The sequence below is a fragment of the Sander lucioperca genome, chromosome 18 (genome assembly GCF_008315115.2).
Source record: "Sander lucioperca isolate FBNREF2018 chromosome 18, SLUC_FBN_1.2, whole genome shotgun sequence".
NCBI classification, from domain to species: domain Eukaryota; kingdom Metazoa; phylum Chordata; class Actinopteri; order Perciformes; family Percidae; genus Sander; species Sander lucioperca.
The window spans coordinates 65,851-137,939 of record NC_050190.1 but is presented as its reverse complement, the minus strand read 5'-3'; the positions used below and the strand labels follow the sequence as shown (position 1 = coordinate 137,939).

At 41.6% G+C, this 72,089-nt stretch overlaps 1 long non-coding RNA gene and 3 gene segments (V, D, J or C); 1 reads left to right on the top strand and 3 right to left on the bottom strand.

Annotated features, from left to right (window-relative positions):
* Positions 1 to 4,920: 4,920 nt before the first annotated feature.
* LOC118493774 lies at positions 4,921 to 5,519 on the bottom strand. The segment is given in 2 exon segments: positions 4,921 to 5,312; positions 5,396 to 5,519. Coding segments are annotated over 2 exon segments (429 nt in total).
* A 27,056-nt stretch (positions 5,520 to 32,575) lies between these two features.
* LOC116036761 lies at positions 32,576 to 33,773 on the bottom strand. The segment is given in 2 exon segments: positions 32,576 to 33,379; positions 33,460 to 33,773. Coding segments are annotated over 2 exon segments (396 nt in total).
* Positions 33,235 to 54,713, top strand: LOC118493753. The gene is made up of 3 exons (XR_004895745.1): positions 33,235 to 33,272; positions 39,172 to 39,175; positions 54,632 to 54,713. It is a non-coding gene; the product is annotated as an uncharacterized LOC118493753 (long non-coding RNA).
* On the bottom strand, positions 52,512 to 53,185 carry LOC116036750. The segment is given in 2 exon segments: positions 52,512 to 52,853; positions 52,931 to 53,185. Coding segments are annotated over 2 exon segments (396 nt in total).
* Positions 54,714 to 72,089: the final 17,376 nt, after the last annotated feature.

The window sequence follows — 72,089 nt, the reverse complement described above, 5'->3', positions numbered from 1 at the left end:
CCTATTATCGAAACTCCTTTTGAGAGGATTGGGTTAGATATAGTTGGGCCCTTACCGAAGAGTTCCAGGGGGCATCAGTACATTCTGGTCATCCTGGACTATGCATCCCGGTACCCTGAGGCCATTCCACTGAGGAAGGCTACATCCAGACAAATCGCCAAGGAGCTGTTCCTTCTCTCAACTAGTCTGGGAATCCCAAAGGAGATATTGACGGACCAAGGGACCCCGTTCATGTCCAGGGTGATGAAAGAACTCTGTGTTTTACTGAAAATCAAACAGCTGAGAACCTCAGTCTATCACCCCCAGACGGACGGCTTAGTTGAACGATTTAACAAAACGCTCAAATCCATGCTGCGGAAGGCGGTTGGGGAAGATGGGCGCAACTGGGATCAGCTGTTACCTTACATATTATTCGCGGTAAGAGAGGTACCGCAATCTTCTACTGGTTTTTCACCCTTTGAGCTCCTGCTTTCCTACAGACCCAGAGGACTGCTCGACATCGCCAAAGAGGCCTGGGAGGAGCAGCCATGCCAACGGCGGACACTGATTGAGCATGTCGGGGCCATGAGGGAGAGAATGAAGGCCATCTATCCCATGATGCGTGAACACCTGGAGGCCAGTCAGCGACAACAGCAAGCCTCCTACAACAGAACTGCTCAACCCAGAGAGTTTAAGTCGGGGGACAGAGTGCTGGTCCTGGTGCCAACCGTTGAGTGTAAATTCCTGGCAACCTGGCAAGGACCATATGAGGTCATTGAACGGGTGGGAGAGGTAAACTACAAGGTGAGGCAACCTGATAGAAGAAAACCTGAGCAAATTTATCATGTTAACCTCTTAAAGAAGTGGCACGCCAGAGAGGCAATGTTCAGCTGTCTCCCCCCCACAGAGTCCAAGGAACCGGTGCGGGAAGAGGTTCAGCTGGGTTCAAATCTGTCCCCACATCAACGACAGATGGCCCTGGAGCTCGTGGACCGAAACCGGGATGTCTTCTCCTCCCTCCCCGGACACACAGAAGTGGTCCAACATGAGATCCGCACCATGCCTGGTCGGACGGTGAACCAGCGCCCGTACCGCGTGCCGGAGGCTCGTAAAGTAGCTATACAGGAGGAGGTAAGGAAGATGATGGAGCTGGGAATAATTGAGGAGTCCCAAAGTGCCTGGGCAAGTCCCATTGTACTAGTTCCCAAACCAGACGGATCAGTACGATTTTGTAATGATTACCGGAAGTTGAATGAAGTGTCTGAATTTGATGCATACCCAATGCCTCGTGTCGATGATTTAATAGACTCCTTGGGGCATGCTCGCTTCCTAACCACTCTTGACCTCACAAAAGGCTATTGGCAGGTACCCCTGACCCCGGCGTCTAAGGAGAAGACAGCATTTGCCACCCCAGAGGGGCTCTACCAGTATACCCGGCTTCCGTTTGGTCTCCACGGGGCACCTGCCACGTTCCAACGCCTGATGGATCGTGTCCTTGCTCCCCACAAGAGGTACGCAGCGGCATATTTGGATGACGTGGTCATACAAAGTCCAGACTGGGCCAGCCACATACCTCGAGTACAAGCGGTGCTAGATTCGCTCAGGGAGGCAGGGCTCACAGCGAACCCAAAGAAGTGCAGGCTGGCCTTCAGTGAGACGAACTACCTGGGGTACACCATTGGGCGGGTGTTGGTCAAACCTCAGAAAGCCAAATTGCAGGCCATACAGGACTGGCCACGGCCCGTCACCAAGAAGCAGGTGAGGTCATTTTTGGGCCTAGCCGGCTACTATAGACGTTTTATTACGGATTTTGCTACCAAAGCTAACCCTTTGACAGAGCTGACGACCAAACACCACTCACGGATGGTGAAGTGGAACCCTGCAGCGGAGGCGGCCTTCGTCGAACTGAAGCAAGCACTCTGCTCCAGTCCGATCCTGGTGGCGCCGGACTTCAAGAGAGAATTCATCGTCCAGGCGGATGCTTCAGAGGTGGGTCTGGGTGCTGTCCTCGCCCAGGCACATGACGGTGAAGAACATCCAGTTCTCTACTTGAGTAGGAAGTTACTTCCGAGGGAGAGGAACTATTCGACGGTGGAAAAGGAGTGTCTCGCTGTAACCTGGGCCCTGGAGTCCCTGCGGTTCTATCTCCTGGGCCGACGTTTCACGGTGGTTTCTGATCATGCCCCTCTGCAGTGGATGGCCAAGAACAAAGAAACTAACAGTAGAGTTACCAGATGGTTTTTGAGCTTGCAAGCTTTTAACTTTTCTGTCGTCCATAGGGCTGGCAAGCGCCATGGCAACGCGGATGCCCTCTCCCGGCGTGATGCCTTCTTCTCGGCCTTTGCCCCGACGAGGACGTCGGTCTCGAGGGGGGGGATGTGTGATGTCACGAGAGGCTGTGTCCTGGAGGGACGTTACATTCCTGTGAAGTGGCTGCAATCACAAGCAGCTATGGCTCCATCTGCTGGTGCAGTCGGGAACTCCTCCACTCAAGACACTACATTCCCACACACAGCTGAGACTGATGAGATCCTGATGAGCAGAAGAGCTTTTTAAAGCCTAGAGACACACTCGTGTGGGTGTGTGAGTTTTGGAGAGACAACTACAAGCTGTGCTCGCTGCAGAGGAATAAAAAAAGGTGAAGAATCATTACCAGACGTCAGAAGGACTTACAGCTCGGATTGAAGTAAGGCTGAAAAGATTGTTTTACCTGAGGGAATGAAGATTATGATTTAACAACCAGAAGAGACATTATTTGAAGTTTTGACCCTTGACGATTAACTGGGTCCCACCTGTGAAGTTGGAGTGCTGTTTTTTTGTTAATTCCCTGGAACTGTAATAAAATCCTTATTTTGTTTGAACATTGTGTCCTCGCACTGCTTGAGCTGTCCCCCGGAGAGCGGTGTAGCCTCTCATGACGTCACAATATAAATATATATATATATATATATATATATATATATATATATATATATATATATATATATATATATATATATATATATATATAAAATTCACTGATGGATCTGCAGCTGGTAACTGTGGAGCTAACCATAAACTCTAATCTATAATAAATCATATTTTTGTTGATTATATTTTGTATTAATAAAGTGAATCTGCAAAGTAGCTAAAGCTACAAAATAAATGTAGTGGAGTTAAAGTGCAATATTCCCTTCTGAAATGTAGTGAAGTAAAAGTATACCAAGCAAAAAACAAGTACCTCAAAATTGTACTTAAATCATAGGTTGAACATACAACTGTTCCTATAAAATAAACATTAAATATATTTTTAAAGTCCTAACACATTACTGTCCTACCTGAGATCATTGATAGGAGACTACTGTGAGCTCATGCCTAAAATGAAATCTTTTATGTTTTATACCTAATTGTGAAATATAACTATTATGATGTTACATCAGAGTTGTTCTGCAGAGGTCACTTGTATGTTAAATGTAGCTTATTCAGCCTAATTCTTTTTTTGTTTTTGGGCTTTTCCGCCTATAATGGACAGGACAGCTAGGTGAGAAAGGGGAGAGAGAGGGGAAAGACATGCAGGAAATCGTCACAGGTCAGACTCGAACGCTGGACCTCTGTTCTTCATTTTCATACCACTTTAATTATTTGACTGGCTTCCCTTTGACATATCCTGACTTCTAAAAAATGCTTGAGGTGATTTTTTTTTTTTTTTTTTTTTTTTTTACATGTGTAGTCCCACATGAACCCTGTAGAGGTCATCTTGTCAGACTGCACACAGAATTATAGTGAAATAACGGAGACTAAAGTTCACAGTGACACAGACGAGACAAACTCTGTAGGACAATAATACTGAATGTTAAAGTAATCTTCAGCACTTAACACCTGCTCTCTTATCTCAACGGATCAGCTTTGTGGTGGTGTTGCAGGAACACAATGACTTGCAGTGAAGCATTCTTATACATTTTTAATGAATTAATAGATTTTTTTTAAACTAGTTTTTTCTTTCAAATTTCTATGTCACATTTATGTTGGTCTGTTGTCAGACTTCAACACATTAGTCTGGATCATAGGTCTGAATCAACGGAAGTACATTTCCATGATAATTGCCTGACATGATGTCCCTCACTCACCGCTCTCTGGGGGTCGCCGTTCTCAAACTCTGTTTGCTTTCAGGAAATGACAACAAACTTCGAGCTAGCAAGCTACATGCTGAAAGTGTCAAGTTTGGAAGAAAAATGTTGCAACAAAGCAAGCCTGCTTGGTTCTTTCGGAGAACGATTGTATAGATTTACAAAGAATATGTTTACATGCCATCCAGCTAATTTAAATAGCTCATGTTACTGTATTGTGTGAACAGTTAACTTCCTTTAATATTATATGTGGCATTTACTTTTTTGGGTGCAAATGTTCCACCAAAACAAGTTCTTTCCTGAGACTATTTTTGCAGAGCCACCGCTGCTGCATCCAGAGCTTAGCGCCGCCCAAGGCGATTGTGATTGGTTTAAAGCAGGGGTTCATAAACATATCACTCAAAGGTCCGCATCTGATTTTTATTCCAGGTCAAAAGTCCGGAACAATTGGCAATAACAAAGTATTCGGTCCGTTTTTTGAGCTTCATGCAGTAAAAGTACAGCAGTATTCTTAGTTTCATGTGGTAAAAGAGAAGATTTTGTCGCTTAGACATTGTTGACTTTTTTTGCTGTTTCAGCCTTTTATCAATTTTGTTGCCTTTGACGTTTTTTGCCCCTTTTTCACTGTTTTGGGGTCCAGATTGACTTGCCATTTGGTCCTGATGCAGACCTTGGTCCACACTTTGAGAAGCCTTGGTTAAAAGAAATGCAAACAACCAAGAGAGTTTTTCTCTTCTATCCCAGAATGAATGTGTGTTGTAGCTAGACCTTAGTCCACAGCGCTGTAGAGAGAGGTCTGCCAATGTGACACTATCAACACATTAACCATCCTCATTCATCCCTCCCCCCTGTCACCTCTTCCTGGTTTCTTCTTGAGGTTGTTGTTAAGCTGCTGAGGCTTTCTGAACCATCGTGCTCTACTGGAGGCACAGTAATACACAGCTGAGTCTCCAGTCTCAACAGGGTGTATCTGCACAGAGGAATGAAGCACTGCAGCCCTTGTCATGCTGTACTTGGATTTGTTGAATGGAGCTTCAATGCTGCACACATCTTTACCAGGAGAATATGCTACTAGCTGTATTTCCCTGCTGCTGCTGCTTTGTCTGTACCAGTACATGTAGAAGTATTGTTCGTCGTCTTGTTCACACTGCAAAGTGACAGCCTGGGGGTCTCCTTCACGGCTAATTATAAACGGAGGCTGGTGAAGTTTTACACCACCGGAGGAATCTAGAAAGTAGGAAAGAAGAGAACTTGAATTTAAAAAAGGAAATCTGTAAGAAAAAAATGTAAAACTGTAAAAATGTTCTTACTGGTGAAGATGAGAACGGCAAATAGTAGCAGCTTCATTTTGACATTGATCAAACAATAAAAAAAAGACCGATATATATTCACAATGACAACTCTGTCTTCAGGCTGAACAGCTGCTGGCAGACCTTACTGCCACAGTCACATCTTCTGAAATAAGTGTGAAGGGGTTTCTCAGTACATCCACAGTCTCCTGGTGGACACTCAGGGATTTTTTTTCCTTTTGCGAGCTTCCTTTGGGCTGGGTCAGGAGCTGTTGATGCTATTGGTGTGTGAAGCTCATTACGTATTCATGTATTCTGCCACCAGCAATTGGTTTTAGTCGGGTGTACAGTTTCTAGTGGCAACCCCTACTGGCACATTTCTAGCAGCTAAAGTGACATTGGTGACCATTTACAGTGATTACCTCAAATTTGATTTCTGTTTGGGAGAAAATCTCCCAAAACAGCATTTACACCATCAGACAATGAAACTCTATATTGTAAGTGAGGCTATGTAAGTATTTTAGGTAGGGTGACTTTCACCAAATATTTAATTTGCAATAAGCAATAGACTACCAAAAGTATATATAAAGTGTGAAAAGTCAACAGAATTCAATTACATGGGATATTAGCTAGTAGATGGCGGTCGGCACGCCTCCAATCCAGACATGAGTACCGACATGGAAGCTAAGCAATGTACTGCTGTGGGTGGGGGCAGCAGCTAAACCTAAAAAAATCGGTTTCAGTTTACGCTAAAGTCACTGCTTTACATTGCCATCAGACAGCCCGTTCTGACGGGGAACTAAAGACGGTATATCCATCTATTCTTTCTTCAAAGCCACCAGACTCCTTTGACAAAAACTGTATTTTTACCCCGCAGAACATGGGAGTTGCTGGTCAACCGCTGCCTTGATCAGTTAGTTAGTGTTATTTTGTAACTTTGCTGTTTTAAAGGGTTAGTTGGCATTCACCAAAGTCACACAATAACCAATCGTGGCAACGGTAGACCAGCAACTCCTGTTTCTGCAAGGTAAGATTACTATTTTTGTCAAAGGAGTCTGGTGGCTTTGAAAATGGCATATATACTGTAAAAGGATATAACGGCTTCAGTTTACGGTAGTTAAGGGCAGCAAGGTAAAGGCACAAACATAGCATATACACTTAAAGTGATATTGACTGTTTTAGGTGGCTAAAATAAAAAAATGCAGAGCACTAACTTCATATTGGTACTTCAGTCTGTTTCTCCAAACTGAAGGCGTGCAGACCCCCATCTACTGTAGCTAATACACTGACTGTTGAGTACCTCATACAACCCCACTTCAAAAAATCCCAACTATCCCTTTAACCAGTGATTACCTGGAGGAGAGTTAGAGTTATATAGTTATAGTTCTAGTACAATATGTAACTCATGATGTCCAAATCCATCCTTGGATTGCTGCCAACATATTTAGGCTTTTTCTTTTTGTGACCCCTCAACCTGGAATAACAGCATGGTCTAAATCTGTCCAGCGTGATCCCACTATGGCATTTTAAACTAATTTTAAGGGCATTGGAAAAAGCATCTTTGGAAACTTGTTTAAGTATTTTTAGTGTTTTAGGTCTTCTTGTACTTGGCACTTTCATGTACATTGTATACAGTATACTACTGGTATATCTGTCTGTCTGTGATGGTGTTTTAAGCCCCCGTCGTCTTCCAGGCAGTGCTGCCTGGAAGGCACTAGGATTAGGCAAGGGTTAGGTTTAGGTGCCTTGTAGTCGAAGGTCGCAGCGCTGCCTTGAAGTCGACGTTGGGGGGCTTAAAACACCATCGAGCGTCTGTGAGTGCTTGTTTGTCCCAAACGGGTCTCTCTTGAGAATGGAACCCTGCGTCTTAATGAGGTTACCTGTAAAAATTAAGGTAAAATAAAAATGTTATAACTGTCAATGTATTTATTATTACACTTTGGTACATGATTGTGGTTATGATATTATTATTTTTTGTATTTTTACAGTGAATACATTTACATTAGCAGTACATTCAGTTGTCAAATAACTAAACCCCTGAGCAGCAGCTGTTATAAGTCATAGGAGGTTTTTAGTGAAGCAGTGGCATCAAACCACATCACTGTGTGCTGGCAGCACAGAAATACACAGCTGAGTCGGATGAATTCACTGTGCGAATGAGCAGATATCCTTTCGATGTACCTTCTCCCTTAATCTGGAATCTGGAGTCTTTGAACTGGTCCTCGTAGCTTGGATCACCCTGGAGGAATATGTACCCGATGAGGCTCATAGAGCGCCTGCTCTGTGTAGTTTGGTGTTGGTACCACAGCATAACTTGGAGGCTGCTGTCATTATGACTGCAGTAAATCCTGAGCTCCTTAGTCCCTTCCTGCACAAGTTGAGGAGAGGACTGTACAAAGGTAACGCCCTCCACTTTTCCTGTGACGAAAGTCAATTCATATCTTAACATACCAAATGTTTACACCATAAACACATGGACATTGGTGTTACAGAGAAAAGTCATACAACATTGAATCCGACTTACTTGTAAGCATGAGCAGTAAAACTCCAAATGTGTATAAAGCTTGAGGCATCCTGGAAACTAAAACCAAGATTTATGCAACAGTGATAATTCAGAAAAATAACTGTGCAATTGTTCTCACATCAAATTAACAATTAGCGTATACTAAAACCTGGTATCAGAGCTGGAGCATTCACACGTTGCTCTGCTCTTATTACAAATGAGAGATGACTATCTTCCATTCTCGATATATCACACCTCCTCTATCCCCACCTTCTTCCTCTGCTCGCAGCTGATCTTCTGCCTGCTACTGCTTCTTTGGTGCATTTTCTGATCAGAAATGAATAATACATATATGATATATTGTGATGGATTGTCTTGGTGTAGTGGGTTTAGGCCTTCAATTAATCAGAAATGTCTGACTGTAAAGCTGTTGTGTGTATATAGAGTGATTCTGAAAAACAAAAAAATGTGAGAAACTAAAACTGAACACTAAAGCTTGATGAATTTAATTAGAATTTGTAATTGTATTTCATTATACTTTTATATATAGGGCTACATTTCTCTGAATAGCCTACTACCTTGAGCATGTAACCTTGTTTTATATTCTTTCTTTTTACATTTAAGACTTAGGAGTAAGCAGGAGTAATCTGCAGGTTTTCTTTCCCACCAAAGACTAGCAGAATTAATCTAGAAAAAAAGCAATGCTATCAAATGCATTTTAAAAACTTCTGTTTTCATGTCACACATTGTTACAGTTTTTAAAAGATATTCATAGCTGGCTATCATTGAATTATTGACTAGTATTACTTATCATCCTTGAATTTAGAAGTCTTAATATGAATTTATCCTTGATGCTGAATGTAATTACTTTTATGGGGTAATATTGTGCTCATGTAAATAAATAACTAACCCTAATCCAGGTACGGACTCCTATTGGGACAAATAAAAAAAAAACTAATTTATTTTCTCCCCCTCCCTCTTCTTCTCCTCCCTCTATTATAGACCTTTCCCTATCCTCTCCTATTCCTCCCTCTTTCTCTCCCACCTCTCCTCCCCTTTCTCCCAGCTCACCTCATTCCCTCTCACCGGTGATTCCGGTCCAGGAGCAGCCACAGCAGCAAAGGCCTCCACGCAGACTTCCAGACCTGCAAACAACAGAGAATGCAGAAGGAACCACATCTTCTACCCCTGTTTCTAACACTGGGACAAGACTGGGCCCCTTACCTAAATCCCAGGTACAGAGCACACTCTCTTTTGCACCTCGCAGAATATCTATCCCACCTGCCCCAACAACCTCTGAGAACAGGCCTTTCAGACATGAGCAGACCAACCAGAAAATGACTGTTTGGTCACTGGAGCCCAAGAAGAAGTGGCTCATTATAGGGGATTCCAATCTTTCCAGGATGCCACCTTTTCCCCAAAACCACATCCAGGTGGACAGCTTTGCAGGGGCTACCTTTGCACATGCTGAGGCTATTTTAGCCAAAACACCTGTTTCCACGATGGTGGAAATGACAATCCTTTCTTTTGGCATCAACAGCAGATCTCATAATCCCCAAACTGTCACCATCCCACAGCTGGACAATGCTGTCAATATGGCTGAAAAAGCCTTCCCTGATTCACTGATCTTTGTGCCCCAGATCAATTTCTCCAGATCACTCCCACCCAATGAACAGGACAATCTGTGGGCTCAACAGGAATAACTTTACCCTTGAAAAGGACCTCATCCACTGGTCCAAGCAGACCGGTGAGTACATGCTCCAGCACTGGATCGAGCATTTAAACAAGGAATCCCTGTAAGTAAAAATCAGAAAGCAGGGAATAAAACTGTAATTAACTTATGTGAATCCTTCCGGCTGACAGCAGCACAGACTTCACTGTTGAATAAAGGGTTAACCTTCATTCCTTCCCTACACAGGACTGGTCACAAGTGCCTAAAAGATCAAACCAGAATGGACTTACAGAATTATCACAGAAAATTGAAACTGTCTGTTTATTATGCTAACAAACCTAATTCTGTTCACTTACCTTTCATCCCGAAATCCACTTGGGTTCCCTCTGCTGCACAACTTCCACCTGAAGTCACAAATTTAACACAATCAGATACTGAATTTTTCCAAAAGCACTATAGAATAGGGTGGAACAAATCTAATCTAAGTAAATTTGAAACTGAAGCACTTAATCAATTAAGTGAAAACAATGACATTGTTATCAAACCTGCAGACAAAGGGAGCTCGGTGGTGCTCATGGACAGGAAAGATTATCTTTGGGAGGGATACAGACAATTAAATGACAAAAAATATTATGCAAAATTGGACAGACCCATATATAAAGACACCATACCATTAGTACACAAGATTCTTTCAACTTTATATAACAAGAAATTTATCAATCAGAAACAAAAAACTTACCTCCAGGGAAATAAAGAACCCAGAATGAGACGATTTTACTTACTGCCCAAAATCCATAAAAAGAGAGAGTCCTGGAGCCTCCCTTACTGCATCCCCCCGGGACGCCCTATCGTCTCTGACTGTGAGAGTGAAACATATTTCACAGCAGAATTCATAGATTTTTACTTAAATCCTCTGTCTACATTACACCCCAGTTATATTAAAGACACTTATGATTTTGTGGAGAAAGTCAAAAACATTGAAGTACCACCAGCATCCTTTTTGTTCTCTCTGGATGTGGACAGTCTCTACACTAACATCCAGGCCTCTGAGGGTCTCTTAGCGGTTAAAACCGCATTCCAAAATTACCCAGACAGCAAAAGGCCCGACAAAGAAATCCTTCAACTTCTCGAAATCAACCTGACCAAAAATGATTTTGAATTTGACGGCCAATATTTTTTACAAATTCATGGGACGGCTATGGGTAAAAAATTCGCCCCCTCGTATGCAAATATCCACATGGCAGCCTGGGAGGAAAGCGCTTTGGGATCCTGCCAGAAAAAAACGCTATATTACTTTCGCTATTTAGACGATATTTGGGGTATTTGGCAGCATTCCAAAGAGGATTTTGATCAATTTATGCTTACCTTGAACAACCACAGGCAGTCCATCAAATTAAAATCCACAATTAGTCCCGACTCCATGGATTTCCTTGATACCACGACCTTCAAAGGCACCGACTTCTCTGCCACACACAGACTGGATGTCCGAGTCTTTTTTAAAGAAACTGATACGCATGCGCTACTGTACAGATCCAGTCATCACCCGAAGCACACCTTTGCGGGGCTAGTTAAATCTCAGTTATTGAGATTTAAAAGAATTTGCACCAGAGAGGAGGATTTTAAGACTGCAGTTAAAGTCTTGTTTTCCTCACTTCTCACCAGGGGTTACTCCTACACCATGCTGCGTCAGGCATTGAGAACATTTACCCAAGTCAAGCCAATTTGTCTCGATTCTATTTTACCAATTATAATCACTTATTCTCCACAAAATGTCAAATTTGTCAGACAATTAAAAAGGAATTTTATTTCTGCTGGAGGCAACACAGTTTTTCTAAAAGATTACAGGCTGATTGCAGCCTTTAGAAAAAACTACAACCAATCATTTATTTCATCCCTAAACCAGGTACGGACTCCTATTGGGACAAATAAAAAAAAAAAACTAATTTATGTTATAAAACATGAGAATGACTGCCCAAAACACATTTCTAAAGCAAGCTTACTGCTAACAATAGTTTAATGTTTCTTCAGAATGGCCATGTGGAGGAATCATCAAGTTTTTACTGTGCATGGAGTCCACTTGTAGGTTGTTCTTCACACCAAAGATTGGCTGCAAAGTGCGTTACGTTACTTCAAGTCTGAACCGGAGTATTCCCCTCCTGCTTTTGGCTGCTTCGGAAGCATTTACTCTTCTCAAAATTGCCAGGAATCAAAGCATCACCTCACCAAGGTGTTAATTAGCTGTTTGTGCTAACATGTTTATCATATTAAGTTATTTTTTGGCTTTGTTGAGTGCCCTTCGTTAAGCTAGGTAGCTACATTGGGCTAAGCTAACTAACGTTATGATGTTCGTATAGGTGTAGGGTGACCAGTGTGGAGATGGCAATGTCTAAAGTAAAAAAAAAAAAACGTTCTTGCCCGCAAATTTGAGGGCGTAGGTTTCAAGAAGTAACATCATTACACCAGTAATGTTCTCCATTGCCAGACCTTTCTCCACAGTGCTGTAGCTATAAGCTGTAGGTGGGTGATTTCAAGATATTGACCCAGGGAAATGTAACCTACACTGAACATTTGACTAGGGGGAAAAAACATTGCTAAGAACACAAAACCCTTTCAAAGGTCTCATTAATGTGTCATTAAATAAATATTGAGCTGGGGAACATAGGCGCCTCGGTACATAGATATAACATTACACTCCCTATCTTGTGTTTGATATCTTGGTGCTGGCTGCTATATGTATAAAAATATATATATTTGAATTAAGTATATTTTAAGGATACAAATTTGCCTATATAGCGCAGCCATTCCACCCCATTCCATTGTGTGCTCTAAATTAAAAAAAAAAGGACTTCAACACTTTCATGTGTAGGCTACGTGATTCTTTGAGACTGTGACCGTGAAGAACCACATTATTTTCAAACTGTTCAAAATTACAGTCACTCACAAATCACAGTCTTTGTTGTTAATGTAAGAACAGTTATTTAGCCTGCCTCTCAGGATCTTGAACATGAAAACAACAGAGAAAAAAAGAGAACAGGGTTTTGGTGATGGGGTGTCATTAAACCACATCACTGTGTACTGGCGGCGCAGAAATACACAGCAGAGTCTGATAGATTGATACTGTGAATGATCAGAGCTCCTGTTTGGATGTTCTTTCGTGTAATGTTAAACCGATCTTTAAACTGCTGCTCGTAGTTGGGCTCACTGCCAGAAATACACAGCCGAGTGTGACAGGGTTGCTTTGCGTATAATCAGGGCTCCTCTCACTGAGCCGTCTCTTGTCAGCTTGAATTGTTCTTCAAACTGACCCTCATAGGTTGGGCTGCTTTCATATCCATACCCAATGAGGGTCATAGACAGACTGTCCTCTCTTTGTTGATACCAGAGCATTAATGGACGATTAGCATCATCATGGCTGCAGTTTATCTGGACCTCAGTGCTCTCATTCACTATCTGGGGAGCAGATTGTTGAAATATGACAGCGCTCGCCTGACCTGTGGAGGAAGCAGATTTAGATGAAACTGTTGTTAATGCACAACAGAAAAAGAACATATTTATTTTTAGCATTATTGTTTAGCATGTTATATAAATAAAATATAAATACGGACTACTTTTTATGTAATTCAGAATGACATTCGAGATCTTACAATAAAAGCCGATGAAGAGAAAAGCAAAGGTTGATATAGACAAAGACATTATCAGGCACTGATGTGAGAAATCTAAGGCTCAGGGTGAAGAGGTGTGTGTGTGTGTGTGTGTGTGTGTGTGTGTGTGTGTGTGTGTGTGTGTGTGTGTGTGTGTGTTCATCACCACATCCTCATGATAAAAGCTGCATACTAAGTGCTGTGCCTCCACCTATTGGTTGAATGGTTTTTCAGGATTCGGCATTTTCAGCATTCTTAATTATATTAGAATTTCAGCAGACTTTGTATGCCCAGGTATTGTGAGAGGTCATTATTTGAATGGATGCATAGGTCAAACACAAACAATGTATAAGTAATATAATTGTACAAGACAACTACATTTTTCGCCCTGTTTTTTTCCCTACCTATTATTTCTGATATATGGTTCATTGGCGCTCTCCAATAACCAGTAACACTCATCAGTTATTCCTTGTGGGATCTTAAACATCAGAAGATGAATAAATGCATTAGGTGTAGTCAAACGCTGTCACTCATCAAAATGTAATGGCAGAAGTTGTCCTGAAATTGTCTTATAATCAAAGTTCAAGTTGCAATGCACTGAACTCCGACATCAGCAGGGCCACATGGAATCTGCAGACGGTGAGTTTTTAGCAGATTTTCTGAAGATTTAAAAAAAAAAAAAAAATACAATTTTTAAATAAAACACATCTCCACCCGAAGCAGAAAAACACTCCACACTTTCATTTTTAATCATTGCTGCAAACTGTAAAAAATAATCTTTAGATTCCGTTTGGGCCTGGACATCACCAATGACTCCATGTATCCTTTTTGACTAACTGCACAATAGAGAGAGCTGAGCATTAATATTGCATTTTTGAAAATGTCTATTATCACAATTTGTATTGTCTTTTACTTCTCTTCAGTTCTAATGAATCCATTTAGTTATAATGAAATATTTTCTCCAGAGTTTTGATACTGTGTCACATGGTTTCAGTGGTTTCCTGTTGGTGTGCTGTTATCTGCTGGATCATTATTGGAGGTTTTTGTACGAGAGCGTCACTGTCTTTATTACTGTGTATACTCGCTGCTCCGCTGTCTTCAGGGTGGCTCAGGTTCAGGATGTGAAGATAAGCTGTTTTCTCTCCATCTCCACTCACTTTAAAGTGGCTTTCAAATGCTGGCTCAACCTTAGGAGTTTTATAATTCGGCAATCAGCTTGAGGGAAGTGTCTCCTGCTGAGCGCTGATACCAGAGGATGGTGTCATAGCTCAGGATTTAATGCATGAGGCTCAGCTTGGCTTCAACGTTGGGTTTCCAAAACAGTTGAGTCGGAGTCTGAGACACTTGTTTTTCTTTACTGAGGTAAACCCCTGTAAAGAGATCAAGACAATTGTAGTTTATAGTGCAGTGGATGAAACCTTATTGTGTGTAAATTACAGTAAGAAATAAGGAATCAATTATCAGTGGATGTAAATGTTCCACCTCAGTTCCTCCACCTATAAAGATTTTTGAGGGTTATATTCTAAATGAGAAAATATGGCTTCATGAATGTGTAATACCTTTTAATCCAGAAGACAGTGATCATGGAAAGGATGAAATGAGATGGCATCTTGTTGAATGTGACGAACCAGCTAGAGTCTCTCGGCTTTGTGGAGCAGAAGGCGGGACAGGAAGAACAAGTTGACAATGAAAAACCTTTCATTCAGTATGCCTGCCTTTTGATAAGTGAAAGTGTACCTTGTGCACTGATGACCTACTTTAGTTTAAAATCAGTAAATGAATGTTGGGAGCGGGCACCGAGTGGTGAGAAAAATGCATCACAGACGGTGCCAAATTCAAGATAATTACCACAAAAATAGCCTACAATAGATGGCCTCTGAAGTTGTATTACTTTCATTGAGGCGATGGTGTTGTTGTGACCAGGGCCGCCTTAACCTAATGTTAGGCCCCGGGGCTGAGGGGTTTTGTAGGCCCCCCATCCCCTCGATTTATAGTCTCATTTTAAAAAAGTGTAATAGGTAATCTACATCACAAAATGCAACAGTGAGTTTTCCCTCTTTGGGCCAGAAAACACCATACTGTTGTTATTAACATATCACTGAGCCCACTTGAGCATAAACACAATACACTATTTAACAACCACACACAGCAACTTATGGTGATAATAAAACGTGTGAAAGTATGATTTCAAACGATATTATGAAAAACTGATAATAACTGATAACAGCATAAGCAAAGAACAGCAACAGATCAAAGTAGGTGCCTCTTCTCTGGCCTCAGCGGGCCCTGTGAACCAATCACATGCACCTGCACAGACACACAAACACACTCCATTCAGCACCATGGATAGCAACATGGCCTAATGCCAGGTACCAAAAAGATGAAACATTTATAGAAGGTTTGCAGTATAAATGTGTATTTCTCTTAAAACAATGCACAACCACAACAATTTAAAACCTGCACAAGCTATAAATACAGCACTTTCTTACTTTTTAGAAGTGCTTTCGTCTGGTCTTCTTTGAAGAAAAGGCCCTTATTATGTCCTTAAAATCCAAATCACGAAGGATGTCATGCTCAATAGACATCAGTGTGAGATGACTGACTCGGTCTTGCTGCATGCTTGATCGCAGTCTATTTTTCACCAAGCCCAGTTTGGAGAAGGACCGTTCTCCGCTCGCGTTGGTCACTGGCATAGTCAGGAATAGCTGTAGAGCTATGTCCGTGTTTGGAAACACTGTATGAAGTTTTCTTCTTCTTAAAAACTCATCTCCCCCTAACTGGTTTGCGGCTTCTCTCTGGGGCTTGTGTGCTCCCCCCTCCTCCTCCCCTCCATTGCTGCGGCCTGCGGGCGGTCCCCTGCTTCTCTCCAGCTATATCCACCAGCACGGCCTGCGCCTCCTCCGCTCCCTCCGGTGTGTGGGACAGCGATCTTCCTCCGGTGCTGGGTCCATCTTCAGTAGCAGCTGGTTTCAAAAATCCGGTGAGCTTTGGGATGCTCTTTAGTAGATCTTTTTCACGCAACTCGTTCTTAATAAGTTTTTTCTTTTCCGGGCACCACTCTCAAACGTCCTCCCCGATATTTTCCATTTAATGTCACTCAATCATAGAGGGACACACCCCAAAACTAACTATAGACATTCTGATAGGTAAGCCCACGGGCCATAGGCTATGGGGCCACGTGGGTCACTCCTAATTTCGATCAATCAGCAGCCATGTAACGTGCGATTAGAGTGATTGACAGAAAACCTGACAAGTTACAAAACAATATGACCTTTTCAGCTCATCATTAACCTGAACATGGGAGGCCCCTGAACTTGGGAGGCCCCTGGGCTTCAGCCCAGGTAAGCCCGTGCATTAAAGCGGCCTTGGTTGTGACATGTTTCCTCCAGCCGAGTAGCAAATCTTTCGTGGTCTGGCATGACATGATAACCACTAGCTGGGATTGGGAATATTTAAAGTGCTCATATTATGCTAATTTTTAGGTTCATAATTGTATTTAGAGGATATATGAGAATAGGTTTACATGGTTTAATTTTCTATAAACACCATATTTTTGTTGTACTGCACATTGCTGCAGCTCCTCTTTTCACCCTGTGTGTTGAGCTCTCTGTTTTAGCTACAGAGTGAGACCTCTCACTTCTGTTCAATCTTTGTCGGGAGTTGCACATGCGCAGTAGCTAGGTAAGGACTACTAGCCAGTCAGAAGCAGAGTATGATGGCGTGCCATGCTAGCAGCTAGACGAGCATTATAACGTGTGTTACAAAGTGACCACGTTTGTCTCTGAAGTAAAGGCTGGACTACAATAGAGCTGTTTGGAGCAGTTTGTGAACAGTGTTTTCTGTTGGAGATGGTAAGTCCCTTTGGGGTGGACTTTGGGCTTTTTCACTTTGTAAACCTATAATGTGCACAAAAAAGATATATAACACAATAAAGGAAAGGGGAAAAGCCAAAAGCATAATATGAGCACTTTAGCTTTGAGGAATAAATACTTGTATGTTTAATCCCAAAAAAATTGCATGATAATTGTAAATCAAGCTCTGTTCGTGCGTGTCAATGCTGTTGAGTATGACGAATGAATGACAAGCTGTCTAAAACAGGAAAGGGAAGTGAATGGTAGCAACTTATAAACATGATGAACAAGAGTGATAAGTTGGCAAATCAAAGTAAAACCACAAATAATCACACGATCATGGGGGAGGTAATCTTTGACCTACATTCAGAGTGGAGGCGTGACAAGGTTTTTGTCAAGAGCAGATGGATGTTTGATGTACTGTGCATCTCTTGCGGCACAAAAGTAGGTTGCCGTGTGTTCAAGTGCTTTTAGATTATTAATGGAAAGGGAACCATTTTTTGCATCAAATCTCCGGCTAATTTGAAATGTTCTCTAAATGGCTTTTCCACGCTGTCATTTGTGAACTGTGAATATCCATATCCGACGAGTTTCAGAGCTGTGTCTCCAGGTGACTGCTGGTACCACAGCATCACTCTGTAGGCACTTTGTCCGTGTGTGCAGAAAAACTTCACATCATCACCGGCCTTTCTGATTGCAGCGGAGGGAGACTGATGGATCTGAACCCCCAGAGAAAAACCTACAAGAAGAGACAAAATCCAAGGTTTATTTTAAAACTGCACGGTATGAGGAAATATGCGATACGCGATAACGATATTACTTCCAATAAATAAACAGATATTAAGGTGTACTCAGTTCTGCCTTTCTGCTGCTTTCAGTATTCTGCTAAAATACAACAAATTGCTTGTTGAATATAAAACAAATGACAGGAAATCATTACCAATGTTCATTTATTGAACAAATTAAACACTGAATATAAAAGGCACAACTAAAAAAAGGTGACAGTTACATTTTAAAGTGCAGTTTTCTACTGATTTTTATTTTCAACTGACAAAAAATCTCTGTTGCGATGTGTTTATTGCGCCAGTTATCGCGATGATGATTAAAAAAAAAACCTGATATTGTGCAGCCCTAGTTTATTTGCTTCCACATAAAAAAAACTACAAACTTGTTGATTTGGAGAAGAGATAACATTACCTATAAGATGACAACAAAGTAGAAAACAAATCATTGTAGTTGTTTGTCCCATGCAGATTTAGTTTTCTGATGGTGAAGATCATCAGACGTCTACTCTGGCTATATGACTGCACTGAATATGTAAGAGCCAAGCAGAGACTCGAGGAAGTGAGGTAGAAATCACATGACAGAGACCTTGACTGCAGCTGGCTGTTGACGACAAAACCACAGTTGATAAAGTGTGGTGTTAAGTTTTTGTCTAGTTGAAAGGAGATCCTCCTCAACATGTATATCGAGCTGCACAGTAGTACGTTGCACTGTGCTCCGACTCTTTTAGGTCCACTATGAACAGAGAGCCGTTCTTTGCTGTGTTTCCACTTAGATCTCCAGTGATATTGAAATGCCCTTTATACGATTCTTCATAGCTTGTGCTACTATATTGTACATATCCGATGAGTTTCAGAGCCGTGTCTCCAGGTGACTGCTGGTACCACAGCATCACTGTGTAGTCAGGTTGTCTGTGAGTGCAGACGAGCTGCACATCATCACCGGCCTTTCTGATCGCAGCAGAGGGAGACTGATGGACCTGAACCCCCAGAGAAAAACCTGCACATAATTGATTTAAGATAGGGCTGCACAAAATATTGCTTTTTTTATCGTCATCGCGATATCAACTTGTGCAATAAACACATCGCGAAAGGCTGCGACATATCACAAGACATTTAGGGATTTTATATGTTGAACGAAAAACTAGACTTTAAAATGTTTTTTTAGGGGTGCATTTAATGTTAAATTAGTTAGTTTTGGCTTTTTAAATTCAACAAGTATTTGCTTTATTTGAGCAGAATACTGAAAGCAGCAGAACGGAGTACATTCTGATACCTGTTCATTTATCGCAAGAAATATCGTTATCGCAATGTTCAACAACGTTATCGCATATTTCCCTCATATTGTGCAGCTCTTATTTAAGATGTGGAAGTAAATACAGTACATCGTACTGTACAGTGAAGCCGTTGTTACCTGTGAGGAGATAGCAGAAGACAAATCTAATCATCATGTAGATAGAATTATTCTGAAGTCATGGATCAAACTTGGTAGTAAGTTATGACAACGCCTCTTCTGTTTGTGTTTTCTCTTTAAACTGAGTCACATTAAATAGGAAGCAAACGTGATGTAGAAAAGAGGAGTGGCTTCATGTTGCACATCAAGCTGATACGCTCTTCCTTTCACCTGATTCCCTTACAAGAGCTTTTTACTTTTGACAGATTTCATTACAGTACATATTAAAGTGTAACTAATGGCTTGACTGGTTAACACGGCACAGTTGCAGTATCTGTTGATGACATGATTGCGTCAAACCAAAGTTCAACCACAAAAGCAGGTGTCTGGGAGCAGTTTATTCCATGTCTTATTATAAACCAGTGATGAGAAAAGATTGAGCAGAGTTTTTGTGAAGTGTAGATGGGATATTTGTCATCATGCTTCTCGAGCTGCACAGTAGTAAACAGCACTGTGCTCTTGTTCTACAAGTTTGATTTTAAGAGAGGCGTTCTTTGCTGTATTTCCCCCCAAATCTCCACCTATATTGAAATGCTCTTTATATGGCTCTTCCATTTTGACATCTTTAAAGTACAAATATCCAATGAGTTTCATAGCCGTGTCTCCAGGTGAGCACTGGTACCAGAGCATCACCCTGTAGTCAGTTTTATCATGGCTGCAGAATATCTCCACTTTGTCTCCAGATTTGGTGATGAGATCAGAGAAAGACTGACGAACATCAAGACCCAGACAAGACTAGAAAAGGGGAAATCAATTATCAATGCAGAAGATATAGATTAAGTTGTATTCCTGAATTATAAAAAAAAAAATTACCAATGAGCCAAGATAATAGGAATAGTGCTGGCATGTTGTTCTCCTGTCTGTCTGAATGAACACAGAACTGGTAGCAGAATAGTGGCTCTGTTAACTTCAGACTCTTTATCAGCACCCTCCTATCAAATCTAAATCAGCTACATCATATTTCCTAGTTCATGTGTTGAGCTGAAGAGTATTTCTGGAACTCCAGCACCACCTGCTGGAACGATATAAAAGCAAACATTTGGTTCCTAATCCACTCACCAGACGTGTTGGCAACCAGTTACTGTTCAGCTGCTCATACTTGTCACATCACTGTGTTTACTGACGGAACAGAAGTACACAGCACTGTCCTCAAGCTGCAAGTCTTTCACAGTAACACAGTAACACAGTAACGAGGGTCATGGTCTCCCCTGGTCGCTGTCTGAACCAGTACATCTGGGTATGAGAAATATCTTTGTTGTGGCTGCAGTTCATCTCTGCAGATTAGGAAACATAACTCCAACTATTTCAGGGTGTTGGGTCACATCCTGGCACTGACCTCTGTGGAGAAAATACAAAACAAAATATAATTTGCATTCCTTCTGAAAAAGGATACTTGTTAATGTTTTTTAAGATTTCTTTTTACTGTTTTCAATATTCCGAGAGCCAAAATGTTTCTTTGTGCAAGCAAAAACATGTTGACATTGAAAAAGATAAAGTTGGAAAATATGATAAATAAAAACAAAAAGCCCAGTGTAGTCCAAATAAAGACATGTGTAGGTCTCCATAAGCATATATACTGCCATGTTAATACATGCATAGAATCAATTACAGATGGAAATCTACTAATCATACTCTCTTAGAAAATACATAAGCATCTTTATCCTGTACCTTGAAGCCACAGAGACCAGACTTTAAACGTGATGAGATCTTGTGTCGTCATAGTGATCCTGGAAACATGAGATGCAGCCTCAGCAGACATGATGGGTATTTGACAGAGGTTAAACCCAGAAGGAATCTCCCATTTAAATCTGTGATCTTACAGTATTTCACAATTGCTAAGACACATTTCTTGAAACCTTCACCCATATTCTCAAAACACAAAAAAGCACATAAAGCATAAAGCACAAAACCAGTCTTTAAACTACATTCACAAAACCCCTGACTCTTCTGGCAAAATCAAAGACTTGCCTCAAAACCATTTGATCTGTGCTCAAAATCAAACAATGCTTTCAAAACATAAACACAGCCAGTCAATATATAAACGCTCAGCATTCATTAGACACTACATCAAAAAATTGAGAACACAGCGTCCAGGGCATGTAGTTACAGAGAAAAAATGTTTATTGCATATAGAAAATAATTTTGCCATAAATAAAAGTAAATAATTCACAACTCAGTACAGCAAATATATTGCATACTGTAAGTACTGCAAGTAATACAGTATTGAATTTCTGTATTTTCAGCATGAAAATAAAGTAAGCCCAAAGAACAACTCTAAATGAAAAGCGTATTATTATTGCAAAATCAAAGTCAATGAGAGACTCATTCTGCCTCAGCATCCTGTCTTTGTGCTGGGTCCGGCCAGAGGACTTCGTCCACATCACATGCAATGTTGTCCCTTCCTAGGCAACGGGGGAAGAACCCTCTTGTGTGCCGGATCCAGCCTTGACAACACTCCACACCTATGTCACCACAGGCCAATTCCATTGCCTGTAAAAGATTTACCCTTGTATATGGGTTATGGTCATAGACCTTCCATCGCCACGCAGAGAAAAACTCTTCTATTGGGTTGAGGAAAGGGCTGTATGGTGGAAGGCAAACATTCACGAATCGCTGGTTGATGTTGAACCACTCACGTATTCGGACATCACGGTGAAAGCTGACATTGTCCCAAACCACAACAGAGACAGGATGCACTGCCTGCTGATGATCCTGCTGCTCACGTTCAAACAAAACATCCCGAAGACCACCCAGAAATGTAAGAAGATGGTCAGTGTTATATGGCCCCAGGGTTGCATGACGGTGGAGAACCCCCCCATTGCTTATGGCTGCACATAGGGTGACATTGCCACCACACTGGCCAGGGACTTCCACAATGGCACGTTGGCCAATATGTTCCAGCCTCTCCTTCTTCTCTTCGCCAGATTGAACCCTGCTTCATCAACAAAAATATATTCATGGGGCCATTCCATGGAATCCATTTCAAACACCCTCTATATATAAAAGAGATAAATAAATAGTTTAGTAAGTGTTACAGAAAGACATACTTCTGCAAAAGTGTATGTATATGCACTCCTGATTTACATACACTACAATATAGTGCAGTTACAGTAACAGTATAGGACAATAACTGTAGGCTAGAAACTTGTACTGTAAGCATCGGTGCTGAAAGTGTACACTTACTTGCACATACTGATATCGTAGATCTTTCACCCTTTCTGAAATGCGCTCAAAGGGTACTCTGTACACTTGCTTCATGCGTACCCTGTTGCAATGGAGGACACGGGCAATGGTAGAAAGGCTGACACTGTTGATTCCTTCAAAGTTTACATTGTCTTCTACAACTCTTTGCTGTATTTCACGCAGTCGGATGCATTGTTTTGACGGACCATATCAACAATGAGAGCCTCTTGCTGTTGGGAGAACAAAGGAGTCCTTCACCCTCATTTGGTAGTCTTGCAATTCTACAAAAGGGAAAATGGTCTTACAAATGTATACATACAGAAACAATAGTAATGGACATCACATTCATATGTAAAATGTATTGTAAATCTTTTTTTCTTTTTTCCCCAGTCCCCTTTCTATTGACAAACTGATGTACTATATCAAATATATACAGTAAACTTTCAGTCGCACAAATTAGAAAAACAATACATGTACCTGTTCTCTTCTCTGAATGTCCTGATTATGGTGGCCACAGAGAATCTGGTCAAATTGGGTTGTACTCTTTGTCCTGCTTCCCTCATTGTCATTCCATGAACAAGAACATGGTCTATCACAGTTGCCCGAATTTGATCTGAAATTACTATTCTTGGTCTTGCTCTTCGTTGTCCTTGTACTCTTCTTCCTCATCCACCACCTCTTACACGAACTCTTCCTCCTCTTCCTCCTCTGCCTCTCACATTGTTTCCATCCATTGTGATATCAACATTCAACGTACCTGGGCCACCTGTGTACTCTGAACTGGCTTATATTCTAGACAACTGATTTGATCACATCATTAGAAACAAGTGTGAACAATTTTGAGTTGTTGTGTGTAAACGATGACAGCTGTGTTGTAGTTGTGTTGAACTTTTGCTACATGTTTTAGTGAGTGAGAATGTGTAAAGAGTTTTACAAAAAGAGTGGATGAGATTTGCAAACTGTGTCTTAACTACCTGAACTTGTTTAAGGTTTTGCCTACAAAGTGACTGATTCGACAAATGGGTTTAGGCCACTGAGCATTGGGTTCAGAGAATGGGGTTTAGTGTTTTAGCAATTGTGAAATACTGTAATAGGTGAAAAAAACTATGTTGGTGAGAAGGGGTTGATACAGGTGCAAGGGGCTGTAATACAGAGACAGAAGTGTGTAACCTAGCAGCACAGAAGTACACTGCACTGCTGCTCAGGCTGAGTTTTTGAATTGTTAATGTGCAGTTTTGGTCTTTATTTGCACTCCCTTCCATCGTCACATTCACTACAGTCTCGGGTGATGCATTGTCTAAATACACATATCCCGGGAACTGTAGTTGTCTTTTTGACTTGTTTGTACCAGAGGATTTGGTTATAGCTTGAAATGGCGTGTAAACATCTGATTTTGGCTGGCTCTCCTGGTCTGCTGTAAATGTCAGCTGGAGTCTGGAAGACTTGCTCACTGAGAGAGGAACCTGTTGAAAAGACACAAACCAAAAACACATGACACAATGTGTAAGAATAAGCACAGGTAAATTCAGCAATGTAATAATGTTATGTTATATTATAACTATCCCTTTAACATTATAATCATCATGTCAACTACCACTCTATGCCACTGACTGGCTCAATATAAAGATCTGATTAAAGATATACTGCCACCCTATGAAAGGAAGGAATACAAGTGCAGGGGCTGAGAGCTGTAATAAAGACATCAAACAATGTGAGGAGGTTTTTGTACTGAGGAGCAGTGATATATAGCACTGTGTAAACTAGCAGCACTGAAGTACACTGCACTGCTGCTCAGGCTGAGTTCTTCTATTGTTAATGTGCAGTTTTGGTCTTTATTTGCACTCCCTTCCATATTCACATTCACTCCAGTCTCGGGTGATGCATTGGGATAGGATGATCATGTTGTCTTTTTGGTTTGGTTATTTTGTTTGGTAATAATTTTATTGTTGATATGAAAGATATCCTCAGCGTATCAGCAGTCATACTGATTATTTCCAACCTCCTCTTTGAGTACACCCTCCTGTCAGCAAACCAACAGGAAGTCATTAGGTGGGTGGTGTCATAGTTCATCCTCCCCCTTCTCCTCCATTATAACCCTCATGTCAACTACCACTATATGCCACTGGCTCAGTATAAAGATCTGACTAAAGATATACTGCCACCTTTATGAAAGGAGGGAATACAGGTGCATCGGTGAGACTGTAAGCTGTTACATGGACATGAGGAGGTTTTTGTACTGAGGAGCAGTGATATGTAGCACTGTGTAAACTAGCAGCACATAAGTACACTGCACTGCTGCTCAGGCTGAGTTCTTCTATTGTTAATATGCAGTTTTGGCCTTTGTTTGCACTCCCTTCCATCTTCACACCCAGTCCAGCCTCTGGATATTTATCATTAAAATATACCTATCCCAGGAACTGTAGTTGTCTTTTTGACTGTTTGTACCAGAGGATTCAATCATAGTTTTGAATACTGTGTGAACAGTGTATTCTGACTTTTTGTCCAAGATTGTTGTAAGTGTTGGCTGGAGTCTGATAGACTTGGTCACTTGGAGAGGAACCTACAAAAAAGCAAGTGCAAGACACAAGTTTAATTTTGAAAGGAACTAGGGAGAAAACTGTCCGTTCTCTCCCAATGCTTTCTTTGGATCTGTTTGTACTGTGTGTAATTGAATGTACATGTCAGAGCTCATAGTATGCAACCTAAATAGGTACAGCAAACTTTTTTGCAAAGAAATAGAGGAAATGTCCCCCAATTCATTATCTGAAACCAGGACACAATTCAAGGTTATGCAGCAGACAATGACAAGCATGTTGTGTTTTCAGACTGAATTTGAAGTCTTGTTTCTGTAACTATTTTCGCCACTGTACAGGCAGATATGCCAATCATTCCCTCTTCTTTTTTTTCTAAAAAGGCCCGCCTATCAGAAAATGAAGGTGGGCATTGTCATAGTGCATCCTCCTGTTCTAACCTAAACATAAAACCCAAGGGCTACTCCATTATGGAAAAAATGAAAATGTTGGTCAATATGGAAATCACAACTATTCAACACGATTACCATGAACACTTCAGAACAGAATAAGAAAAATAAGAGTTTACTTGCAAAACACAATGTGCAAAATAATAATTTTTCTCTCGATTACATTGTTTGTTGTTATCGATATAATTGTCATCAGGGGTAAAAAAAATACACACTGACACCTAATGAAAAGATCTATATATCGCAATATAAATAAATAAAACATATGGCAAAGACCTGAAATGAACAAGAGATGCATTTTTTTATATTGATCAATTCAACTTTCTTTATTAAAGCCCAGATGTGGACATACAAGTTCATTTTCATTTGTGTTGTATTGTTTTCCCAGATAGTTTGTCAAAAAGAAACTGTCACACACATCAAAAGATGTGTGGAGAAACACTGCATCCTAACGGATGAAACAAGAAGCTGTCTCAAAGTGAGCCAGCTGTCTTGATATCAGTCATTCACAATGTGGTTTATTTTGTCGTTCACGTGGTAAATTGTGTGCTTGTGTAACCGGCTGCATCAGAGAGAGTTTTTGTTAAACATGTTGGGGTTAGTGCAGCACTGTGCTTTACTGGCAGCACAGAACTAAACTGCGTTGTCCTCAGATCCACTCAACTTTGGGATATGAAGACATGCCAGGCTTCCTCCATTACCACTCCATAAGTGCCTTTGAATTGGGCTTCAACAACTGCAGAAGTCAATCGTGCATAGCCAACTAGGACCATGTCATTTTTCCCAGCAGACTGTTTATACCACTGGATCATATCAAAATTAATGACTGAATGGCTGCAGTTCATCACAACGACTTCTCCAGCATGTTTGATCAGGGCAGTAGGAGTCTGATGAACACTGTTCTGTGGGAGTTCTGCAGGAGACATTTAAAACAAGTGACGGAAATATACTTCAATGAAAATATTTAGGTCATTTTTTTGTTAATGTAATAATAAATAGATAGATAGATAGATAGATAGATAGATAGATAGATACTTACTTGATCCCCAAGGGGAAATTCAAGGTCCCAGTAGGTTAAAGACATCACACACAACATACACATACATCATAAACAGGATGATAAAATAACAAATCCACATGCATAATATGGACAATAAAGAAAAGACACTAAATAAAAAATCCACATGAATGTACTAAAGGATGTATAAGCATGAGACGCTGTCAGGGTTTTGGTATTTGTTCTGTTTTATTGTGTAGTCTTGTTTCTCTGTTTTGCTTGGTTTCCTGTTTTATTTTGTAGTCGGTCTTGTCTCCCTTGTCTTGTCTAACTTTCTTCCTGTCTTTGTTTGTTTCCCGCCTTTTTTGATTTGTTCCACCTGTTGTGTCACCTGCCTCTCGTTCCCTCGTTACCTTGTGTATTTAGCCTCTCTGTTTTCCCTTGTCTCTCGTCGGATCATTGTTTGTGTCTGGTTTTGTTCCTGTCAGCACGTCGTAGCCTGTTCTGTTGTTTTCTGCCTGCTCCATTTTTGGACCGCCTTTGGTTTGCTCCTGTTTTTGTGTTTAATAAATCCTCGTGCTCATTACTCCTTCGCCTGCTCTCTGCATTTGGGTCCACCATCCTCGCTAACCTTGACAGAATGATCCGACCAACTATGGACCCAGCAGAATTCAAGCCAGTTTTTCATCCACTGGACTCGGATGGAAAACTTTTGATTGGGTTTTACCGCTCCCTCCATGAGGAGGACCCCGCCTTCGCTAGGCACCTTATGGAGGTACGTTGGCAGGCCACAGCACAGGAGTTTCGCCTCCCCGTCTCCATGCCTGTTTTTTGTCCTGAGCCTCAGCCGACCTGTGTACCTGAGCCTGAGCTAACCTGTGTATCTGAGCCTGAGCTGACATGCAACCCTTCTGTTCCCGAGCTGACGTGCAACCCTTCTGTTCCCGGGCTGGCGTGCAGCTCTCCTGACCCTGGGTTGACGTGCAGCTCTCCTGATCCCGGGCGTACGTGCAGCTCTCCTGACTCCGGGCTGACGTGCAGCTCTCCTGACTCCGGGCTGACGTGCAGCTCTCCTGACTCCGGGCTAGCTAGTAGCCTTTCTGAGCCCAGGCTAGCTAGCAGGCCCCCTGAATCCAGGCTAGCTAGCAACCTCCCTGAGCCCCGGCTAGCTAGCAACCTCCCTAAATCCAGGCTAGCTAGCAACCTTCCTAAATCCAGGCTAGCTAGCAAACCCCCTGAATCCAGGCTAGGTAGCAGCCTCCCTGATTCCCCGCTAGCTAGCATCTCCCCAGAATCCAGGCTAGCTAGCAACCTCCCTGAGCCCCGGCTAGCTAGCAACCTTCCTAAATCCAGGCTAGCTAGCAAACCCCCTGAATTCAAGCTAGCTAGCAACCTTCCTGAGCCCAGGCTAGTTAGCAGCTCTTCTGAATCCAGGCTAGCTAGCAGCCTTCTTGAGCCCTGGCTGGCTAGCAGCCCCCTTGAGCCCAAGCTAGCTGGCAGCCCTCCTGAGTCCAGGCTAGTTAGCACTCTCCCAGATCCCAGGCTTGCTAGCAGCCTTCCTAGTGTCCCCAAGCTTCCTAGTTTCCCCGAGTTTCCTAGTGTTTCCGAGTTTCCTAGAGTTCCAGAGTTTCCTAATGTTTCCGAGTTCCCTAGTGTCCCCAGGTTGTCCTTGATCCTGGATCCCCGGCTGGCTAGCAGCCTTCCTGATCCCCGGCTGGCTAGCAGTCCTCCTAATCCACGGCTGACTAGCAGCCTTCCTTATCCCCAGCTGACTAGCAGTTTTCCTGATTCCCGGCTGGCTAGCAGCTTCCCAGAATCCCGGCTGGTTAGCAGCCGCCCCAAGCTTCGGCTGGCTAGCAGCCTCTTAGGTCCCCAGCTGGCTAGCTGCTCCCCAGATCCCCAGCTGGCTAGCAGCTGCCCAGAACCTCTGCTGACGTGCAGCCTTCCAGAATCTCCGCTGACGTGCAGCCGTCCAGAGTCTTCGATGACCGCTCTGCTAGAGTCTTCCAGTCGTCTAGAGTCTTTGATGACCGCTCTGCTAGAGTCTTCCAGTCGTCCAGAGTCTTCAATGACCGCTCTTCAAGAGTCATCGATGACCGCCCTTCCAGAACCGCCGCTGACGTGCAGCCTTCCAGAACCGCCGCTGACGTGCAGCCTTCCAGAACCGCCGCTGACGTGCAGCCGCCCAGAACCGCTGCTGACGTGCAGCCTTCCAGAGTCTCCGTTGACCGCTCTGCTGGAGTCTTCCAGTCGTCCAGACTCTTCGATGACCGCTCTGCTAGAGTCTTCCAGTCGTCCAGAGTCTTCGATGACCACTCTCCCAGAGTCCATGTCGACAGCTCTCCCGGAGTCCACGTCTACGGGCAAGCCAGAGGCCTTGCCGGTCTCCGGCGTCCAAGAGACTGCCCCTGAGGCTTTGTTGGTCTCTGGAGTCCCAGAGACCTCCCTAGTGACTTTGCTTTTGTTCTGCCCCCATGAGACTTTGCCTGTGGCGGTCAGGCCGACTCCTGCCCCTCGTGTCCTGTCGGCGGTCAGGCCAACTCCTGCTCCCCGTGTGTTGTCGGCGGTTCGGCCGACTCCTGCTCCCCGTGTTTTGTCGGTGGTCCGGCCGACTAATGCTCCAGTTACCCTGTCGGCGGAGTTGCCGACTCCTGACCCTGTTGTCTTGTTGTCTGTTACTGATCCTGTTACCTTGTTGGCAGACCCTGACCCAGCTGACCCGTCGCCTGTCTCCAGCCCAGCTGCCCCTTCATCTGCTGAGCCTGTCTGGCCACCAGAGGGGATTCGCCTTCGCCGCCGGTCTTCAGAAGGGATTCGCCCTCGCAGACGGCCTCCAGAAGGATTCTGCTTTCGCTGTCGCCCTCCAGAGGGGTTTCGCCTTCGTCGCCGTCCTTCAGAGAGGCTTCGCCTTCGCCGCCGGTCTTCAGAAGGGATTCGCCCTCGCAGAAGGCCTCCAGAGGGGTTTCGCCTTCGCCGCCGGCCTCCAGAAGGATTCTGCTTTCGCTGTCGCCCTCCAGAGGGGATTCGCCTTCGTCGCTGGCCTTCAGAGAGGCTTCGCCTTCGCCGCCAGTCTTCAGAAGGGATTCGCCTTCACCGCCGGCCTTCTGATGGGTTTCGCCGTCGCGGACGGCCTCCTGAGGGGATTGGTCTTCGCCGCTGCCCTCCAGAGGGGTTTTACCCTCGTCGACAGCCGCCTCGGAGCCCTCGCTGTCCTGCTTGGCCGCCTGAGGGACTCTACCTTCGCCAACCTGTTCGGCCGCCTGAAGGCTTCTGCCTTCGTTGCTGCTCTCTGTCCCCTGTTGCCGAGGCCTCTCTGTCCCCTGTTGCCGAGGCCTCTCTGTCCCTGTCCTGGGGCCTTCCTGTTCCCTTCCCCGAGTGGCCCCCCAGTTTTCCCCCGGGCCTCTACGGCCCTCTGTTTCCCCTGAGTGCCCTCTATGCTCTCTGTTCCCTGTGCCTCAGTGACTCTCTGTTCTCTAGACCCGTTTCGACATCTGGGATCTGTCCCTTGGGAGGGGGTACTGTCAGGGTTTTGGTATTTGTTCTGTTTTATTGTGTAGTCTTGTTTCTCTGTTTTGCTTGGTTTCCTGTTTTATTTTGTAGTCGGTCTTGTCTCCCTTGTCTTGTCTAACTTTCTTCCTGTCTTTGTTTGTTTCCCGCCTTTTTTGATTTGTTCCACCTGTTGTGTCACCTGCCTCTCGTTCCCTCGTTACCTTGTGTATTTAGCCTCTCTGTTTTCCCTTGTCTCTCATCGGATCATTGTTTGTGTCTGGTTTTGTTCCTGTCAGCACGTCGTAGCCTGTTCTGTTTTCTGCCTGCTCCATTTTTGGACCGCCTTTGGTTTGCTCCTGTTTTTGTGTTTAATAAATCCTCGTGCTCATTACTCCTTCGCCTGCTCTCTGCATTTGGGTCCACCATCCTCGCTAACCTTGACAGACGCTTGCAGTGACAGGGCAGGGACTGACACTGTGATTCTGCATGCATGGTAAGTTGCTCTATGAGTCATGGTGGTTGTGAAAATAAGTCCAATAGTGCAAGGATAAAGTCTAGAGTTTAAAAAAAGAAAGCATTAAATATGGGCATTATAAGGAAACAAAGTAGACAGTATGATAGACACAAATCAACAGTGAATATTACCTGTTAAACAGAACGGCAGGGCTGCTAAATGTACGAGGAGTCTAATCATGATCCTTAATGCAGATAAAAACAAAACTACAATGATGACTGCAAACTGAGTAGAGCTGCCTGGATGTAAAGGAGGAGGAGGGGTCGACTTTATGAGCCGTTACGTCTTCATCTGTGAATTTGTACAGTATCCTACTGTGTTGGCTCACACAGGTATCCTGATGATATCAATGGTGATTTCCTGCCACAGGCTGCAGTAAGATGCAGGTGTGCTCTTTCTTCTTTAGTGTTGAGTTTACGTGGCTGATTATCAGAGAGGGTTTTTGTAAAAGCGAGATTGAAATTGAGTCACTGTCTACTAGCTGCGCAGTAATACACACCGCTGTCTGAGTTTCAGTACCTCAAGTTGAGATTTTGCTGAGCCATCTCCAGTCACACTGAAATGCAGTTTGAATGGCTCCTCAAGGATTGGGTTAGTATATTGAATATATCCAATGAGTTTAAGGCCAGAGTCAGCCGTCGGCTACTGGTACCACAATATTACATTGTATGTACTGACTGAATGGTTGCAACTGATGCTTGCTGAACCACGAGGACTTCCTAAAATTGACGATGGAGCCTGATGGACGTCAGTGCTCAGTGAATGACCTGCATTTAAAGAGAAAAAACATTAAGAAAACAGAAATGGTTGCAAAGACACTTTTAGCTAAGAGTTTGAATTGAAGCCTACAGGAGAGCCAGAGAAGCAGCGGAGTGATCCTGCTGATGATTCTGATCATGATGTGTTAATCTTCCTCTGTCTCTGCATTGACTGGCAGACTGAACAGACGTTATGGGATTAAGTTAGAGGGGAGGAGACAGATTTTGGTTATTTTAAGGCACCTTCCTCATGAAAATGTATTGTACTAAACTAAATGATTAATTGATTAATCAGGTGTACTTATAGTAGTATTTCTCATCAAAGGATTTGAAATGTTCTTAAACTTTTCCAACCTTCCAAATTGAGCTTTATATTTTAACTTATTTTAGTAGTTTCATGTCAAACTTACAATGTGTCTTACAAGGGGCCCTTTCCCTTTCTCTGTAACTTGGTATTAGTTATTTTTGTCTTTTTCATGCTGTATCTCGTTTCGTTTTTCCACTTTTATCACTTTTATTAGTGTCTGTAATCTTGAATCCAGTATGTTAAGCAGCTCATTGTAATTTGTTCATTTCAGGCAGATTGCCCCACTGAGTCATGTGTGTCGGGTTCTTGTGAATCTTGATAACTATCTGCAACACAGTGTGCAAGCTGATGCCACAAAAATACACTCCACTGTCACCCTAGTCCACATTTTTCACTGTGGAAGATCCACTCTCAACTTCAGGTTTTTGTGGCTGAGAATTTGTCCGGGCTAAAATCCTCAGTCTGGCTGCCTGGCGATCAGTTTCCTCCCTTTCCTCTGGCAACTGTTGATACCAGTACATCTGATAGTATTTGCTATTGATATCCTGACTGCAGTTCATCTGAGCATACTGGCCACTCTGTACTGGCCCCTGTGGACTGGTGTACTTCCAGTGCTACCTGGAACCAAAACCATAAACCAAACCAAACATAAAAACTAATTCAAAGATGTTACCAAAAGTATAATACCTGAAGCACAGAACAGAATCACAGAGAAAATAACAGATGTGACAGATGACAGTGAGGCATTCAACTAAGCAGCTGATCTCAGCATCACATCACCCATCCTGTCACATGATGGTGCTTTCTGTAAGAAGGTGTGTCATAACTGTGAGACAACACACACTCGGGATACTTGACAATTCACATTTAATCTGTCTACATTTGTCTCAATTAACACTTGTTGGTGGTCAAACAGAGTATATTAAATTGGGCTTGGGTCCTGTTGCTGTCAGGTGCAAGTCCCTATCTTTGGCAGTAGACACAGAGGGGATGGTAGTTTATGGATAACATGTTTTTTATTCTAGATTCTGTATTCAGTTGTCTGTCACAGAATACAGTACAGTCATTGTAACCATCGAACAGAGTGGTTCAATGCAGTTCTGCAATGCATGAAAAGGCAAATAGAAATGTCTACTGAAAATAAAGAGAAACATAATACATGCAGTAAGAAGTGTACATAATTAAATCAGCTCAGCACTGAATTAGATTCTACAAATGCCAGGACACCTGTTCAGTAGTATGGAGTACAATTATGTTAATTTCACATTTACTGTGACATTATTACTGCTGTAAAAAAAACATATTTAATGTTGCTACGCTCCAGTGTAAAAGTCATGAATTACACTGAATACTAACCACAAATCTTAGCACAGTCTACGTGTCTAGAGCTCCCCCTACAGATAATTAAAGACAAAGCTGTCTTTTATTCATTGTGACGAATATTGGGATCTAGCCCTAGATTGTACTTGAGGTCCCCCTACAGTACAGCAGATAGATAGACTCACTAATAGAGCCAACGGTCAACTGGGGTTTTTGTTCAGCTGTTGAATGTGTCTGTATCACTGTGTTGACTCACAGCACAGAAATACAAGCCTTTATCTTCTGGCTCCAGATTGTTCACTGTGAATGTCCCACTCTCAGTGTCAGGCTTGGTGGCTGAGAATTTGTCTTTGCTGAAATCTCCAAAATCATGATCGTCGAAGCCGTATCTTGTGAACACAATTAGTTTCATTGTTTCTCCTGGCAGCTGTCTGTACCAGTACATCTGGTTGTAGCCAGCATCCTTGGTGTGGCTGCAGTTTATTGTTGCATTGTCACCTTTTTTCCCCCACAGTATGTCCGGCGTCTGGGTGACATCACTCCCATCAGTTAGACCTGTGTGATTAACAGTAAAAAGTTACCATAAGTGGACATTTGTTCTCTGAAATAAACTTGCTGATATGAAAGTACTTAACCTTGTATGCAGAGTAGTGATATTAAAAAGCTGAGGCGTCCATGTTTGATAATGTCCATGTTCTAAAACTGAGTGTGTCATATATGTCTGTCAGTGTGATTACAGAGATATGTAGAACTGCAGGTGGGAGTGTCTCTGCAGAGTGTGACCTTCTCTGATCCTGTTAGCTGCTCTATAAGAACCTACACCGTCAGTTGGAGTGTAGATAGTTAGATATTAACTGGTGGTTCCCCTACATTCAGATCAGTAACACAACAAGCTGAGGAGGTCAGGTTTGATTATGGTGATGTACTGAACTGATCTTTCATAGTGATGGAAGATCAGGCTGTACAAAAATGTTATCAGTTTTCTTGTAAAACATGTTGTAAAAATGTGTCTTTATTACCATGTGTTGATCATTTGTAAATATAAAACAGAGTGTGATGAAAACAGTTTTGAGGGCAGTTGGTTCCAGGTGCTAGTTTAGAGATGTGATTTATTTTCAATATTCAGACAGTTATACTTGTTGGGAGTCTGTCACAGAATACACTACTGCCATTGTAACCATCAAGTAGGGCCCCATAATGTAATAAGCCATAATGTAATAAGCCATATTACATGAGAGGGTTTAATTTTGAGGTCTGAAATTGCTGAAGTAGGCTATAGGCCTCCTCAAGTGTAATATTGTGATTATACAACAAAATAAGTGATCAATCTGTATTCATATTGTGGAGCAATTTGCTCTTGAAATACAAAAAACAAAAAACAGACAGGATTTATAGTCCCTCCCTGTTTAGTAAACCAGCCAATTTACCGTGGGATTTATCAAACTGAATAAATCCCGCCCGCACATAAACACAAAACTGCTTTGCTTGCTCCATCGTGTTGTAAGTAAGACATCTGATGAAAAAGTTATTGTATTCATTAGCATGATTGCCGTACTGTTTAGTTCAAAAACATCCAAAACACCAAAGTATGAAGACACAGGGACCAGACGCAAGCTTTTATTTTGAAAAGTCGAAGCTCGGGGATCGCACCAGCCGGGAGGGCATGAGACGGGAGCATAGACTGTATATTAATAATATATTATATTAGGCTATGTTATTAATAATAATAATATGAATTTAATATACAGTCTATGGACGGGAGGGCATGAGACTGGCGTTCTCTTTTTACTATGCAGCCATACCCGACTGGAGAACTTCCGTTGTGTAATCTGGATGCAGCGTTTTTTTGTTGCATTTGTTTTCGGGTTTTTTTTTTTTATTTGCAATGGGTTTATGTATTTGGTTGTGTTGTGGTATTTGCAGCGCATTTATGTATTTAGTTGTGTTGTGTGCATTTGCAGCGTGATTGCTGAATGCTGTGCATGTGTTGTCAAATTAATGAAGTTGTTTTTCTTTTTGCATCGCTTCTTTTTTCGGGGTTTGTGTGCTTTTCTTTTTGCATTGTTTTTTATTTGCAGCGCGTTTATGTATTTGGTTGTGTTGTGTGTATTTGCAGCGTGTTTGCTGAATGCTGCGCATGTGTTGTCAAATTAATGAAGTTGTTTTCTTAATTTGCTTGTGTTTTGTCTATTTGCATGTGTTTTCTTAAGTTGCAGGGCGTTTGCCCCAGTCGGCCACCGTACCATACTGTTATCAGGATACAAAATTCCCTTACCTTATAATAACATGCAATTTGCTATCCCAATGTGTTTTGTATACATGAATCATTTTGCTGATATAATGTGTAATAGTGGAACATACAGTAGTTCATTGCAATAAAAGAGCAGAAATAGTAACCAGCTGTGGAGTCCATGTCTGACAGTGTCCATGTTCTAAAGTTCCAAGTCTCATATAGTGTAGTGTGCAGTGCAGAGATATGAAGAGCTGCAGGTGGGAGTGTCTCTACAGAGTGTGACCTTCTCTGATCCTGTTTGCTACTCTATCAAAACTCACACGGTGAATCAAAGTGTAACTGAGTATTTGTGGTCCTTGAGGTCCCCCTACAGTACATGAGACAATTGTAATAGTTATGAGTAGTATATTACATGCAGCTTTGGGGGGCAGGGGGGTAGGGGGTGCGCGCGCAGCTTTTTCTAGCGTTCTGATTGGTCAAAAAAAAAAAAAAAAAAAAAAAAAGTTTAAATAAATGAAATCGATATACCCCGGTTTGTTGTCCCCCCCGGAGCGGAAGGTTGTTGTCCCCCCTGAGCGGAAGGTAAGTATGTGCGAACCAGAGCCATGACTGCACGGAGTGGTCTGTTACAGTGTGGTGAAGTTTTAAAATCCTGTATTCCTAAAAGGGAGTCTGGCGCGGGGGTTAGCATATAGCTACCACGCCAGTCTGTATTGACGTTTCGCCGTCTGAATGCGTGATGACGTCGTCAACGGGTCCGCAACGGTGTGACGTGTTGGAGTTTATTTAGATACAGGTGTTAAAATGCAGGTGTCAGACCAATGGTTAGGGTTAAAAAAGTTATGGGCCCCCTATTACTGTATGACAGTCATAGAGGAGGGGTATGTAGGGGCTATGTCTAGTCATGTCTGGTCACTTTTTTACCTACTATTTTTAGCTAGCTAGCTAGCTTGTCAGTTCGGCTTGCCACCTTCGATCATCTCAAACAGCTCAACGGTGCCTTTTTATTTTCAAATCCTTTGAGGAAAAAGCAAGAGGGAAAAACGTCCTACAGTCATGTCTACAAAAGGTGAGTAATTTAAATATATATATATATATATATATATATATATATATATATATATATATATATATATATATATATATATATATATATATATATATATGTATATATATATATGTATATATATATATATATATATATATATATATATATATATATATATATATATATATATATGGTTATGTTATGTTTAAGCCTATTCTAAGATATTTCATTCACATCATTCATGAATTAAAACGTTTTGTGGAATATATGTTTATCTAGCTAGTTTGCACCACTAGGGCCTTCCCCAAAGATCAGGAGTCCCTGCTTGGGACGATGATTTTCAACAAGGTAAAATATATATATATATATATATATATAGATATAGATGTTGACAAGACATTGTTGTATAATGTGATGTTATGTCAATGCTTGGTCTTTCATGTATTCCTTTTGTTCTGTTTGTATGTAGGGAGACCTGTATTACAGAATATAAGCCATCTCCTAAACAAATCCGGTGGCTTAATAAGAAAAAGAAATCGAGCTGAAAACCCCAAGAAAGCTGAAATTGGGTAATTATCTACAAAAAATGTTTATGTGCTTTTTATTATTTATTTTAATGCAGGGGTTTTAGCTAACTAATGTCTATATGTTATCTTTTTGTTTAGGTTGCCTTTACCTCTACAAAAGCGAAGGTGCAGTGAGCTGGTTTCAATAGACCCCAGCATTGAAATCCCAGGGCCCCAACAGACCTGTGAACCACAGCAGCTATTTGAGGACAGTAGCATACCCAAACCAAAGCGGCTTCACCGAATAAGGAAGACCCTTATCGTGGTGAGTTGAAAAAAGAGCAATTAAACTGTGTATGTAATATTTAAAAGATGTTATTTTCTCACAAAGTGTGTGTGTGTGTGTGTGTGTGTGTGTCTCAGAAATCTCAGGCAAACCTCCCTCTCAAACCCTCATGTTCGACTGTTGCTTGTGATGAGGTCGCAACCGAGGACCTTAATTATGCTCTAGAGGTACCAAGTTTTGTATCTATCTGCATATACTATACTAATGAGCTAAACATATCTATCTATATATTAAAACTGTTTCCCTTTATGCTTTCAGACACTGAATGCCATTGCAGAGTTGCAGAGAGTGCATCCAGTGGCAGAGGAGTCATTCACGCAATCACTGGAGGTGTTAGATTTCCCCGAGAGGGCCGGTGATGAGCAGCAACAAGGAGGGGGGGTTTTACAACGTGGTGGCGTGGCAGATTTCCAGGACACGGCTGTGTCAACGGGACCCCCAGTCATAATTGCCCCAATACAAGGCCAATTTCAAAGTGGAGCAGAAGAGGTGAGTACCTGATAGTGTGTTTTATGGGTCTGTAGCATTCTTCACAATAACCCCCCATCAAATGTTTGAAGATGGGGTGTAGCCTTGCATTTATGATAGACTGTATGCAGGGGGCTGAAATGTTTGAAGGTGGGGGTGTAGCCTTGCATTTATGATAGGACGTACGCATGGGGCTCAAATGTTTGAAGGTGGGGGTGTAACCCTGCATTTATGATAGTCTGTATGCAGGGGTGGGCAAATGTTTGAAGGGGTGTGTGTGTGTGTGTGTGTGTGTGTGTGTGTGTGTGTGTGTGTGATTATTTAACCAAATGTGTTTTATTATCCCATAGGACACCCTTGAAGGAGAAAGCAAAGAATCGTCAGAGACAGACCACACATTGATTTCACCTAATGAGGAACCCCACCAGTGTCGTGGGAATGAAGGTGAATGTGACTGCATGTGTTTTCTTTCAGACACACCCATCAACCAGAGAACAGGAGTTTCCTATAATCACACCGTGTATGGAGCAGACAAGGTGTGCCCCAGGGCTCATGAATCAGCAAACGTGTCTGTAAATACAGACGACATTGATGAAGCATTTGAATGTGGACAAATATTGGATTGTTTTAGTGCTAGCAATAGTTTTGAAACATCTAACTCCATAAACCGGCCTGACGAGATAACATTATTACAAGGGGAGGCACTCTACGAATTCTGTGCCGAAACTACACGTCAACACACTGCGTTAGATGTGCTACACAATCAAGTAGAATCCAAAGATAATTTAAATTTTTTTTTGTAAATTGATAATTTACAAAAAAGAATCAGTAGTCTGGTGAATACAGTGACTACACCACCCTGCCTTATGGCTACTAATAATAATAACCAGCTGATTGTAGGATTTGATGGCCGGCTCCAACATCCATTCAGTGCCGTTATTAGTGGACCCTCAAACTGCGGAAAAACATATTTTGTCAAAGATATTATTGAAAATTCATCAACAGTAATATCACACAAGATCGATAACATCGTATACATTTATTCGTGCTGGCAACCCCTGTATGACCAGTTGCTTAAAACAGTGAATATAAATTTTGTGGAAGGTATCCCTGAGTCACTTTGTGATGACACCCTGCTCCCCCCTACTAAGAATAATCTGCTAGTAATTGATGACCTTATGAACCAGGCCAGCGGTAATTTAGAGGTACAGAATGTTTTTACAAAGTATGTTCACCACAGAAACCTTAGCTGTATATACCTGGTGCAGAATCTGTTTATTCAAGGCAAGGCCAGTCGTACAATCAGTTTGAACACAAACTACATGATATTATTTAAAAATCCTCGAGATCAAATTCAGATGAGTTTAATAGGCCGTCCGATGTTCCCAGGAAATAATACATTTTTTCTAGAAGCGTTTAACGATGCCACAAGTTCGCCATTTGGCTACCTGCTGATAGATTACAAATCCAAAACTCCAGATAATTTACGACTCAGAACAGCTGTGATATCGACACAACAGGTTGTATATGTCCCAAGAAAGCAAAGGGTTTAATAATGTCAATCCGTATGCAACGTAATTTCACACTGCTTGACCTTCTTCATAAGGCAGCACCCCGAGCTAGGGGCGTTATAGTGAAGAATGCTAGCCCAGATTTTATTAATGCACTTTGCGAAATAGCGCTGAACGTATTAAGAGGCAATATACTGCTGTCTACCACTCAGTACAGGTTGCTGAAAAAGAAGAGGAAGGTTATCAGACTAATTGCGGATAAAAAAGTCAAACATTTAAAAAAACAAAAAACAAAAAACAATTACTCAAACCGGTGGTTTTCTGTTACCTTTATTGGGGGCTGCAATCTCCTTCATCGCTAGTCTCATCAATAGGAACTAGCATGGAACATACGCAGAAAATGTTTCTGGTGCCACAGCAACAATTAGCAGCATTACAGCAGCATCAATCCTCAGACACACAAAACGCCTCTTTGCGGCAGTCTGTCCAAAATGAGTTGGACCGGGCCATGAGTGTTATATTGAGCCAGCCTGACATTAACGTATATGAAAAAACCAAAAAATATTCAATCGTTTTGCAAAAGTATCTAACCCTGGTAAAACAGGTCGAACGTGAGAAAAATGTAATTACACTATCCCTACCCAGCGATGCATCAAAGGATGAAGCCTCAAATGTTGAGTCACATGACGCTATCGCAGAAGACGATGTGATGAGATCAGAAGTATTGGCTCATATGCCTCCTAGGAATAAAGGCAATGCCGAATACATAATCACCTTTCTAGCCCGTAATAATGATAAGATCTCGTGGACAAATAGTGGGGAAATCGTTGTTGAAGATAAGACTGTGACAGGAAGTCATCTGTACGATCTACTGAAAAGCGTAACAACCCACAATAATGTTTCAGACCGTTTGAGGCCTAATGGGTGGACTGTTTTTTTAAAGACATTAGCACACTTAAACATACCTCTATCCGTAATTCCAAACACCGCTGTGCGTCGTGCTATTGCTGGATTTAAAGCAGGGGCCATTGTGACTCCTAATAGACCTCACACAGTGACTGATACACGCTCACCACTCATGTTCACACCTAGGTCTGTACGTACTGTCACACCCCTTAGACAGCCTTCATTGACAGGCACAAGCTCACCGCTCACCCCCAGATCAGGGCGTATAGCTTCACCCATGGTCAGTACACGGTGGGCTAGTTTTTGATTTTTATTGGCAAAGCTGACCAAAGACCTTTTAATGATTGTATTTTCTATTTTTCTATTTCACATATCGGTTGTTTTTTATTTTTAATGCTAAATTATACAATATTTTCCTATTGATTGTGACTGTAACACAGGAGAATGTTTCTACTTACTGTGTACACCTAAAATGCAGGCTAGTTTTTTTATCATCAAAAAGTTGCCCTAGGCATTTAATGATTGTGTTTTCTATTTTCTATTTTACATATTGATTGTTTTTATTTGTTAATGCTAAGTTTTGCATTATTTTCCTATTGACTGTGGTTGTGACACACTCAATGTTTTACTGTGAAAAGCCTAAAAAAGACATTATTGAATGTGTAACTGTGACAATATTGAATGTGGCACACTCTGATTTTATTTCTTTTCTTCCTTTAATCTATTTTCTATTTCGCATATTTCTTGTTTGTTTTTTTTAATTTGTAATACATTTTTACATTATTTTCCCATTGAAACATGGCAGTGACACAAGAAAGTGTTTATCCATACTGTGAAAACCTATAAAGCCATTATTGAATGTAAAACTGTGACAATAGTGTTTGTATTTCTCTATTAGTTTTTTCAAAACTATTCATGCGTTTTAACCCTGTTGTGTCTAATTGTTTTCAATGTATAGCCCTCTTTTTGAAAAGGTTTAAATAAAACAAAAAAAAAACTATTACAGAAATTGGTAAGACAATTATTTTTCACATATTTTTTATTGACTAAACAAGCACTATTACACAAACACTTCTACCTATATGTTGCACAACAAAACAAAATGTCAACAAAATGACTCACCATTGCATCGTTACAGATAAGATTAGAACCGTACATGTTCAATACTTTTGTATAAGACATTTTTTTCTGAATATTACATAAAAAGAAGATACAGTGATGGCCACAGGTTGTAGAATAGTTATTTTGCACTTGTACCCCTGAATGGTATATCTCCACACAATTTTTTAAGAGGAAATTACTGATCTCTGGTGGAAAAACAGCCAGGCTGTGTCCAAAGCTATCAAAGAACAAGCCTTGTTTGTTTGCGGTAAGGTATACCGCAAGCCAATGTTGACCCGGTTTATCACTTGTGTCAGTGTTCACATGGCATGACTCCTAAGAAATTTATGCCCCTTTTCATTCTTTTTCTAAGCACACTGGTAATCTCTATTGTATTCATGCTAGTAATGATCCAATAGGACTTGTCTCCGGTTAGATATTTCGATTACAGAATAACAGATCAGGGTCACCGTCCGTGGGAGTGGGTTATGGAAACGAGCTTCCAATCTCACATTGCCTGTCTTAATCAGTGATACATTTCCTGCCCCACCGCCGTCGGGCTCAAGATTGAAACAAAACAGCGTGTAACCACCCCCGAAATCTGATCGTGTTATGGCTAATGATCGGTCCCTTAAATGGCGTCCTGTTGATTCAACCATCTGATAATATTGTCGCACATACTGACCTCTTCGAAAATGAAGTTGAAAAGGGCGTGCAGGGTGAGGCTGTCCATCAGCGTATAGGCCTATAAATTCTGTATCATAGTGTCCGAAATTAAATGGGTTACGTGCGTATGATGCAGTGTATGCTTCATTATCAACAAAGCCTAAGACTATGAACAGACATTATTTTCACAGTGAATTGAACATTTCCTGGGGTCATCAGGGCAAAGTCATCTTTTGACCGGATGAATTTAAGCGACAAGTCTACACCGTTTAACATCAGCTTTTCCAGAAAAAACAAGTCGGCGTGTACCGGTGAAATTAATTCCAAAATACGGCTTTCACCAGTGTATGCCCCCCGTTGCTCTAACCCCAAATTATCGCCTGCAATGGATGTCTCGTCCATTTTCCCCCCCGTATCTTTACAGAATAGTCCGGTGCTAAACTCTGTATCTAGTGTTTCTTTTCCATAGTTCAGCAAACATTCAATAATTCCTCTATACGGGTATGTATTTGAAGACTGTGTAATCAATCTATCGCCCAGCATTATATCTACTTGAGAAAAAAGACTGCATCCAGGGTAGTTTATAAATCCCACATTGGCTGCATTAGCCAGCACTGTGCCGTCAGGATTTGTAATCCTTACACGCGTATACAGATATGAATCGTTAAGGTCTAAATAATCTTCTCCACTAGCAGATATGAAGAACTCTATAGGTCCACTGTCTGTTAGAGCAGACACAGGTGGTATTTCTAGGAAAGTTGATTTTTCAATAGATGCCTGGGTATACGGCACGGTGAACATATCTAGTTTGGTCTTAACACACTCTTCCGACTGATTATGAATGAACGCCATGATATTATTTTAGAATATGTCTTTTGCCAAGACCAGAGAGCGTCGACTCGGAGCTCTACGCCTTATGGAAGCTGTCTTCTTTTTGATGACTCTTCGTTTTTTGGTGGTGGTTTTACGTTTTCTAGATACCGCCTGGTTACGCCCACATCCTGGGGGGCTTCTTCTTAACGGTTTGCGTCTGTACACAATGAGACCATTTCCCTGCTGTCTGTTTGCTATGGTCTCCCGTACATTAGACACAACATCCCCAATAATACCCGTGGCAGCAGTTTTCAGATGCGGTTTGGCTAGATTAAAACCCTTTTTTAAAAGTGGAACAGCCATTCGGAACAGGTTTCTGAATAGTCCTCCTAAACCATTGCCGTATTGTGTGCTGGAACCTATATAGCCAGTGAGTTCTCCACCGGCCTGGTTCATATAGTAGGCTGTATATCTTCCATCATCTGAGGTGTATGCTTTGCGCATCATTTTTTAATGCTGCTTCACAGGCCTAAAATGTAGTTTGACAATGACTTTTCCGTATGAAAAGGGGATGTATTTATTCTGGTCGTCGCGTAAATCTATTTGAATGTCCGTAATAGTCGAGCGTGACAACGATGTGTAATGTGGCGTATCGTAACTCAAAGTGGGAATGCGTCGGGTCTCATCGGAGATATTTATACACCTGAGTAGTGGGACATGACTATCGCCAACTAACTGGTAGTCCACTATGTCGCTATAAATAAATATGTTATAGCGACCGGCGTGGATGTCTGCAGGCCTGGGGGCTACGCATTTAACACGAGGGCTGGAATGTATTTCCAACACAGTGTCAGGAATGAAGCCAAGAATCTCGGCCAAACGACCTGTAAAGGCTAAATGATACATCGCCCCGCCGATAAAGTAAACCCTGTTTGTAATATTGTTGTAGATCATGGCTATGTCTGCTGTCCCTAGACTAGCCTTGCACCTCATATTATACTCTTTAACAATGCTAGCCACTGAGTTATAACACCCGACCGCTAGTTCTATTTGGTATGTCTTTTTAGTTTTCGTCTCAAAAATTTCAACCTCTGCATCGTCTATGGTAAAGCTGGTCCATATCTGTGGGTACTGAATCTCTATGAGGCCTACCTCATAGGGCTGCTGAAATATTAACGGTTTTGCCAATTTTGTTCTGAACTGCCATATCTTATTGTTCGGATAAACTAAGGCTGAAGCATTACTGGGGAGCGTAACAAAAAATCCATTCTTATTCATTGTACCTCTGCCTTTCACTAGAGAGTTAGAATGACTAGTTTAAGTGTTTGTCATGCTAGCTTTATCTCACATCCAATATGTCTTTTTCAGCGATCCATGAATTGAATTTATCAGGCCATCCCAACCATTTCACCAGTACTATCTTTTTACGACCTACTTTCTTGCTATCAATTATTTTCTCTATTTTAAACACTTGTTTTTGTCTACAGTTATGGGTTGTAACTCGGCCTCATAAAATGTTCCAGTCAATAACTCCCCGCCAGTGTCTTTTAATATATAAACAGGGGGTGTCCTTCCGATGCATTTAGCTACGGTAAAAAATTCATCTGTAAACGTTTGCTCATAACCTTTCCTAAATACCCCCCTATGTTTTGACAACCTGACGGTGTCACCCTGCTGAAATTTAAAAGCAACCATTCCGGGGTGTTTCAGTTTGTATAGGTTGTTAAAGACTGTTTTCTCATTGTCTTTATTCACTGCAGAAGGAGCCATTTTTATTGACCTATGGTATGAATCGTTGTAAGCACTCACCAGATCTTGCACCACATCAATATATCTATGTGCGTTAACAGCTGTTAAATATCTCCACATACGAGTCTTAAAAGAGCGATTGAAATGTTCCACTACACTTGCCTTTGTCTCGTTTGATGTAGAGAAATTATGTATTTTGTATTTAGTCATCCCTCTCCTGGAACCATCACCTTATCGTGGTGGAGAGGTTTGTGTGTCCCTATGAACCTGAGGGCTGTGTTGTCTGGAGCTTTGTGCTGCTGGTAGGGTCTCCCAAGGCAAAGTGGTCTCAGGGGAGGGGCCAGACAAAGAATGGTTCAAAAACCCTATGAAAAAACGAGGTAGAGATGGAGTGACCCTGCTCGGAGGAAGCCCGGGGCCCCCGTCTGGAGCCAGGCCCAGATGGAGGGCCCAGATGGAGGGCCCGTCAGCGAGCATCTGGTGGCCGGGTTTGCCACGGAGCCCGGCCGGGCACAGCCCGAAAAAGCTACGTGGCACCTCTCTCTCCAACCCATGGGCCCACCACCTGTGGGAGGAACCGCTGGGGTCGGGTGCGTTGCCACATGGGTGGCAGTGAAGGTCAGGGGCCTCGACGGACACGACCCGGGCAGCAGACGCTGGCTCTGGGGACGTGGAACGTCACCTCTCTGTGGGGGAAGGAGCCGGAACTTGTGCGGGAGGTGGAGCGCTACCAGTTGGATCTGGTGGGGCTTACCTCTATGCACAGTCTTGGTTCTGGAACCATACTCCTGGATAGGGGTTGGACTCTTTTCTTCTCCGGAGTTGCCCAGGGTGTGAGGCGCCGGGCGGGTGTGGGGATACTCACAAGCCCCCGGCTGAGCGCCGCTACGTTGGAGTTTACCCCGGTGGACGAGAGGGTCGCCTCCCTACGCCTGCGGGTTGTGGGGGGGACTGTTGTTTGTGCGTATGCACCAAACAAGAGCTCGGAGTATTCGGCCTTCTTGGAGACCTTGAATGGAGTCCTGTATGGGGCTCCAGTGGGGGACTCCATAGTTCTGCTGGGGGACTTCAACGCGCACGTGGGAAATGATGGAGACACATGGAGAGGCGTGATTGGGAGGAACGGCCTCCCTGATCTAAACCAGAGTGGTTGTTTGTTGTTGGACTTCTGTGCTAGTCATGGATTGTCTATAACGAACACCATGTTCGAACATAGGGATGCTCATAAGTGTACTTGGTACCAGAGCACCCTAGGCCAAAGGTCAATGATCGATTTTATAATCGTTTCATCTGATCTGAGGCCGTATGTTTTGGACACTCGGGTGAAGAGAGGGGCAGAACTGTCAACTGATCACCATCTGGTGGTGAGTTGGGTCAGAGGGTGTGGGAAGACTCTGGACAGACCTGGTAAGCCCAAACGGGTAGTGCGGGTAAATTGGGAACGTCTGGAGGAGGCCCCTGTCCGACAGACTTTCAACTCACACCTCCGGTGGAGCTTTTCGTGCATCCCTGTGGAGGCTGGGGGCATTGAACCCGAGTGGACAATGTTCAAAGTTTCCATTGCTGAAGCTGCGGCGGGGAGCTGTGGTCTTAGGGTCTTAGGTGCCTCAAGGGGTGGTAACCCACGAACACCGTGGTGGACACCGGTGGTCAGGGAAGCCGTCCGACTGAAGAAGGAGTCTTTCCGGGATATGTTATCCCAGAGGACTCCGGAGGCAGTTGCAAGGTACCGAAGGGCCCGAAGGGCTGCAGCCTCTGCCGTGAAAGAGGCAAAGCAGCGGGTGTGGGAGAAGTTCGGAGAAGACATGGAGAAGGACTTTCGGTCGGCACCAAGGTGCTTCTGGAAAACCGTTCGCCACCTCAGGAGGGGGAAGCAGGGAACCATCCAAGCTGTGTACAGTAAGGATGGGACGCTGTTGACCTCAACTGAGGAGGTAATAGGGCGGTGGAAGGAGCACTTTGAGGAACTCCTAAATCCGACTAATACGCCCTCTATGGTAGAGGCAGAGCTGGAGGATGATGGGGGATTGTCGTCAATTTCCCTGGTGGAAGTTGCTGAGGTAGTTAAACAACTCCACAGTGGCAAAGCCCCAGGGATTGATGAGATCCGTCCAGAAATGCTTAAAGCTCTGGGTGTGGAGGGGTTGTCTTGGTTGACACGCCTCTTCAACATTGCGTGGAAGTCTGGGACGGTGCCTAAGGAGTGGCAGACCGGGGTGGTGGTTCCCCTTTTCAAAAAGGGGGACCAGAGGGTGTGTGCCAATTATAGGGGTATCACACTTCTCAGCCTCCCTGGTAAAGTCTTCTCCAAGGTGCTGGAAAGGAGGGTTCGGTCGATAGTCGAACCTCAGGTTGAAGAGGAACAATGCGGATTCCGTCCTGGTCGTGGAACAACGGACCAGATCTTTACTCTCGCAAGGATCCTGGAGGGAGCCTGGGAGTATGCCCAACCGGTCTACATGTGCTTTGTGGATCTGGAGAAGGCGTATGACCGGGTCCCCCGGGAGATACTGTGGGAGGTGCTGCGGGAGTATGGGGTGAGGGGGTCCCTTCTCAGGGCCATCCAATCTCTGTACGACCAAAGCGAGAGCTGTGTCCGGGTTCTCGGCAGTAAGTCGGACTCGTTTCAGGTGAGAGTTGGCCTCCGCCAGGGCTGCGCTTTGTCACCAATCCTGTTTGTAGTATTTATGGACAGGATATCGAGGCGTAGTCGGGGTGGAGAGGGGTTGCAGTTTGGTGAGCTGGGGATCTCATCGCTGCTTTTTGCGGATGATGTGGTCCTGATGGCATCGTCGGCCTGTGACCTTCAGCATTCACTGGATCGGTTCGCAGCCGAGTGTGAAGCGGCTGGGATGAGGATCAGCACCTCTAAATCTGAGGCCATGGTTCTCAGCAGGAAACCGATGGAGTGCCTTCTCCAGGTAGGGAATGAGTCCTTACCCCAAGTGAAGGAGTTCAAGTACCTTGGGGTATTGTTCGCGAGTGAGGGGACAATGGAGCGGGAGATTGGTCGGAGAATCGGCGCAGCGGGTGCGGTATTACACTCAATCTATCGCACCGTTGTGACGAAAAGAGAGCTGAGCCAGAAGGCAAAGCTCTCAATCTACCGGTCAGTTTTCGTTCCTACCCTCACCTATGGTCATGAAGGCTGGGTCATGACCGAAAGAACGAGATCCAGGGTACAAGCGGCCGAAATGGGTTTCCTCAGGAGGGTGGCTGGCGTCTCCCTTAGAGATAGGGTGAGAAGCTCAGTCATCCGTGAGGAGCTCGGAGTAGAGCCGCTGCTCCTTCGCGTCGAAAGGAGCCAGTTGAGGTGGTTCGGGCATCTGGTAAGGATGCCCCCTGGGCGCCTCCCTAGGGAGGTGTTCCAGGCACGTCCAGCTGGGAGGAGGCCTCGGGGAAGACCCAGGACTAGGTGGAGGGATTATATCTCCAACCTGGCCTGGGAACGCCTCGGGATCCCCCAGTCGGAGCTGGTTAATGTGGCTCGGGAAAGGGAAGTTTGGGGTCCCCTGCTGGAGGTGCTACCCCCGCGACCCGTTACCGGATAAGCGGAAGAAGATGGATGGATGGATGGTATTTAGTCATCAATCCTTGAAAGGCCTTATTATAGAACTCTTTTCCCTCATCTGTTTGAAGTTTCATATGCACCCGCCCTTGACACAATATTTCTTTAAAGGCACTTGTGACGGTGGCGCCAGATTTGTCTTTAAGACATCTGGCCCATGCATACTTAGAAAACACATCAATACAGGTTAATATATACCGAACGTTTTCGTTTTCCTCAGAATATTCAGTCATATCGACCAGATCGGCCTGAAATTGTGTATCGATACTATTAACAAGTACCCGGTTCCGGGGGAAAATGTCTCAAAGCCGGAGCGTGTAGAGTATACACATCCTGACGCGACAGAAACTTTTTAACTGTAGGTAATGGTGGAGTGACTCCCGTACATTCTTTGACTGCATTGCGAAGCTTATACACTCCCCCTAACCCCCCAGGGTGTGCGGGGTCATAATATATTTTTTGCATAACCCTCTCCATGATGCAGTTAGGACACAAGTGAGCACATTAGTTTTATGCCATCCTTTTTTATTCTACAACACACATAACAATTACACGGGCTGCGAAACCCCCTCTATTGCAGATAGAGTTTTGGCTAAAATGGATACATCCGTTTTACTGATTATGAATACATGTAGTTTTTGCAAATCATGTAAGACCTCGTTACATTGCTTTTCTTTGACATACAGACCCACCACATCTATAAGCATAGTGTACATAACCAGTATATGATATACTTTCAGCATCTTGAAATTGTGTGTGATGTTAGTTATGACTGTACAAAAGGTGTCTGCAACACTCTCACGAGTTATTAGTATTGATAACAACATTTGTATCAACTCATCCCAAGGAGTTCTGCTATACTGTCTTCTAACAAGATCCATCACTTTCTCCAGCCTACACACCTCGAGGCTATTGGCCCTACACATACTCTGGTACTTTTTAACATCATTCACATTGTTGGCTATGGCTTGATTTACAATACAGGATAAACGAACTATCATATATCGCTCACTGCTATGGTTATACATTACACGTAAACAATTCCCCATATCCACACTACGTTACTTTTTTCTCTCATATAAATCTCTCCAGTAGTCTCCAATCTCGCGAATTTCAGCAACTTTGACGACGTCCTCGCCAATCATAGTATCATACATTTCTCGTATTCTGACTGTGACATCTTCCACAGATTTCAACTCATACAAGACAGTTTCTGCTGCACCACGGATTCTTGCACCATCAGCCCAGAGCTGTTTCATAGCCAGAAAGCTCTGTACGACAGGGATAAATTTATCCGTTAACAGTCTTTTCATAATTTGTTGAAAATGTCTTACGTAGAAGCCCTCGGGTATACTACCCAAACACTTGTGTTATCTCTGACTAGGATGGTTGATCTGACAACCTGGACACACCTCCTCCCAATATTTGTAAAGTACTACATTGAGCAGATGTAGAGACACTGTTTTAACACTGTCTATAAACAATGTTGACACCATTCCTTCCGATTGATCATCCCCCACAATGTCTGAGCAAACATGTCCATCTGGCAGTTGTAAGACATCAGACGATTTGGGGAAAAACACATGTCCAAAGGGGTGTGGTGGAAGTGGTGGTGAGCAGATCAATAGAGAAGGTGGCAAAGGGGGGGACATCTGTGGTGGCGCCAGGAAGCGCTCAGGGGTTAGATATGATGATGATGATGAGGATGACAAGAGTGATTGAGGAGATCCGGTGACAGTCAGCGGTGCAAATATGCTGTGTTGGCTCGGAGGCGTCCCTGGTGATACACAGCTCCACTCCATACATTCTAGAGAAGGAAAAAAAATCCACACATTACAGTCCCAGTAAAAACACCCTAACAAAATAAAAAAGCTTTTTTAACTATTTTGAAATTAAATAGCACATACAAATAGACCCACCGTTTTACTAGTCTTTGTGTCTGACGATTTTAGGTCTATAAAGTGGTCGTGGGAGGGGCAGAGAGGGTTGTCCGCTGTCATCAAAGATTAACTTTTTTCTTATGGTCTCATGAGAGCTCCTTATTTGGGCTCTTCTGATGATATAATCAACCGTATCAAACTGCTTCTTCAGAATCTCCAGTCACACCATTGTATAAAGAAGCCGTTTTTAAACCACTTGTTGCATTCAGCATTAGAAACAGGATATGGCTTTAACAACCATTCTTCACGACCTCTGGCTGCAACAACTTTCTCTTTTTCCTCGCATACACTTAGGAAGATAAAATCCTCAGCAGATCTTGTGAAACGGTCTGCTTCCACACGGTAGATTTTGCTTGCTCTGCTGCTATCCCACTGGGACACATACACCATCTCAGGGAATCCAGGGTTGTCCAGATCCTTACAGACAACATCCCTAAAAAGCTTCCAGTCTTTCACCGAGATTGTACACTCTGTTTTAGCATTGCTAGGTAACTCCGCAACAACGCTAGTGTACACAGATAATGTCTCATACCCCTCACTGTATCGAATGGAGTAGAAATATCCATTGACACCATCACATTCCATATCAGCTGTACACGACTCTATCATGCTGGGCGTAAAGATCTCTGGCTGGGCTCTCTTTTTCTGAGGTGCCCTACTCAAAGCAAAAGGGGTATCTATAATATCAACACCTTCTCCAGTATTAGATGATCCCTTTCGGGATGCACGATTCAGTTCAAATGTACTGGGTCTCAGTTCAAATGTACTGGGTCTCAGTTCAAATGTACTGGGTCTCAATTCAAATGTACTGGTAGAGCGTGTATCAAGCGTACCTTCTTCACCAGATGATCCAGTTTGGTGTCCAAATAGGCGTGTAGACATGGCTGTAAGACGTTTATCCTATTGTTTTTTCCCCAAAGGAGTTGAAAATAAAAATGCAACGTTGAGCTGTTTGAGATGATCGAAGGTGGCAAGCCGAACTGACAAGCTAGCTAGCTCGCTGAAAACAGTAGGTAAAAAAGTGACCAGACATGCCTAGACATAGCCCCTACATACCCCTCCTCTATGACTGTCACACAGTAATAGGGATTGCGTGAATGACTCCTCTGCCACTGGATGCACTCTCTGCAACTCTGCAACGGCATTCAGTGTCTGAAAGCATAAAGGGAAACAGTTTTAATTAGATAGATATGTTTAGTTCATTAGTATAGTATATGCAGATAGACACAAAACTTGGTACCTCTAGAGCATAATTAAGGTCCTCGGTTGCTACCTCGTCACAAGCAACGGTCGAACATGAAGGTTTGAGAGGGAGGTTTGCCTGAGATTTCTGAGACACATACACACACACACACACACACACACACACACACACACACACACTTTGTGAGAAAATAACATCTTTTAAATATTACATACACAGTTTAATTGCTCTTTTTTCAACTCACCACGATAAGGGTCTTCCTTATTCGGTGAAGCCACTTTGGTTTGGGTATGCTACTGTCCTCAAATAGCTGCTGTGGTTCACAGGTCTGTTGGGGCCCTGGGATTTCAATGCTGAGGTCTATTGAAACCAGCTCACTGCACCTTCGCTTTTGTAGAGGTAAAGGCAACCTAAACAAAAAGATAACATATAGACATTAGTTAGCTAAAACCCCTGCATTAAAATAAATAATAAAAAGCACATAAACATTTTTTGTAGATAATTACCCAATTTCAGCTTTCTTGGGGTTTTCAGCTCGATTTCTTTTTCTTATTAAGCCACCGGATTTGTTTAGGAGATGGCTTATATTCTGTAATACAGGTCTCCCTACATACAAACAGAACAAAAGGAATACATGAAAGACCAAGCATTGACATAACATCACATTATACAACAATGTCTTGTCAACATCTATATCTATATATATATATATATATATTTTACCTTGTTGAAAATCATCGTCATCGTCCCAAGCAGGTTTGCTCCTGATCTTTGGGGAAGGCCCTAGTGGTGCAAACTAGCTAGATAAACATATATTCCACAAAACGTTTTAATTCATGAATGATGTGAATGAAATATCTTAGAATAGGCTTAAACATAACATATATATATATATATATATTATTATTTTTTTTTTTTTTAAATTACTCACCTTTTTAGACATGACTGTAGGACGTTTTTTCCTCTTGCTTTTTCCTCAAAGGATTTGAAAGTAAAAAGGCACCGTTGAGCTGTTTGAGATGATCGAAGGTGGCAAGCCGAACTGACAAGCTAGCTAGCTAGCTAAAAACAGTAGGTAAAAAAAGTGACCAGACATGACTAGACATAGCCGATTATACCCCCTACATACCCCTCCTCTATGACCGTCATACAGTAATAGGGGGCCCATAACTTTTTAACCCTAACCATTGGTCTAACACCTGCATTTTAACACCTGTATCTAAATAAACTCCAACACGTCACACCGTTGCGGACCCGTTGATGACGTCATCACGCATTCAGACGGCGAAACGTCAATACAGACTGGGGTGGTAGCTATATGCTAACCCCCGCGCCAGACTCACTTTTAGGAATACAGGATTTTAAAACTTCACCACACTGTAACAGACCACTCCATGCAGTCACAGCTCTGGTTCGCACATACTTACCTTCCGCTCAGGGGGGACAACAAACCGGGGTATATCGATTTCATTTATTTCAATTTTTGTTTTTTGTTTTTTTTTTTCATTTTTTTTTTTTTTTTCGACCAATCAGAACGCTAGAAAAAGCTGCGCGCGCACCCCCTACCCCCCTGCCCCCCAAAGCTGCATGTAATATACTACTGTTATGTTAACGGTGCACTAGGGTTTTTGTTCAGCTGTTGAATGTGTCTGTATCACTGTGTTCACTCACAGCACAGAAATACAAGCCTTTATCTTCTGGCTCCAGATTGTTCACTGTGAATGTCCCATTCTCAGCATGAGTCTTGGTGGCTGAGAATTTCTCTTTGCTGAAATCTCCAAAATCATGATCATCGAAGCCGGATCTTGTGAAAACGATTAGTTTCATTGTTTCCCCTGGCAGCTGTCTGTACCAGTACATCTGGTTGTAGAAAGCACCCTTGGTGTGGCTGCAGTTCATTGTTGAACTGTCGCCCTTTTTCCCCCACAGTATGTCCGGCGTCTGGGTGACATCACTCCCATCAGTTAGACCTGTGTGTTTAACAGTAAAACGTTACCATAAGACATTTGTTCTCTGAAATAAACTTGCTGATATTAAAGTACTTAACCTTGTATGCAGAACAGTGATATTAAAAAGCTGAGGCGTCCATGTTTGATAATGTCCATGTTCTAAAACTGAGTGTGTCATATACCGTACGTCTGTCGGTGTGGTTACAGAGATATGAAGAACTGCAGGTGGGAGTGTCTCTGCAGAGTGTGACCTTCTCTGATCCTCTTAGCTGCTCTATCAAAACCCACATGGTGAATCAAAGTGTAACTGAGTATTTGTGGTCATTGAGGTCCCCCTACAGTATAGCAGATAGATAGACTCACTAATAGAGCCAACGGTGCACTGGGGTTTTTGTTCAGCTGTTGAATTTGTCTGTATCACTGTGTTTACTCACAGGACAGAAATACAAGCCTTTATCTTCTGGCTCCAGATTGTTCACTGTGAATGTCCCACTCTCAGCGTTAGGTTTGGTGGCTGAGAATTTCTCTTTGCTGAAATCTCCAAAATCATGATCGTTGTTGATGCGCCAATTGTTGTGAACACTATTAGTTTCATTGTTTCTCCTGGCAGCTGTCTGTCCCAGTACATCTGCGGCCTGTTTCACAAAAGCAGAATATATAAATCCAGGATAACCGATAAAGCGAGGCTTGACCTAGTCTAATCTGTGCATCCTGGCTTGGTGCGTTTCACGAAGGCCAAGCCAGGCTGAGGAGGAGCAACTAGGTTGAGCCAGGATGAAGTAATTCAGATAGATGCGCGTCCACGGCTTTCCTCAAAAGACCGCGAGGTCGATCACAGATTTACTGATGCCAAAATGGAGAATACGCATTGTACATACTTTATACTGAGTGAGCAGCAGCTTCTTGTGGAAGTATGATGACATGAAACACATTTGTATAAAAAGAAAAGAAACACGGCCGCTGTAATTAAACAGCGAGAGAAAGCGTTAATAGTTGAACTCTTTGTCGTAAAAGTAAGCGGAAGATAATGTATGTACATGAATGTACAGTAGCCTACATCATAGTTACTGGTCCAGTGAACTAAGACTATAGTTTCGGAGGATTGTACAATTAGGTTATGTTCTTTAAATTGTACAATCCTCCCAAATTATAGTCCCAGTTTACTGGACAACACAAATTGTGTGCTAAGAATGCCAAATACAATGCACATGGAAGCGGAACAAACATGATCCTTATTGTTAAAGAATTAAAAAAAAATAATCAACTAAAATAATTCAAGGTGCATTGGTCAACTATAGAAATGTACAGCATTGTACATATTGCCCTTAGTAACAGACTTAATTTAAAACACATTTGGAATTTTATCAGCCTTTTCGAATTATCTCAACAACTGCTATAATATATTCATCAAACTTCTAACAACAATATGAACAGCAGTCTTCTTCCAGCAATATAACAGTAACAATGACTGTCAAATGAATAATTATAAAAAAAAATAATGGTCACAACTTTAAATAATAACAGTACTTAAATGAACAGCAATATGCACCTGTTGTATTTTAATCCAGGCTGATAACAATAGGGTAAAACCACTGCTGGGTGATCAGAAAAGGCTCCAGGATTAATAAATCCTGGCTGTTAGCCTGGTCGGGAGCAGGCTAGCTGCACATAATAAATCTCCATGGTGATTTATGTGCCTCCGCTTTCGTGAAACCGAGTCAAGGTTGAATTCATCCAGGATAATGGGGAAATCCCGGCTTAATCCCTTATCTTGCTTTTGTGAAACAGGCCCCTGGTAGTACTGAGCACCCTTGGTGTGGCTGCAGTTCATTGTTGCACTGTCCTCCTGTTGTTTCCAAAGTATGGAGGTCTAGGTGACATCACTCCCATCAGCTAGACCTGTGTGTTTAACAATAAAAGGGTCCATAGTGAACTTTTGTTGTTTGATTCTACTTATATTCTCTGACATCACATCTACAGCAAAAACATAAAACAAAATAAGTCTATGTAAACATGTGGATTTGATTGTAGTACACAGCAGAAAGACTGATAATGTGAGCAGACCTCGTTTAATGATGAGATTATCCATGTTCTGCAGGAATGTGTGTCATCCTGTTAGCAGTATAAAAGTACAATGTATAGATGGTGGTATAAGTGGTACGGGGGATCCCCCTACAGTACGTTACATACTTTCACTTGCATACTGATCAGTATCACTGAGAAGCTGAAGAGTCTAGTCAGATACATTTTATAAAGACAAGACCAACTAGACTCTTTAGCTTTTCAGTGTTACTGATAATACTAGATTCAAGTTGGACTGACATAACTAAAAAGTGCAGCAAAATTATAAAAAGTCTGTTTATTACCTAAAACTAGGGGTTGGGGACAAATTGATATAGCACAGTATTGCAATATTTCTTTGTGGCAATACTGTATCGATACATGGATGCCAAGTATCAATCTTTTCTTATATAAATTGGACATGAGAATTTCATTTTGCAGCGGTAAAATTGAAGTAAGATGAACAAACAATGAAATGTATGTTATTAGATAACAATGTTAAAGTTTTCCTTTGGGGACATCATTTGTGTTCTGTGACTTTCTTTCAGATCCTACAGTTTTTATATTGACTTGAGGGGAATCTGCAGCACTGTGCCGACTGGCAGCACAGAAATACACACCGTTGTCATTTAATGACAGATCAGAAACGCTGAGGCGGGAATTTGAACGGCCTACTCCATCAAAGCGGATTTTTCCTTTCACGTCATCCTCGAGATTTATAAAATTTACATTCAGATATCCCAGAAGCTTTAGAGCTCCTTGTTCTTCCTGTTTGTACCAGAGAATTTGATCATAATTTGTTATGCTGTGTGAACAGTTGATCTCACTGGCAACCGATTCATTATTTCTCTCTTAATGATGAAAGGAGGCGTTTGGAAGACACTGTTAATGTGAGAGGCACCTGTGGGGGGAAAAAAACACATTTTAGATACTAAAGTCATTACATAATATGTTACTTTGTTTGCTGTATTTTCTCTCACCCTTAATCCATGGCAGATAAAAGAAGCAAAGCATGAAGAGCATTAACATCATGTTAAAGACGACGTGACGCTCTGTCAGCTTTCTGTTCAGGTCCTGTCAGCTCAGCACCTGCAGAAGAGAGCATGTCACTGGTCACTGTTACATTAGGATGAACAGGGGAGGTGTCTGTTATCTACATCACAGCTACACTCACCTAAAGGATTATTAGGAACACCTGTAAGATTTCTCGTTAATGCAAGTATCTAATCAGCCAATCACATGGCAGCTGCTTCAATGCATTTAGGGGTGTCGTCCAGGTCTAGACAATCTCCTGAATTCCAAACTGAATGTCAGAATGGGAAAGAAAGGTGATCCAAGCAACTTTGAGCGTGGCATGGTTGTTGGTGCCAGACAAGCTGGTCTGAGTATTTCACAATCTGCTCAGTTACTGGGATTATTACGCACAACCATTTCTAGGGTTTACAAAGAATGGTCTGAAAAAGGAAAAACATCCAGTATGCTGTAGTCCTGGGGGGGCGAAAATGCCTTGTTAATGCTAGAGGTCAGAGGAGAACGGGCCGAGTGATTCTAGCTGATAGAAGATCAACTTTGACTCAAATAACGACTCGTTACAACCGAGGTATGCAGCAAAGCATTTGTGAAGCCACAACACGAACAACCTTGAGGCGGATGGGCTACACCAGCAGAAGACCCCACCGGGTACCAGTCATCTCCATTAAAAATAGAAAAATGAGTCTACAATTTGCACAAGCTCACCAAAATTGGACAGTTGAAGACTGTAAAAATGTTGCCTGGTCTGATGAGTCTCGATTTCTGTTGAGACATTCAGATGGTAGAGTCAGAATTTGGCGTAAAGAGAATGAGAACATGGATCCCTCATGCCATGTTACCACTGGGCGGGCTGGTGGTGGTGGTGTAATGGTGTGGGGGATGTTTTCTTGCCACATTTTAGGCCCCTTAGTACCAATTGGGCATCGTTTAAATGCGACAGCCTACCTGAGTATTGTTTCTGACCATGTCCATCCTTTTATGACCACCATGTACCCATCCCCTGATGGCTACTTCCAGCAGGATAATACACCATGTCACAAAGCTTGAATCATTTCAAATTGGTTTCTTCAACATGACAATGAGTTCACTGTACTAAAATGGCCCCCACAGTCACAAGATCTTAACCCATTAGAACATCTTTGGGATGTGGTGGAACGGGAGCTTTGTGCCCTGGATGTGCATCCTACAAATCAATCAACTGCAAGATGCTATCCTATCAATATGGGCCAACATTTCTAAAGACTGCTTCCAGCACCTTGTTGAATCAATGCAACGAAGAATTAAGGCAGTTCGGAAGGCAAAAGGGTGTCAACCACGGTATTAGTATGGTGTTCCTAATAATCCTTTAGGTGAGTGTATCTTCATTAGCACTGTGTTGATGCTGTCCATCAGAGTGCAAGTTGTTATCCCCGTTTTATTTGTTGAAGTATGTCTCCCCCTGCTGGTGTGGAACAAACTGTTGGTGGATTCAGTTAGTGAAAACTTTTTTGCAGTTTGACCATAAAACGTTTGGTAACACTTTACTTGAAGGTATCTACATAATAGTGACATGACACTGTCATGACACATTCATGACACATGAACCCTAACACTAACCATAACTTGTCATGGCAAAACCGAATGACACTTACTAAAAGAAGTGTTATGTCGTAAACGTTTACGACTTGTTTATAATGTTTATGACACGTTCATGACAGTGTCATGTCACTCTTATGTAGATACCTTCAAGTAAAGTGTAACCAAAAGTTTTTCCCTTGAAGAGAAATAAAAACAATATAACATTCAGAGGTGGCTTTGGATGGCTTTTCTGTGTATAGGAAGGATAGAAATAGGTTTGGTGGAGGGGTGGCTATCTTTATACGTGACCACTTTCCAGTAAAAACACGCCATGACCTTAACCTACATGACAGTGAGGCTATATGGCTTCAAGTGCAATTGCCGCACTTGAAGCCTATCTTGATTGGCTGCTGTTATAGGGCTCCAAGCTCGACAATACAGTACTTGGACTGTTTATGTGCCATGTTGGATAGGGCTACAGAGGAAACTAGAGAACTGTACCTACTAGGTGACCTGAATATTGATTGGCTATCTGAGAATTGCCCGTTGAAGAATCGGCTCTTGTCTATGGCTAATACCTGTGGATTATCTCAATTAATATTTCAACCAACAAAAATCGCTGTTAATCACACTGAGGTCAAATCTTCATCATGCATTGATCATATTTATACTAACGCTCCAGATATGTGCTCCAAACCTGTGCTCCAAACCTGTGTCTATTCCAGTGGGTTTCAGTGACCATAATGTTGTTGCTGTCTCTAGGAGAACGAAGTTGCCTAAAAATAATGCAAAAATAATTTTTACTAGATCCTATAAGAAATTTGATCAAGAGGCTTTTCTTGGGGAACTTAATATCATTCCTTGGGCTAATGTATGTGATGTTGAGGATACTGAACTTGCTTTAAAAATTTTCATGGACTATTTTATGATTATTGCTAATAGACATGCCCCTTTCAAGAAATTTACTGTTAAAGCCAAAGGTGCTCAGTGGATAGATGATTCATTAAAGAAACTAATGAATTTGAGAAATGATGCCAAGAATGTTGCAGTCTTATCAAGTGCACATGATGATATAAAAGATTATCGCAAATTAAGAAATCAGGTCTGCAAAATGAACAGAGAAAAAAAACTAAAAACTTTTTATCAACAGAGAATTTCTGAAAGTGGTCAAGATAGTAAAAAAATATGGAAAGTTTTGAATGAAATCATGGGTAAAAAAAAAAACAGCTCAGATTTCTTCCTTTGTGGAACTAGATGGTGCGTATTTAACTAAACCTCTTCATATCGCAAATTATTTTAATGATTATTTTATTGACAAGACCTCCAAGCTCATGGACACTACTGTTAAATACAATTCAGAAGAGCTTATAAGAAATGGTTTCATGAGGGGAAAAAACTGTGCTTTTGAATTTCATGAAATTAATGTTGATGAAGTAGAGAGATTGTTGAACTCTCTGGAAGCTGATAAGCCTGCAGGTATGGACCATCTAGACGGTAAACTGTTGAAAATATCTGCTTCATACATTTCCAAATCTATCTGTCATATTTTTAATAGAAGCTTAATCAGTGGTGTTTGTCCAACATTATGGAAAGAAGGAACGATTTTTCCTATTCCAGACAAGACAAAAAGTCAACTTTTAATGGTCCAAACAGCAGGCCTATTAGCATCTTACCTGTACTTAGTAAACTTTTAGAAAAAATTGTGTCAATTCAAGAATTTCAAGAATATCTTTCTATAAATGGTTTAACATGTATGTTCCAACATGCATCCAGAGCTGGTCACTCTACTGGAACCGCTATGTTACAAATGTCTGATAGCTGGCTGACATCAATTGACCGGTCGATGCTTGTGGGCACAGTTATGCTAGATTTCAGTGCTGCTTTTGATGTGATTGATCATGATCTCTTAATTGGTAAACTTAGTTGTTATGGTTTTTAAACACTCAGCTATTTTGTGGTTAAGTAGTTACTTGTCAGGTAGATCACAGAGTATATTACAATGGCACTTTTTCAAATAGCAAGGCGTTAAACTGTGGCGTTCCACAGGGGAGTTGCCTAGGGCCTCTTCTTTTTGCAGTTTTTACCAATGATCTGCCGCTTGCAATTGGACAAGCAAGTTTAACAATGTATGCTGATGATTCTACCCTCCATTATGCTGAATCTACATGTTCTGAGCTTAATCAGGTTCTATCTAGGGAGCTCAACATGGTACTAAATTGGATAAAATCAAACAAACTTGTGCTAAATGCATCAAAAACAGTCTGTATTGTATTTGGCTCTAAATATAAATTAGCACAAGGGCCTAAATTGAATCTTGAAGTTGCAGGCCAATCTATAAAACAAGTAAATAAAGTTAAGCTTTTAGGACTACGGCTTGATAGTGCATTGTCGTGGTCTGATCACATTGACTATATGGTTACTACAATGGGAAGAGCAGTTGCCACTACAAGGAAATGCTCACCATTTCTACCATCTTCTTTATTAAGGCAAATTGTTTGCTCTTTAGTTCTATGTCACTTAGATTATTGCTCAGTAATCTGGTCATCTGCTTCAAAAACCCAAATTAGAACACTTCAAGTAGCACAAAATAAAGCTGTAAGACTTGTTTTAAAGTGTAATTTTAGGTCCAATGTAGTTAAAATGCATGAATGTCTTAAATGGTTGAGTGTTGAAAAAAGATTATTAGCCAATGTGCTTACTTTGTTGCACTCTGTTGTTCAAAGTCAGACACCATTATTTATTTTTGATAACATAACATACAGTTCAGATATCTACACTTATTTAACAAGAGGAGCCAGTAGGGGGCAGATTATGTTACCTTTACCAAAATCCAATAACTTGAAAAAAACTTTTATTTACAGAGCAAGTTCTTTGTGGAATAAAATCCCTAGTATCATTTGTTTTATCACAGGAAAGGACCATTTTAAAAAGAAAGTCAAATCTTACCTTCATTTAAATTACATATTATGAGGTTTCTGATTGTGTGTCTTTGTCAATGTAAGCAACCTTAATGTTAGCTATGTAATATATTGTAATATATAACTTTGTTTTCAAGATATTTCTCTATTTGCTTGGTTTGTTATTGTTTTCATTTAATTATATTTGTAATTTTTTGTTTTTTGTTACTTAGTTTTGTTGGCAGATATTGTTGCATGTATTTTATTTTATTTTTTATTTATATATATATATATATATATATATATATATATATATATATATATATATATATATATATATATATATATATATATATATATATATATATATATATATATTTTATTTCTTTTTGTATATGTTATGAAATGTTTTAATATTGTTTGATTAAATGTAGTGTTGGACCCCAGGAAGACTAGCTGGTCGCCAAGGTGTCAGCTAATGGGGATCCTTAATAAACTAAACTAAACTAAACTAAATAACATGTGCTACGATTGAGAAACTTAAAATGCACGCTTGATTTGTCTTTTGAATTAGCTCTTTAATGTATGAAGAAAAAACCCTCTAATAGACAATTCAATTTCTTAGCCTCTGGAAATGACCGGCATAATATCTTATCTATATTTACAACTGTAGACTCAATATGCAGTTTTAAAGTATGCCTTAGTAAGTGGCATCTTATGTCTGATTGTGATTCAAAGGCAGAGAACTTGAAATCAACTTCCCTGGTTTGGACCCTGATTGTGTTTTATAGCTGTGACTGTCAGCTGTGTTGCAGGTTTATCCAGCAGATGGCACCCGGACAGTCTGCAGACTCTGCTGTCTGTCTGCACGCACCGCCTCCACTCAGCAGCGGCAGGAGCAGAGACAGCTTGAGCTCAGAGTTCAAGGTCAGTGTTTTAGTCATTACATAGTAAATCAAGTGAGAAGTTGGTCATTTCCCCCTAGACTTCTATAGAAACCAACCTCTATTTTGTCGCCCCCTGCTGGAATTTACATAGAGTGCAGGTTTAAGGCACTTCCGCATTTGCAGCACTTCGCCAAACCACATGCTGTCCATTCATTTTACAGTCAATGGTTCTGGCAAAAGCTAATGAGCAATACTAAACATATACTTGACTTTTGTGTATTAATTAATACAAACCTCAAGATCAATGCTACACAGATACATATTTAAAATGCTCAGCTTAACGGCACTGAAGCAAGCCACCAGGCTTTGGAAACAAGCCAAATCCCCAGATCTTTAAGTATGGTACAAGACAATAGAACAAACACTGGAAATGGAAAAACTCAATCTAACATTAAGAAATCAAATAGAAAAATGTAATAAACTGTATCTAGAGCATATAGTTAGAAGAATAATTGAACTTTCTAAAAAGTGCATACTGTAGATGGATATGCAAGCATGCACAAAAACACACACACACACACACACACACACACACACAGTGGAGCTGCTTTTTTTGTGTTGCTGTCTTATTTTCTGTCTTTCTGTGTTTTTTATTTCTATTTTTATTTATTTTTCTCTCTTCCCTGTTGTGTGATGTGTTCCCCCTGTCCATCCTTGGTGTTTTTATTGAATGTTACATTACTAATATGAGGGAAAAAAATGTAGTACGATAAAGAATGTAATGCTTTTTGCACTTGACACTAAGAAAAGTACTACAATAAAGTAATAAAAAAAAATAGTTAAACTATAGCTTTAATTGGACATTTTCAAATCCTTTAATTTTAAAATCCTACTTCAGAATAATCTGAGGAGCAGTCAAGAATAGTCCTCATAAATCAAACAAATCTAAAATTCCAACACAAAGAAAGTGGAAGGAAACGGAAAATACATGCATCTGGAACAATCCTGGAAGTTGAACGTGAAGGATATAGACTAGGGTAAGTTAAATACTAGTGCTGTCAAACGATTAAAATGTTTAATCGCGATTAATCACATTAATGTCATAGTTAACTCGCAATTAATCGCACATTTTTCTCTATTCTAAATGTCCCTTGATTTCTTTTTGTTCCATTATTTTTTCTCATTTTAATGCTCTTATCAACATGATACAAGACTTTTAAAATGGTGCCTGAACCGAAAGATTATTTATATATATATATATATATAAACGAGCACCTTGTTCAATTGTATTTGTCTGTTCTGTATGTTCAAAAATATAAAACAATAAAAAGTTGAAAAAGAGCACAAAACGGCGAAAACAACCACTGGATGGGAAAAGCGTATTTTACAATAACTTTGAATGCACCACGAGGCTGGCGAGGCGAGGCTGAATCTGTGTTTTTTAGACAATGACAGCTACAGTCTGGTGTTAGAATCCTCTCCAGTGAAATACAGTCACACTTTACACCGTTTAGCTGTCAGCATTTTAACCGTGTTTACTCCAGCTGCTAGCTAACGGTAGGCTAATGTTAGCTGCTACTAAGTGTAGTGTTGACTAGCGTCCCGTGCGGCCATGTTTCAGTTCTCTCTAACGTCCGTTTTCGGAGCATCAGAGAGAAGCGCAGGCATTTAAGTGGCACCTCAATAAGGCACCAAAATCCGCATTGCTATGTGGTCCGGTAGATAATGGTCGTTAAGGCACCGGTGCCGTATTAGCTCCGGGTCTCGGAGTCCCCCCCCTCCCCCCCAAATAAAAACTCTTCGGATCTACACGATTCACGTGGATGACATTTTCCCATTCAAAACGGCGATTTTCGCCGAAAAGCGACTAGTTTGCAGGTATGTACTACTCTTTGGCCGGCTCGCAAGCCCAAACAAGTGTGTCTGTAGTTTTGTTTCCGGTCTAGCTAGATCCGGTGTGGTGTTGTAGTTACTAGTTGTTGCAACAGCATGTGAAAAAAAAAATTAAAAAGTTTGCTAGGCCACAAAGAACGTTAATCTCATGATAAAAAAAATTGACGGCGTTAAAATGAGTTTGCGTTAACGCCGTTAACGCGTTTAACTGACAGCACTATTAAATACACAAAAAAAGATAATAAAGGAATGTTAAAATTACAAGTACAGAAAAATGTTAAAAAACAAAATAGAGAAAATGATAAAAGTAATAACAATGTAAAATGTTTGAAAAGACAATAAAAACAAAGCTAGTTACAGATTAAAACCGAGTTATGTAGCCGTTAAAGCCACAAATCTAAACAGAAATCTTTTGAGTCCAGATTTAAATTATAAATATTTTTAAAAACATTGTGAGGAGAACTGGACCAAAAACACAAAAATTGTTGGTAAAGTTGAGACACTTGTCCAGTTTTTTGTCTGTCTTTACCCTGAAAGACATACAGACATTCACAGAAATATTTAATATGCCCGTCACATGCTGTTTATTAACCCTTATGTTGTCCATCGGGTCACAATGACCCGTTCAGTTTATTTGACTTTTTGTATTGGCCTGGCGTTGCGCTTCGGGTCACTGTGACCCATACGTTATTCTATGGTATTTCTCCGCTACCGCAGCGCTGGCCTTCGGGTCTCTTTGACCCATACGTTATTCAATGGTATTTCTCCGCTACTGCAGCGCTGGCCTTCGGGTCTCTTTGACCCATACGTTATTCGATGGTATTTCTCCGCTACCGCAGCGCTGGCCTTCGGGTCTCTTTGACCCATACGTTATTCAATGGTATTTCTACACTCGACCAGAGTCATAACCTACGCCTGTCGAATAGATGCTGTGAAAATTAATGCAAACGGACAAACTATTTTTTTTTTTCACCGTATGGGGCATGTTTACCGTAGGTGTAGCGCACACAGGCTTTGGAATTGGTGGCCGACACTCGACCAGAGTCATAACCTACGCCTGTCGAATAGATCCTGTGAAAATTAATGCAAACGGACAAACTCACCGTATGGGGCATGTTTACCGTAGGTGTAGCGCACACAGGCTTTGGAATTGGTGGCCGACACTCGACCAGAGTCATAAACTACGCCTGTCGAATAGATGCTGTGAAAATTAATGCAAACGGACAAACTATTTTTTTTTTTCACTGTATGGGGCATGTTTACCGTAGGTGTAGCGCACACAGGCTTTGGAATTGGTGGCCGACACTCGACCAGAGTCATAACCTTTGCCTGTCGAATAGATCCTGTGAAAATTAATGCAAACGGACAAACTTTTTTTTTTTTTCACCGTATGGGGCATGTTTACCGTAAGTGTAGCGCACACAGGCTTTGGAATTGGTGGCCGACACTCGACCAGAGTCATAACCTACGCCTGTCGAATAGATCCTGTGAAAATTAATGCAAACGGACAAACTTTTTTTTTTTTTCACCGTATGGGGCATGTTTTCCGTAGGTGTAGCGCACACAGGCTTTGGAATTGGTGGCCGACACTCGACCAGAGTCATAACCTATGCCTGTCGAATAGATCCTGTGAAAATTAATGCAAACGGACAAACTTTTTTTTTTTTTCACCGTATGGGGCATGTTTTCCGTAGGTGTAGCGCACACAGGCTTTGGAATTGGTGGCCGACACTCGACCAGAGTCATAACCTACGCCTGTCGAATAGATCCTGTGAAAATTAATGCAAACGGACAAACTTTTTTTTTTTTTCACCGTATGGGGCATGTTTACCGTAGGTGTAGCGCACACAGGCTTTGGAATTGGTGGCCGACACTCGACCAGAGTCATAACCTACGTCTGTCGAATAGATCCTGTAAAAATTAATGCAAACGGACAAACTTTTTTTTTTTTTCACCGTATGGGGCATGTTTACCGTAGGTGTAGCGCACACAGGCTTTGGAATTGGTGGCCGACACTCGACCAGAGTCATAACCTACGCCTGTCGAATAGATCCTGTGAAAATTAAAGCTATCGGACAAACTTTTTTTTATACCGTGCCTTTAATATGTATATATTACAGTTTTTTTCGATTGCTGTTGTTTGACAGTGGGCACAACTGGAGTCACATGTGCAAAACTCTAACTACAGTCTGCACAGCAGCAGTTCATGTGGACCAAACGCTAGTTCGTTTTCATTGCTTGAACACAGTTTTCAAAACTCTACACACTCTTCCCATGACTTTAACCACAACGTGCACACGTGGATCTACACCACTTTGTTCAAATGCTAACCTGCTGTCAAAACTGTTAACCACGCATTCAAAACAGAATAGATTTTAGTCTGGTGCCCATCAAACACTGCTGATTGCAATTTTAGCTGAAAGCCTAAGCAGATGTCTTGTTTTAGACTAGTTAGTGAACATATATGGTATTTATACAGAGAAAGCTCAGAAAGCCTTTTTTTGTATACAAACACCAAATAAGAAGTAAACAATTGTACACTGTACCGTTTGAAAATAACAGGTAAAAGAGCAAAGATGCCAACATGTCCAGGTAAGATGTCTGAGGTTTTATATACACAGCTATAAAAAAAAAAAATGAAAAACACTATATATTTACAATAGTAAAACTGCGTTCGTACTGTTTTTCAGAAAGTAATGGAGGTGAAAGCAATGGAAACACCACATTCGTTTGTATTTAGAGACGATGCAGACATCCAATGTGATGAAGAAAACTTTCCACATGACGCTGGAGAGAGGCAGGATTAGACACTACGCTTTGTTACTGATACGTATGTACCTTTAGTTTTTTTTTTTTCAGTAATTCCATAAATTACTAGAGACAAAATACTATATCGAAGAAAACTGCTGATTTTCATTCCTTCTTATTTACCTTACTTAAAAATTGGTATATATTTTCCTTAAATAAACTATTGAGTAGTGTCAAGTCACTGAAATTGTTCAAACTGTAAAGATGAAAAGTTGTTTGTAATTTCTGTATTGGTGTTTGATGCTAGTGTTTTTACTCTCAGTGTGTTCTGAGTGACAGTGTTTGGCTGCACTGAGCCTGTTTTGAGACGTGTGTTAAGAGTTGTGTTGCTTTAAATGAGTTTTGCAGGTGATGTGAACTGTTTAACTCAGGTGACTGTTGGTAATGCAGACTGTGGCTTGAGTTTTGCACATGTGACTCCAGTTGTGCCCACTGTTGTTTAGCAATAGAAAAAAACTGCAAAAAAAATCTGTTGTATGTCTCATAGGGGCTTTCATGTTAAAAACAGTATCGGAGACACCAAAGGACAATAACAGGCATGGTAATGCTCCTTCTCTAAAAACAAAACATGAAGCATGTGTGTGTGTGTGTGTGTGTGTGTGTGTGTGTGTGTGTGTGTGTGTGTGTTGTGTGTGTGTGTGTGTGTGTGTGTGTGTGTGTGTGTGTAGATATATATTTTTATTGATGCCAACAAATCGTAATTACCGGTATTGCAGCAGCAAAAATATCAGACACATACAGAGCATACATTAAATAATAGACACAATATACATGAAATAATAATAATAATAGAATACTACACAAGCAATAGTTTTGAAATCTATACAATGTGAAAATAAAATTTACAACTGTTGGATGTAGATACACCTATTGTGCAAGGTTGTGCAAGGTGCATTCAGTGCAGTTGCGATGTATATGAGTCTTATCTCACACTCAGAGATGAAGTGTTGAAAAGTCTAATCGTCTGTGGTATGAATGATTTCCTGTAGCGGTCCATGTGAAATCGAAGCTGTCAGAGCCTCTTAGAGAAGACGCTCCTCTGGTCGGGGTTATCAATGATAGATAACAGTTTGTTCAGTGACCTCCTCTCCACCACAGCTTCAAACGTCTCCTGTTTGCAGCCAATATCAGAGCCTGATCAGTTTGTTCAGTCTGTCCCCACTAGATGGCGGAAGAGAACAGAGTGCTGGCCACAACAGACTGGTAGAACATCTCCAACATTGTGCTGCACACGTTGAAGGATCTCAGCTTCCTCAGGACATAAAGTCTGATCATCCCCTTCTTGTAAACAGCAGTGCTGTTGATCTTTCAGTTCAGCCTGTTGTCGATGTTGACACCCACGTATCTGCACTCCTTAATCACGTCCATCCCTCTGTGTGTGTGTATGTGTGTGTGTGTGTGTGTGTGTGTGTGTGTGTGTGTGTGTGTGTGTGTGCTGCTTTCACACACACATGCTTTCACTCCATAGGCAGACTGCCGGTCAGAAAAAAAAAAACGCAGGTGTTGTCTGTCACAAATTGAGGAGTGTGTGTGTGTGTGTGTGTGTGTTTAAAAAAAGCAAGGGTTATTTCACCCTTCCTCAGGCAGTTATTTACCTTTCACAAATTATACTTTGTTGAAAACCTCTGAATAGACAAAGAAAAAACACGCAAACTAGCTCAAAAAATAAAAGGTACAAAGCGATAACACACCTAAACAGTATAAATCAATATTACATATATGAAGTATATATACATACATATCCAAATAGTAGGTTGAACACATCTGAATAGAATTAAAAAAAACACAAACTAGCTCATTGCTGACAGTAACAATTCCATAACCATCATGTATAAATCAATATCGCATATATATATATATATATATATATATATATATATATATATATATATATATATATATATATGAATGAAATATGTTGAGATTGTGATTCACATGAATGATAAAACAACAAACATTTTTTTCCTACATTGCAGCATCCGAGATATCAAGTTGCAGTCAAACAAGGCACTCATGTAACAGATGGGCCTTTATGCTAGACATTCAGGGGATCATCCTTTGTTGCAAGACTTTGCTAAATTCCTGATGAATGACCTATCAGTTCGAAATTATAAACAGGAGGTAAGGACAATCCTAAACATTTTGCAAATGCAACAATTATTTTAACAAAATACACCAGATCCCAAGGTAATTTAACATGCTTTCTTTGCTTTTCAGGTAGACAATGTCGCTCGATATCTCTACTACTTTGACCGCCGTGGACCAACCCTTGATTTTGTCAAGGACAGGGCAAATCTCCGGGAATATATTCAAAAACTCACAGAGGCAAAGTTGAGCAAGCAGACCCAGAAAAATTATTTAAAAAGTTTGAGAAGGTTAGCAGCATTTCCTTTTGGGTATTTGTTTAAATGCTATTAACACTTGTGTTGGAGTGTAGTTGTAACAACATGTAAATGCTTAAATACTTGTGCTACTTCCCACAGATTCCTGATTTACCACACCTACACAGCCAACATGATAAACGACAACCCAACCTTGTATGATATCTCCGTAAACTTCCTTAAGTTCCTTGATGTTGTGCAGAGAAACTGTTCCCGGAGTGTCAGCAAGGAAATTGTCAAGAAGAGGTTAGCAAAATTGTTTAACTGGATTACACTGCAGATATGTGACCAACGGGTCAATTAAGGTTATTAATTAATTATATATTTGTTTGACTTTTCTTATATCTGACTTTTGTTATGTCTTAGGTATGACACTCTGATGATGCCTATGCTTTCGCCAAAGGACTGCTTGGCCGTGCTGACAGCCGCCAAAGGGGATTTCATGAATATCATGGGAAAGCTACTTGCTGACAAAGACCTCACCTTGGAAAAGGCAGACGCTGGTCTTGTCCTCTATTATCTAGAGGCTGTTGTAATCCTGAGACACCTACAGCGACCGGGGGTGGTGGAGAACATGAACGTGAGTATTATCGTGGTGTGTTCAACGTCACTGTTATATATGGACAGTGTTTCATTGTTGTTACATTGACCTTACTAAGCTATGCTTGTTTTGATCAGGTGAATGAGTGGATCAAAAGAAAGAGAGATCCCTGTGGTGACACCATAATAGCAGTCATGGAACACAAAACTGCAGCCCAGCAAGTGGCAGGTTTTGCCCTTTCACAGGAAGAGGAGTTGGTAAGTTCATCAGTTACTGTGAAAACCTGTGCAGAACCTTTTAAATATTAGAAATTAATATTTATTTCTATTCATTACTCTGCCAACAGTGGTTTCACGAGTACTACACACAGGTGCGTCCAGTTTTCCTATGGAACCAGCAAGAGGATGAGACAAAAAACAGGTTTTTCCTCTCGACCAAAGGCAAGCCCATCTTCAATGCATCCAATGACCTCTACCGGCTGCACAAGGAGTATGCAATCCCTCATGACTTCCCTTTCAATGTGTACTTCTTTTAATAATGTGTCAGGTTTCTGGTAACATGTTTATGGATGTCATAGTAATATCCTATTTACAATTGCATTTTAGGTACAAAATTCCATCGGTGACCAGTCAGACAGCCCGCAGGGTGTTCAAGACAGCCACGAAAACATGTTCAGAGCAGGATAAGGCAATGGTTGCCAAATATCTGTCTCATTCAACTGCCACTGCCGATAATCATTATCGCATGTTGCAGCCTGATATGGTGTGTCAAGCTAAAAAGTTGATAGCTACGTTGGCAGGTGATTCTGGCAGGTAAGAATGTTACACATTTGTTTACACAATTAAAATGATCATCAATTTGTAAAACGTATCAAGATGTATGCTGTATGTTTCAGATATTTATATTTATATGTTTTTTGCAGTAACGGGTCAGGAGATGAAGGGACAAGTGCTGGTGGTGCCACCCGTGTTGCCACCCATGGTGCCACCTTCGTTCAAAGCACCTCCAACGTGCAAATGGAAGTCCTGTCCGCCTATGACAAAATGCTGATCGTGCACCCTGTCGAAGTGGATGCGGAAGTGCCCAGTAAGACTGAGAGAGACAAGTTTTCTCCAAGACATGCCAGGCAGCTCTATGAACGTTGGCTCAAGGCACAAATGAAACTCCGTGTCAACCTTGTTCTCTGTAAGTTTTTTTTTCACATTTGATGACCATTATCAAGTGACAATTCTAAATACATGAGTCCAACAGATTCTTTATTGTACTAACAAAATACTTTCTTCCTGACAGCACACTTCAACAGGCGTCAGCCATCTGAACAGCGGATCATCGCTTACATAGACAAACAGGGATGGGAAAGCAATGTGCCCAACGGTGTCAAGCTCTTCAATGAGTGGAAACCCTCAGGAAAAGAGGATCACGTGATGGACTCGCAACAAATTCAGAAGCTTGTCAAGTCCCAGAAGTGGAAGGGACTTCACATAACTGACATTGAAGGGAAAGGCAAGGGTGTCCTTGCCACCCGCACATTTCAGCCCGGCGAGGTGATTTGTGACTACCATGGGTCCATTGTCACTGCCAAAAAGGGGAAAGAAATACACCAGGAAACAAGTGAGGAAGAAACTGGATATGTTTTTTTCTACACTAACAAGAAAGGGAAGCCCATGGCCATCGATGCACATTCGTCTAGCTGCGACTGCCACCCTGGAAAGCAGACCTTTGGAAGGATGATAAATCACTTGAGGACATTTAACCTCAGACCCAGGTTGTTTACCCTGCAAAAAGATGAGGAGGAAAAAGATGTCATTCTTTTGATTGCAACCAAGGCCATTAAAGTGAACGAAGAACTTTCGTTTGACTATGGCGTGGACTGCAGGTCTTTTGGAGGAGAGGGTTCCGGCATAAGTTGGCTCTGATTTCTCTGTTTCTGCAAAACACCACTACATCAATTGTGTTTCTCTGTCTCTGCCAAAACACCTGCATTCATTTCCAGACACTAATTCACTTGAGATTAGGTCCCATAACGGGCACTACATCAATTGTGTTTCTCTGTCTGCCAAAACACCTGCATTCATTCATTGATGAAGAGGAAAAAAGTGAAGAAGAGGATTAGGGGGGGGTTCAGTTTTCAATGTTATATCATTTGTCATCTTTTTTTTAAATAAAGCTCAACTTTTTAAAATCTATTAGTCTGTTTTTCTCTTTTCATTTTTTTTCATTTCTAAATGATGTCAAATATTATTTTCAATACTAACAAATGTATTTCACTGTTCTATGTCCTGCTGCCTTCGTCCAATCTGATCATCATCTCTGACCTTGTGATCCTCATGGCTGAGAAAGGTAATCACCTTGTTTGCCCACTGCCATAAATATGATTTAAGCATCTGAGGCTAATACTAAGAGGTGCCCTCTGTGTTTCATATAGTTTAAGACAAGTTTTGAATTACAGCTGGAACATTGGTTTCCACTGTAAAAACTCTGTCACTTAGATATCTGTGACATTAATTCATATGCAAAAAGGGTCATTACAGGCTGCAGAATAATAAACTTCAGACAAAGGCACACATTTACTGCATGGGGGACACACAAACAAAAGAGACACAATCACAGATACAAAGTATGTTTGCCTTATATGATGTGTTATTTAAATTTTTTCATAACATAACTGATAATCTGACTTTCTATTTGACCTACAAAATTCAGATCTAATTTTTTTGAGAAGTTTTAAAGATTACATTAGTGATTAAACAATTTGTACACAGCAACTTGTAGTGCATTGTAGTATGCATGAACCAAATCAGACTTCATGTAATGAAGAAATGTATGCTTGGGCTGACACTGTCAAACCCTGCATCTCAGCTACCTGAGAAAGACATTGATATGCAAATAGGGTCACCATAGGCAGATAATCCACACATACACCCAGACACATAATCAGGTTTTTCTATTTTATGAACAATGTATTTTAATGGCTGAGGACGCTGTATCCAGCACCTACTTGGAAAAGGTAATTATGTAGTTTGATACAGTCCATTTGCCACTTTGTAATATATCTGTTTTTGGAGTCTCAGAGGGTAAAACAATTATGTTTTCTTTTGTTTCATGCTACCTGCAACTTTCCCAACTCATCAATGGATGGGAAACATCCTCTGTTCAACTGGCCTGCTTCTACAACCACCCTAATCTTTATCAACCTGCAT